This window comes from the organism of the source record quoted next, unplaced genomic scaffold (genome assembly GCF_019419815.1).
Source record: "Pyrus x bretschneideri cultivar Hongxiangsu unplaced genomic scaffold, Pyrus_bretschneideri_v1 Contig1, whole genome shotgun sequence".
NCBI lineage: Eukaryota > Viridiplantae > Streptophyta > Magnoliopsida > Rosales > Rosaceae > Pyrus > Pyrus x bretschneideri.
In genome coordinates, this window is record NW_025999390.1 from 18,042,603 (window position 1) to 18,111,873 (window position 69,271).

Here is a 69,271-nt window from a genome sequence, read left to right on the forward strand (position 1 = left end):
ATTAATTAATATGCATGATTCATTGCATCCATTGATTTGATTTCATTCCATTCCTGCCGCCCTTTTTGAAGAAAAATGGAGGGAAATGAAAATGATAAGAAAAGTTGAAAATGAAACAAAAAAGTGAGGGAATTAGGGATAGATGTTGGAGGGAAAAGTGAAAATGATAAGAAAAAGTTGAAAAGGAAACAAAAAAGAGAGGGAAAAATGAAAATTAATAGAAGTGGTGAGAAATTTTTTTTTTTTTTTAAGTTATTAATTTTTTATCACACATATGACATATCTCACTATTTTTATAATGACACACAAGATGTACTATTCCATGTACCAATCAATTATACGTACAAAATAAATAGATTTAAATCCACTTAATAAATATATATATATACACACACACACACACACACTTGATTGATGGGATACGAATTCTCCAAAACTAATTTCAACGATCCCAACCGTCAAACTTGTTTGTATATGCTTTGAGATCACATCAGCAAAAAATAACAAAAAACAAACATTTAGAGATCAAGTAATGAGACAAAGCTTTTCGACGGTTATAAACGAAAAATCACGATTTAACGGTTATTTTAACTTCGATTTTGATGATTTTTTACAGCTACACTCCTTGACCCTATATGAATACAATGAATAAATTCGATCTTCAATTTAAAATATTTACACAAGTGTATACCACAAAGTCTTATGTTATACTTAATGAAAGTATAAATAAACTCTAAGTCTTAATCAATCTATCGTTTTGATGGGATACGAATTCTCCAAAACTAATTTCAATGATCCAAACCGTCAAACTTGTTTGTATATGCTCGGAGATCACATCAGCAAAAAATCACAAAAAAAAAAACATTCAGAGATCAAGTAACGGGACAAAGCTTTTCGACGGTTATAAACGAAAAATCACGATTTAACGGTTATTTTAACTCCGATTTTGATGATTTTTTATAGCTACACTCCTTGACCCTATATGAATACAATGAATGAATTCGATCTTCAATTTAAAATATTTACACAAGTGTATACCACAAAATCTTATGTTATACTTAATGAAAGTATAAATAAACTCTAAGTGTTAGTCAATCTATCGTTTTGATGGGATACGAATTCTCCAAAACTAATTTCAACGATCCAAACAGTCAAACTTGTTTGTATATGCTTGGAGATCACATTAGCAAAAAATCACAAAAAACAAACATTCAGAGATCAAGTAACGGGACAAAGCTTTTCGACGGTTATAAATGAAAAATCACGATTTAACGGTTATTTTAACTCCGATTTTGATGATTTTTTACAGCTACACTCCTTGACCCTATATGAATACAAAGAATGAATTTGATCTTCAATTTAAAATATTTACACTAGTGGATGTGGATATCACAAAATCTTATGTTATATACTTAATAAAATAAAACTATGAATCAACTATAATATTAATAATTATATACATTAATTTAACAATTTTATATCTGTGATATCCCGTCCTGAAACTATCGAAACGTACATGTGAAATGACCCTTTTACCCCTAGTTTGTTACGTTATGTTATTGGTTGTTTTGTGTGGTGTTGGCAAGTGTTGGGCCACACACACACACACTGTCACTTTCCCTCTCCCTTTGTTTTTTCTCTGTCTCTGTCTCTCTCTCTCTCTCTCTCTCCCGAGCTCCATTTCTTTCCCCTTCCTTTTGAAAGTGTACGGACACACACAAACACACTCAACCACTTGCAGATCGAGGGAACCAAGACCACCCTCGTGCTCGTGAGGCTGAGAGGAGTCCAGTGGTACCATTTTCAGGTAAGGTTGTAGCCGTTTTCACGTCGATTCAACAATGGCAGTTTTGAGTACTATTCATGCAAAGTTTATTTAGCACGTTTTTGGGATTTTTTTAAGCTTGTAGGTAGCTTGGTGGTGTCCCAAGGAGCCTCGGAGTGCTTCGTTGGACAAATTTGGACGTCGGGATTGCCCTGTTCGAACTTGGCTGGTTTTGGAGGTTGGTGACAGGTGAGATTTCTTAGGTTTTAACTCTTAAAAGTTGTATGGACGTGTTCTCCTAGTCTTAAGCTTCATTTTGGTTCAAAAATCGTGAAAAATGGTTGAGAAACGAGTGAGAAAACAAAGTTTGAAGTTTTTCCAGTTTTCCGGCGCCGGCAACGTCGCCGGAGTCTCGCGCGGAGAAGGTGACGGAATATTCCGTCAATTCTGACGGAATATTCCTGACGTCGTTAACGAAATCTGTCAAAATTGACGGAATATTCCTAACGGCGTCAGTTGACGCCGTCCGTGTGCACCGCACGTGCCTGCGCATGGCCGGCGCGTGGCGGCGCGTGCGGCGGTGGAAAATTTTTCTAAAAATATGGGTGTGTTCCTGAGGTTGTGTAGAGCACGTTGGTATATTCATTTGTCCATTTTGAGCAATGTATGAGAAGTTATTACGAAAGGAAGGTTATGTACTTTAAAATTAACGTTTTTATAGTTAATTCACATATAGGTGATTCCTATCCCGAGGACGAGCGTGCGCACTCGAGACAGGGGGGCTACGACCCTTCCACATACCAGTGAGTGGGCTTTTGATTTCCGTATATACCTATATACATATAATTCCCAGAAATTAATGTAAATGCTTATTATTTGCATGCCATTCCTTTTATGTTATTGGTTGATATGCATGATTAGTGGCATATACGTTGATTTATATATTCGTTCATATGTCATATATATATATGTTGGTGCTGTGGAGGCATAGGTAAGTGCCAAGTAAGCGTTATTTAACCTTTGCATTAAATAGTGATTAGAGGTGCTTAGAGAGCTCATAACCTGCACCCCCGGTGTTAGTGCTCCCCCCAAAGTAGGGCACAGTCCTTCACGTGTCGTTCACCTCCCGCACCATACGCTCAGCTTGGATCCAAGATAGGTGCACAGTCTTGTCGTACAGACCACTATAGGTGGTTCCGACTCGTAGGTGACCCGCGATTATTCGCACAGCCTTCACGTGATCGTAGCACTAGAGCATTTATATGTATTACACCCAGGCCTGTCGTACAGACCACTATAGGTGGTTCCGACTCGTGGGCAGGTTCAGATATAGTGATTGAGATTTGAGCTCTATATTTACATATGCAGCCGTACAGGTCACGTTAGTTGACTCCGGCTGCCAAATGTTATGCTATTGATGTGATTTATACCTGAGCACTTGCATATCATTATGAGGCTTTGACATGGCATACCTTTGAGCATGATTGGCATATTTATACATACGTATATATGTTTATTTTCTGGGAAGTATACAGGTTTTACGGCGAGGGGTTAGAATGTATTTTATTAAATGGTTTTCAAAGAGCTTTGTTTTTGCCCACTCACGCTTTTGTTTTGCGCCCCTCCAGGTTCTAGTGGTCTAGCAGGTTCGGTGGTTTTCCCAGAGGGCGTCCCGGCATTTCTGACAGATACTCACCAGTGTAGGTTCACCTTCGGGTGTACTATTGTCGTATCATTTCCTTTGGACTGCTGTAGACTTTACGCTCTGAATTCAGCGTCTCACTTACGCTAGCACTTATCTTTTCACATTATGTATGCTAGTTTTAAATTATTCGTACTTTTACATTACTTCTATTAGCTTCCGCACTGTGCACATGGCTACGTCACTTCCACGTGACGGCCAGCATGCCCTGATCTCGGTCGGGGTGTGTCAATATCCCTAAAAAGTAAAAACTATAATAATTATATATATTAAATTAAATTTTAAAAAAAATTGATGACCATTGGATCGGCTAAGATTAAATCTCAGTCGTCCATTTCATAATTATATATATATTTTTTAATATTAAATTTAAAAAATTGATAACCATTGGATCGGCTGAGATTTAATCTCAGCCGTCCATTGTAGCCTAGGCTATTACTCTGCTCTCTCTCTCATTAACTCACTCAAAATTCAAATCACTGTCTGTCTCTCTCTCGAATCCTCGATCGACTTCATCTTCGACTTCGAGACCTCACGCCGTCACGCAGACGCGGTGCCTCACCCTCCTCACGGGCCCTCTCACCTCACCTCAGTCTCAGATCAGTGACCTCACTCTCCTCGTCGTCCTCGAGTCTCGACCTCACCCAGATTGTCACTGTCAGTTTCCTTACTCCTCACCGGTTCACGGTTTCACCCACTCTGTCACCCTCCTCACTCAGTCACTCCTCAGTCTACACTCCTCCTCACTGCACAAGGTAAGAAATTCTTGCAATAAACTCAAGGGTTTCTGAATTAGGGCTTTTCGATTTAGGAATTTCTTAAATTAGGGTTTCTAAATTGGGGCTTTTGGAATTAGGAATTTCTGAAATTCAAGTTTCTGAATTAGGGATTTTGAATAGGGACTCTGAATTAGGGCTTTTGGAATTCGAAATTTCTGAAATTCATGTTTCTGAATTAGGGATTTTGAATAGGGACTCTGAATTAGGACTTTTGGGATTTTGTTCTTTCCTTCTTTGTTTTTTTTCATTTTAATGGTTTAAGATAGAAAGAGGAGATGTTAGGGACAAATTTATCACAAGTGTCGGATTAATCAGACTAGATAGGTCATTTTCAACAGAGCAAATTGCTCTGTCATTTTCAACTGAGCAATAACAGGATTACAGTTTTCAAGTGAGTTGGGAAACTTTTCCTTTCTTTGGAGGGATTTTGCAAACAATCGAGAGGACCAAACCTTGAAAGTTGAAACCCTAAAAATTAAAGTATAAAAAACCCAGAAATACTTAAACTTTGACTAGACAATTCTCAGGTCCTCAAAGGACTCCAATACGATTTTGAACAAATATTAATCAAATTAAGGACGGCCATTATTTTTTTTTTACCAAAAAAAGTAAAGCTATGATTTCACTTTTACTCCTTGATCGATTTGTGCTTTCTGCAACACAGAAATGGCTCAACACTTTATCTACACACTGCTATCAGCATCACTGCAAGTCTGCAAGTCTGCAAGTCTGCAAGTCTGCAAGACAAGAGTGTGTAGTGATTGTAAATGTCATCTTTCTCTTGTGCTCTTATAAGAAAGGAGTGTGGTGATTTCTTTGGAGTGTTAGTTAAACTTGTCAATACATTCATTTACAAATCTTATCTTAATCGTTATTACATGTGAATCGATGATATATTGCTGGCTATGTAGCTTACCAAGTAACAGGGAATGAATGAATGATGATAAATGGCAGGGTAGGAAGAAAATATACCCATTATGGAAGTGGGCATGCATTTTGTATGGCCTAAGACTTACCCTTTTCGGAGTGGGAAATGAGGGAAGTGCTTACATACATTGCAATTGCATGCATGTTTCAACAGCCCTAGCTAAAATATAATATTATTTTATATGTGAAATTGAGTGCAGTTATATATGTGAAATTGAAATGGATATGCGAATTTGAAATGGATATGTTATGAAATTGGTATGAGCAAGATTTTAAAATTTTGTTTTTTTTTTTTTTCTTGAAGCAATGGATGCTGTAGAGCAAGATTTTACGAATCTTAGTGATGGAGGGTCAGTGGAAGTGACAATGGGAATGCAACCTGATCATGGAAGTGAAAATACAGAAGATACAAATACAAGTCCGGCAAAGAAAAAGGTTAGAGTGATCAAATTAGGTAAGCGAACACTCAGGTCTCCTGTTTGGAAAACTTTCAACAAATTGACTACTGTTTTTGAAGATGGAAAAAGTCGAGCTCAATGCAAAGATTGTAAGAAAGTGGTAATAGATGATAGTCATCATGGGACGGGTAATATGAATAGACATTTGAAAACATGCCCTGGATAGACTGGTGGAGTATTGTCGGTGTCTGAATTTTGTTCCCAAAACTTTGATCCTATGGTATTCCGTGGGTTATTGGTAGAGGCCATCATCAAGCATAATCTTCCTTTTAGTTTTTCTGAGTATGAGGGAATTAGGGCTTTGTTTGCATATATATCTCCTGATATTAAGTTGCCATGTAGAAATACAATTAAAGCTTGTGCGTTGATGATGTTCAAAAATGAAAAACAAAGGCTTCATAATTTGTTAGGCTCAGTTGAAGGTAGAATTTGTTTGACATCAAACTTATGGACCTCGCAATGCATTGATGGGTATCTTGCTCTTACTGCTCACTTTGTAGACAAAGATTGGAAATTGCATAAGAGAATTTTAAGTTTTTGTCACATGCCTCCTCCTCATAGTGGTGTTGCATTATCTGAGAAAATTAATGCATTGGTGACTGAGTGGGGAATTGAAAAGAAGTTATTTTCTATTAATTTGGATAATGCTTCTTCAAATATTTCTTTTGTTAGTATTTTGAAGAATCAATTGAATCTTAGAAGTCTTCTCGTGATGATTGGTGACTTCTTTCATGTGCGTTGTTGTGCTCATGTCTTGAATTTGATAGATCAAGATGGACTTAAAGAAATTGATTCTTCGGTGATAAAAATTCGTGAATGCATCAAGTATATAAAGGGCTCTGAGGCTAGGAAACTAAAGTTTTGTGAATGTGTTAGACAAGTAGGGATTTTGGATAGTAGGAGAGGGTTGGGACAAGATGTCTCTACTAGATGGAACTTAACCTATATTATGCTAGATAGTGCAATTTTCTATTCATTTAGGGTTGAGTGATTCCAATTTTACTAGTTGTCCATCTTCTGAAGAGTGGGATAAAATAATGAAGATTTCCAAGTTGTTGGGGTACTTTTATGAGGTTACCTGCTTATTCTCTGGGACAAAGTACCCCACATCAAATTTGTTCTTCCCTAAGGTCTTCGTAATCCAACTTCAAATTAAGGCAGCCATGAATGACTCTGAAAGTTTCATGAAGAAGATGGGGACTTACATGTACATGAAGTTTGAGAAGTATTGGTCTGAGTACAGCTTGATTTTGGCAATTGCAATCATCTTAGATCCTCATTATAAATTGCATTTTGTGGATTGGGCTTACACAAAGCTTCATGGTGTGAATTCGGTTGAATTTACAAAGGTTGATGACAAATTGAATGATCTTTTTGGTGTGTACTTGGAAAAACTTTCACATCTTGATAATTCAAATACTGCAGTGAATTCAGTGCCTATTCATCAAACAGAATCTGTGGATGTTATCTTTGAGGTAACCTAAGTTTGTTTTTATTTACTTTATATATTTGTAGATTGTAGTATTAATACTATAATAAGTGTTGATATTATATTTGAAATTGACATGATGCATGATTTTTTATGATGTAGGATTTTAATAATAATTATGATGGTTCAAGTTCGATTGAAAAAAATGAATTGCAGAAGTATTTGGAGGATAAAAGAATAGATAGAAAAGTAGACATAGATGTTCTTTCTTGGTGGCAAATGGAGCGTTTTCATTATCCGATACTTTCTCAGTTAGCACGAGATGTGTTAACAATTCCCATTTCAACTGTTGCATCAGAATCTGCATTCAGTATTGGGGGTAGAGTACTAGATCAGTATCGTAGTTCATTGTTACCAGAAACAGTTCAAGCTTTGTTATGCACACGAGATTGGCTATTTGGAAAAGGAGTTAATATATTTTTATATGGTATAGTATTATTATTTTGGTAAACTTCTCATAATTTGAATGATTTTTAATGTTTGGTTTTTCTATACTTAGTTTATGCGGAAGAGAGTTCGGTCGTGGAAAACCTTACTGAAAACATCTTCAACATAACTCTTGAAGGCAATAGATCAAGCCAAAGTTCCAATACAATTTCATGATGATCAATGTAAATTGAAGATTTTGTAAATGGAGGTGTAAACTTTTGAGAACAAAAACTCTTTATCCTTGCACATTTAATACGTGTAATAGATTAGTAGTGTATGTATTATTTTTTTATTAGACTCTTATTTTCGAGTGTAGATATACTACTTAAACAACAAATATTTTATGTTTTGAAGTAATATTTATGTGGCAATGTGTGGTATGTGCAAATTTTAAAAAAAATATTTTTTTTTCTTAACGGGTCATAACGGGTCGGATCACTTTACCCGTTGGGTAAAGTGACCCGACCTGTTAAGGACCCGTAACGGGTGTAACATGACACGACCCGTTAAGATAACAGGTGTTACACGAAAACGACACAAACACGACAGACACGACCCGTTTGCCAGGCTTAAGTCTAGATGTGTTGGGTGAAACAGAAAGAGGTGAGAAAGAGGCTTCTTTCGACTTTTGCTAGTCACTTTGGACAGATCAACGCATCAAAGCACATGCTGCAAATTACTTTTTCTTGTTTAGCTTATGGGTATATTGCATTGCCCCTCAGTTTTGCTTGATTACAATCTCATACATCTTTGAAACAATGATAAAATTGTAGTAGTGAACTCTCAACTTTAATTCAATTAGAACAATGGTTTTATTAACTAAAAATTTATGATCATCGGTCCCTTAACTTATCAAAACGTTAATTATGGTCTTTTTTGTCAATTTCGTCAAAATCTCGTCAAGACAAGTCATATTAGAAGAACCATTGATACAATTGGATAAAAATTGAGAAACCATTTCTATAACGATCGGTTCCTAAATTTTACGAATTTACCAATTCAAAAGATGTTTTTCTTTGAAATTACTGTTTTAATTATTTTATATGATTTTATATTATTATTGTATATTATTTAAATGTTTTCTAATTCGATATTTTAAATATTTTATAATTTTATTTTGTGGCCCGTGGGGCCCACACCCCACTTCCCTTCCTTCCCTGTGTCAATTCTCTTCCTGTTCACTCGGGAACTCTCTGGAACACTCTCCCTCATCTCTCTCCCTCCTCCCTCTGCAACAACAGCAACAACGACCCGAGGCACCACCTCGCCTCGCCCCTCCGGCGAGCTTCACCGCCACCAAAAACCATCACTGTCTACCCTGCACCTCCCCGTTCCCCTCGTCCCGCTCTCTCTCCTCTGTGCTCGAGGCACAGCTGCAGGAATGGCAGCCACCATCGCCATACTTCCCGGCGAGATTTCACGGTGCTCCGACCTGGGTAAGCCTCGGGATGCTTAAGATTCTTTCATTCTCGTCATGGTGGTTTAATTATAACCTAGAGTTTGCGATTTAAACGTCGGATTTGCACAGGAACAGAGAATGCAAGAAACTCATGATCGATTGAACTTCATGGGCATGTTTGATACGCATGATCGATTTGGCTCGGACTAATTGTAGGGAATGGTTTGAATTGGTTTGGCTTGGACTGATTGTAGGGAACGGTTTGAATTGGTTTGGCTCGGACTAATTGTAGGGAATTGTTTGATACGCAAGTTCGATTTTGATAGCAGATGAAAGCCAGATGCAAGATTCATCATCGTTGTGAGGTTTCCTGTCCTTGTGTCTCAAGTTAGGGGTTTGGATTGGTTCTATTGAGGCCCGTCATTTTGGTCCTCATCCGTTTGGTTCAAGCTGAGATTGGTGTTGCATGTGCAGAACAGTTTGTAATAGCATTATCTCCTTCAACCTTCGCAATTACAAGATAATTCACAATCAAAGATATCCGAGTATGCAACAAATTAAAATCAATCACATTTGGGGATCCCATCATTTGGTCGGTTCGAATTGTAATGAGGGCTTCTTCCCCCATTGTGAAAGTACTAAACTTGATCTATCAAATTGAAACAACGAAAATTGCGCTCATTTCCAGTAGCTTCGGGTTGGCAATTAGTTGATTTGCTACAGTGGTACCAAGCAAACCATGCAATGAGTATCTGCTTCGATAAGGAAACCTTAGACACCCAATTCAATGCCCAACTGATAATCCAAAACAATCAAAGGTTAATTTCTGGCCAGAGGCGAGCTACTAAAGAAATATCGTCTCATGAAATTTTCGGTGTTGTTTTCACTCTCAACATCTCCCAAAATCTCTGAGAGTCTCACATTTTTCGTAACTGTAATCATTAACTTACCCCATAAACACTTGAGAAATCTCAAGACTCATTCATTTCATGACAAAGAAAGACTTCTTTCACATCTACAAAAAAACCGTAAGGCAAATATGAAATAGCAATATAAACTCCATTAATCTTTTCTTTTCCTTTTTTCACACAAACTCAAATAATCTCAATCAACTCTTCTGGAGCTTCTTCAACGGCGGTTCGCCTCTCGTGGTTGTGGTCCGAGTAAGAAGTCTGTGTTTGATGATGACGTCATCTTCGAGCGGTCCGAAGTTCGCCGCCACGCCCTCTCCTCGCCCTGAAGCTTTTCTTCCTTTCGCCAGCATCGGAACTGACAGCAGATTATGAGTCCGGAGGAAATTCGATTTCGAATTTGACAAACCCTAATCTAATCTCCAGAATGAAAAATCCCGTTCACAGCGGAGGATCCAGCTTCTGTTTGTGGAATCCAACGGCAAAGGAAGATGTTTGTTGCGTTTGTTCGAGGTTGATTGGACGGTCGGATGAGCTTCACGTCAGAACACTGCTACACCGGATCAAGAATGTTTATTTTGTTAATAGGGCTTATATTATACTTGGGACAGAAACCACATTTGTCACTAAAAAACAGAAGCAATTAGGGTCCGATATTAATTCAAGAGACGAAACCAAATTCTAGAGGGAAAGAAGAAAAAAGTGGCAAACCAGAAAAGGACTCGGCCTTGCAATAAATATCCTGCAGGTTCCAACAAGTAGAACTGTTATATAATTCGCTTGTTACGTAATTTTCTGCTTACTATCAAAGTTCTAAAAGACGCTAAAAGCTTATCGGGCAGCTAGTTGGGGCCTAACGCCTAGACAGGGTTTGAGCGGATTTTTAACTTTATATAACATAAAAATATGAATGTCTACTTATACATAGAAAAAATACATAATTATATTGCGCATAAAATAAAATGACATATATATATTATACAGTATTAAAACATATTGAAAATATAGAAACAAACAATTATTTAATGACTATTCATCCAAGTATTTAACAAGTATCTTACAAGTACTAAAATAATACAATGGAAAATGAAAATTATATATTTTCTAAGTAAGAGTTGCGACCAAAGCGTGGTGCCTAGACGAGTCTAGACGGGTTAGGTGGGTGCCGTGGAGGTTAGGTGGGCGGCTAGGCAGGTTTATGTGACCTTTCTTAATTTTTCAAATGCCTTGAAATTAATCGGGATGGTGGTCAGCCGCCTATGGTGTAGGCGGTTCTAGACAAATTTTTAGAACAGTGCATACTGCAATGTTGAAAATGGTTTGAGAACTCTGAGTTTGAGCATTGACAGAAAAGGTTGTATACCAAAAAAATTTAAAGTCTCCACGGAGAAATATGCTAAAGCACGAAAACACCATGAATGCATCATATTTCCAAGAGCTAAAGGAAAAGATTTAGAGGATCTTCCATTGTCCACATTGTTTCGCATACTTCTAATAACACAGATGATTTTCTCTCTCAGTGGCTTTAGTTTCGTGATCCAATAAAATACTGCATAAGGATTCTGTCAATGAATTTCTGTTTGTCAAAGGAAGCTGCTTTATTTTGGACACCAGAACGAGTTAACAGGTAATGAGGCAGAGGTTTACTGAAATTCAATACAGGACTAATTGCAACTAGGAGGTTTACTGAAATGAATTCTGAGAAAGCATATTACCCTTTATAAAGTACTTCTTTTGGAGAAACTGGATGATTAAATTGGCACAAGACGATTAGTCGTATTTCAAGCTCTTGATAAGTGATTCCTTAGCAGAGACTGATGAGCTTCCACTTGATCCTGCACCACCAAAATGTTCAGTTGTTTGCTTCATATTAAGGGCACTTTGCACGTCTGCCGATTTGGGGAGAGCACAATGAGGGTCGTCCATAGGCTCGTAAAGCGAAATGCTATTGTAGAGGGTGTTGAGGTCTTCTGCATCTTGTTCGTACACCATGCGCACCCCACACTTCTTCAACTTCAAACATTTGTTGGTTTCCGTTCCCGAACAAAAGGTCTTGAATGAAAACTCAAATTCAGCGAAGTCACCTTTCCAATAATTATTAGGATCACCACGTTTATAAGAAAGATAGAGTAACCAAAGGTGATCTGACTGAACCTTGCCAGCTTTATGATAATAAACCCCATTCACAAGCAAAGAGGTGTTCATCAATCCGTCTACTATCGAAAGACATTTAATTCCGCATGCATGACATTCACAATCAAGTTCAAGGGCAGCTGGGTTTTGAGGTCCAAAAACAGCGCATAAAACAAAACCCATCAACTTGCCTTTAGTTGGATGTACATCATCATGCACCATTACAACTAACGAATCTCCCACTCTTTGATTATCGAACCATTCTGGCATTTCACTTCCTGGAGCTACAATATTGAAACTGTGGACGACGAAAGGAAGGGTTCCCTGTAACATAGAAACAATTATATTAATGAAAACAAGTTGAGAGAGAGAGAGAGAGAGAGAGAGAGTACCTGCAGGAATCGATGTAACATCAAAAATATCATGTTATTCTTCGCTTCATTGCCAATCAATCTGTAGCAATTTATTGCTCTTAAAAAAAACCACCTTAATCTACTTATATTTGGTGGATGTGGCAACAAATTTAAGCAAGTACAGTCGTCAGTTGTTACAGTTAATTCTTCATTTGATGGGAGGTCTGGTAATTCTTGAAGACTTTTGCAACTCTCCAAGTTCAAAAACTTGAGATTATCAAGCCACCTAATGCTTGCAGGAAGGCTAACGAAATCATTACCCCGAAGATTTAAGTCCTCTAGAGAGGACAAACAACCGATATCATCTGGGATTGCTCCTTCAACAAGATTGCAGTCACTTAGATCTAGTTTACTCAAAGAAAACAAATAATCTGAAGAAGTCAAAACCAAACCCATACGGTCAGGGTTTTTGGTTGAAAATAAGGAAAACTGGAGGAACAAATGCCATGATTTAGGCGGAGGCCCTTTACATCCACGTAGAGATAGTACTTTGAGACTCTTCATACGAAAGAGAGATGATGGTGGCTCTCTTATCGCAGTTCCACTCAAATCAAGCTCCTCCAAGCACTCCATTTCCTCCCAATTTTCCGGAATTGTGTCAAGTTTTGAGCATCCAGACACGCTGAGATTTTTAAGAGACTTCAGACTACAAATGGCAGTATGAAGACATAACAGACTTTTACAATCTTTGAGATCCAACGAAATAAGCCCAATCAGATGATCAATCGAAGAAGGTATTTCCTGAATAGCAGTCCCATCTAAAGAAAGAATCCTTAAATTTTTCATGTTTCCCCCGAATTCAGGAATCATTTTCAGTTTTGAGCAGCCAGAAAGAATAAAAACTTCAAGAGATTCCATTTCTAGCACACTTGGAAGACTCTCAATACCATTACAGTTTCTAAAATTCAAAACTTTAAGGCTTTTAAGAACTGCAAGGGATATGTGAATCTCATCTAAATTCGTACAAGATTCAAGCACCAGACGCTCAAGATTTCGAACACCTGTAAAATCTGGGGTCGCGATCAAGTTTTGAGAGTAACTAAGATCGATATATTTCAAGCAGGACATGTACTGTACAAAACATAAAAGATGATAAATCATTAGCTTGAAAATACAAATAAACAACAAATTGTATAATGGCTTTTTATCAAATCTCTTACCTTTATTCCACTCCAAAGCCGATCAATTTTGCTATGATGCAGACTAAGTTCAGAAAGTTCATCAGGTTGAAAAGTTGGTGGGAGGGATTTTGAAGGATACCAACTCCAATCAAGCACTCTCAATGCATTCGAAAGATATTCGGGGCCAACAGAGAGGTTCAAATTATGGAGTTGGAGAAACTTTAGTTTACTTATCTTAGTGAAGCTTTCAGGATTCCACTGAACTTGTTCTAATTCAGGCAAGCGTAAGACAATGCCTTCAATTGCTTCTGTTCCCTAATAAACAAGAAGAAAGGGAAGGTTAATTTCATAAGCAAGTTTTATACATATTCAAACAAATTTGGTTGCTATCCAGAATGCATATTTCTCATACTTACCGTATTGTTCATGAATACGTCAAATATGTCCTTATGAAGCCACAACCTACTACCGGGCTCTTCTCGTCGAACAATTTCCCATCCCATTTCTTGTGTCAAATCATGCATCATCACATACCCATCCAAAATACTTAAAAGAGATTTCTCAATGAGAACATCTATCACAATGCGACCACTTAAGCCACAATTTTCTAGTATTTCAGTTACTCGTTCCTTGTCATTCCCAATATGGAAACATGCAACATCAAGAAAAACTCTCTTCTCAATCTTATCAAGGCCATCATAACTTATTTTCAGAGTTTCAAAAATTTCTGCGTTAGGAGCTTTCTTTAGCTTATCCAGCGCACTAGTCCAGGCATCTCTCTCTCTTTTATACAAAGATGATCCCAGGACCAAAAGAGCTAAGGGATGACCTCTAGCATAATTAACGAAACACTTACACAGCTCCACATAATCTTCTTCTGGCTGATCTGTTTTGAAGGCTTTCAAACTAAAGAGATGAAGAGCTTGATCATCATTTAGTCCCAAAACCTCATATCTTTTAACTATACCATGCCCGATTAGCAAACGCTCATATCTTTTACACCTAGCCTGTCGTATAGGTCACACTAGGTGACTCCGACTCGTGTGCTAGCATAGATTGATGAACAATAGGTCCAATCGTACAGGTCACACTGGGTGACTCCAACTGGCATGCTAGTTTAGATAGATTTCACACCTGACTTACATTTATTATTGCTGAGATACTGTAGCATGACATGCTTCTGTTTTCACTGCACTTGTGCATTCATTTTCGTACCTACGTAGTATTATTATTTTTTGAAAACCATACAGGTTTTACGACGATGGGTTATAACGCTTTCAAAAGGTTTTTATTAAAACTTTATTTTCAAGCCCGCTCACCCTTGTTTTTCGCCCCTCCAGGTTCTATAGCAGAGTTTTCGTACCGACGAGGATTATTGGCAAATCTTGGTGTAGGCGAGATTACCTTCGATGGTATAATTCTCATCCTATTTTACTGTATTGTACTTATGCTCTGTCATCACATGTGAATTGGGATCATTCCCATTCACAACGCACTCTTGTATTTAGGCACTTTTAGGTTTAAATTTATTCACATTTTTCACATCACTACACTTTATGACTTCGTCACTTTCCAGGTATCGGCCAACACAGCTCGATTCAGAGTCCAAGTGGACATACTGGGCCGGAGTGTGTCATTTCGAATGTTTTTTGGTTTGTCATGTGTGTAGGAATGTGAAATAGACTATCTGAGGTAATCAATTGGGATTGGTCACTTCATTTTTTCTTTCTATTTATTTATGTTGGGATTGGTTACCTTCTTCTTTTTTTTTTCCCTTCCAGATTAGAGATTTTAATCTTCTGCACTTCAAATTTGAAGCACGCTGTAGTACAGAGTATACAATTCCTTGTTGGCTATGGATGTCTTATTATCGAATTAGGTTCAATTTGTATTTAATACATATAATTGTATTGGTAGATCTGGAGTACTTTCTCTGCATGCTTAGGGTAAATTGTTTGCTTATTCTGGGAGTAGCTATTCCGAGATTGATTGATAGGGTGAATATTGAATCTGTCGACATTAAAGGGACTTGGTTAGTATGGTAAAAGTTATGTTACTTTATTTTCACGGAACTCAGAGAATAATTTTATTTTTGTATCAAAGATTCATTCATGATCACATATTCATGATCACATTTTTACCAAATCAAAATCTCTTTTTCAAGTTTTAATATTTCACTTTAGTTTTTTGTTTTTGCCTTTTTGAATGGGTAGTATTGTAATTTTGGAGACATGCTACATGAATGCATTTATACATTGTTGTACTAACAAAATATAAATTTTTAGTTTCAGATCAAAATGAGTATATTTCCAATCCAAAGTTTGGGTCCATTTGAAGCTAGCAAAAAATTTAGAGTTTGTGTTAGCAAAATGTGGAGACAAAAAGTTTTCAAATCTGATATTCAGTTTTCTCATTTGCACTGCATATTGGTTTATGGATTGGTAAGAAAAATATCTACTTACACTATTCCAATGTAAAGATTAGTTAACTAATTTTTTAGTTTAATGGCTGTTTGGATGCATAAAAATCTTTTTTTGTTCAAATGTCCTTTTGAATGGATAATGAAATCGATATTAATTTTGTTTTTATCCTTTGCTTTATCGGTTTATCTTACTTATTTGAGCAAAATGCAAATTCTAATATTGCATGGTTAAGCTCTAAAATTAGAACACAATTTCTTTACATGAAACTGAAGTTTTCTCTAATTGAGAACTCTCCATTCGTTCAAATTTTGTGTTTTTTTTTTCTTTTAACCGGTGGACTTAAAAAGAGATCAAGTATGCAGGGGATTGGTAGGATCAACATCTAAGAGGTAGAGGTCAACTCTTTCTCTCATGTTAACTTCTACTATGATCTTTTTGTTATTAAATTTTGGTGGAAACATTGTTTAGTATAAACCTTATCACAATAGAATATAACGATGGATTAGAAATAGAGAGGTGTTAATTTGATTTTCTGTTTACTTTAGCGATTCTGGATAATGATCATGAATGTTGGTGATTTTGTTTATTTCAAGCATGTTATCGTGATAGCTGAATGATTCATATTGCAGAACATGTTTAAAAAATTATAGCTTTAACTGATCACTCATCTTTAATCTCTCTCCCTCCCTCTCACTATTGCAGTAACTCCCATTGTATTCCGTTTGCTTTTGTTGCTGCTAGGGATGGCAACGAGGGCAGATTGGGTTTGGATGTGCCATTTCCATAACTGAACCCGTTTGTTTCCTCCGTACCTGAAACCGTAAAAAGCACGAACGGGTATTCCCTGCCGTAACCGGTAGCGGATTCCCCGTAGGGTAACGGTTTTTCCATTAGAAAAGTTAACTTTCCACAAGTAAATATTCCCCGACGTGCCTTCGCTGTTCGCTGCGAGCGGATTGATCGGTTCTTCTGGGAAACCCTTGACATCAACTTGTGGCTGCACATCAAAAATCCCAAAATTCAATAAAAATGCAAGCTTTATCAGTTGAGGCAGTTCATCAAACAGGTTGTGTGCATAAGAAAGGAGGTGATCTTACCTTGGACCAGGACCAGTACTGGATAGAGTCAGAGGAGGCAGAAGGCTCGCAGAGCTGAGAGGAGGCAAGGAATCGCTCGCCGACGCAGATGAAGCCAAGGTTGAAGGCTTGAAGCAATATCTGCTGCTACTAATTTGTAAGAGAAAACAATTAGGTTTTTCTTCTCAAAATTGAAGTATTGAACCATCTTTTCTGACGTTGGGAGTTCTTCCAAATTCCATGATTGATTGACAGCATTAAAATATTTAGAATAAAGATAGAGACCTTTGAAGTTTGCAGTCTGCGCTACCCAATCTGCAGGCTCAAGAGGTATATTTTTTGGAAGAACTCAAAGGCTTTGAAGTGTGCATTGCACGCTCAAGACCTTTGTAGTCTCTCATAGAGTATTAAAGTTGCTGGAGAAAAAAAATAACAGTAATATTATATTTACCATGTTTTTATATCATATTTATATATTATTTTATAATAACATATGATGTGGACAGTCACATCATTTAATTAAAAATTATTTAATAAACAAATAATTAAAAAAAACTGAAATTAAATAATAATTGTATCATACGAAGAGCTTATCCTTCGTTCCACGTTGAACTTCTTCTCCCGTTTCTTTTCCACTCCAATTCTTTCACTCTATTTTTTCAGATCAGTCAAATCAACTACAATCTAAATTAAAAAGGGATTGATACTTTTACGTTGTTGAGTGTTGGTAGACTGGTCGATGGGTATCTTGCAGAAATTGCACATGACCCAAATCTTAACCTCAGTAGTTTCGTAGAGTTGTCACAATCAATTCCCGAGTCAGCAAGGCCAATTCACGATGGGCTGTACAAAGCCATCGACATCCACCTGAAGGTAAAAAATATAAAATTTAATCCTATAACCATAATTCCCGAGTCAGCAAGGCCAATTCAGGATGGGCTGTATAAAATTCAGAACGAATGCCCTTATAACCATAATCCAATTCGAAACCAAACAATTTATCCAACGGTTATCCATAACCGTAAAAAATATAAAATTTAATCCTCGAAACCGAACTGTTCGGGTTGATTACCTGTAGGAATCGGATTTGACGGATTAAATTATTATCTCTAGTTGCTGCCGGTCTGCAAGTAAATCTTTACTTTCCATACAAAGTTTGCATTTTTCTATTCCTGACACAATTATTTGGCACTGTTTTCTTTCAAGTTGGTGTGTGAGTGCATTTTCCACGGATCTTTCTGTTGAACTCTCACTGAGTTCCGATTTTGATCACAATATTCTTTGAATTTTCTCCTCTGTCCTATGTTCCACTTATTTCAACTTCCAATTTCTCCACATTAAATGTTCATGGTTTGAGGGCATTGTTCTAACATTATATTATTTTATTTATTTTAACAAAATTGCATTCAGTTCTTCCAAAATAAGAGGAAAAAAATGTGTGATTGTCTGCAAAGCACTTACCAAAGACAGAAATATAATATGGAAGTATATCTTTTGTATGTTTACATTTTGAATTTTCCAGATTGGGTATATGATTAAATGTATTCCAGCAGCTTCTATCATGCAAATATGATTGATAAACTTTTATCCCATTAACTTTCTCTGCAATACATGACATGTTTTTGGTTTTCTAGCTACTGAGTATGGAACGCCAAATAACCCACTTAATCAGGTAGCTCCACATATTTTGAGAGTTTTTTTTTTTTTTTTTTAATTTATTTTTGTTTAGTTGTATATTTCGATTTTGCTTCCCCTTAAGGCAAACATGAGATTATCGACTCTCGCTAAATAACTGTCTTTCGATTTGTTTTTATTTTGTGTTCCTTGTATAAACAGCTACATATCAACATCAACAGCATCAACGGTGTGTTGCCAGTTCAATTTGCAAGGAAGCTTTTGAAAATGCTCAAGGAGAAGGAGAGGTCATAAATTTCGTTTGGATTTTATACGTTGGAAAATGTTATATTCCTGTGCATATTTGATTTTTATGAGGTCAAATAGGTTCTGTATTAGTTGTGTGGGTTGATATAGGGGTGTTGGGTTGTTTGAGTTGATCCTAACTGATTTTGATATTATTGATTTGTCAGTGTATTAGGTTGATTGAATTTGATTTTGAAGCTTGGGAAGAGAATTGGTTCTCAAGGTTTGATTTTCATGTGTTTGGTTTTTGGTTTAGTCAATTCTTTGCTGAAAAGTTGTATTCCGTTGAGCTACGATTTTTTGTACGTTGACTTTATCGATTTAATCTTTAGTATGTGAACATCTTTCTAACGTTTTCAATGTAAATATCATTAATCTTCTATCACAATGAGCAATTTTTTATATCATTCAAACGTAATCTTTCTTACAATTTTTTATCTTACCACAACGTTCGGATAACATTTTCTAGTTATCTATTCTAAAGTTGAGGAGGGATTTGACTGTAGCTTAGCTACAGTTAAATTATTGGCTCTCGATTTTGCTTTATTTAAATCAACACCATCATATCTCTGGCTGGGTTGGAAGGTAATTATCAAAAGTTAGGAGAGTAATTTTGCCCGTAGGGTTTGGGATGGATTGGGTGGCTTAGCGCATAGAGAGGGAGATGGAGAGCGAAACGGTGTTGTCATTCGGTGAGGGTTTCGGGGATGGGAGGCCATGCCGCCTCTGATATAGAGATAGAGAGAGAGAGGGTGAGGGAGACAGAGCGACAGAGAGAGAGGGAGACTGAGGAGTAGGGATCACTGCTACTGACGACTCGGTCACTGTCTCAGATCTCCTCCTCAACGCCAACGCCCACCGAGTCCAGTGTCTCGCTCTCCAAGCCCAAAGAAGGCAGCTTCGCCGACATGATCGATAAAGCTTTGGAGAACGAGTTCAAAGAGAATGATTAGAACGAAGGTTAGTAGTGGATCCGATGTTCTTCCTCTTTCTATACATTTTGGTTCAAATTAGGGTTTTAGGTCGAAACCCGAAACGAAGAGAAGAACATATGAAGGATCTTTAGATTTTGTGTTTGGCGGAGAGGAAAAGATTACAAATTTGTTAAGAAAAGTTCGTTATGGTAAAATTTCATTCTTAAAAATCCATCAGATCATGCTTAAATTGTTAAATGCACACTCTCTCTCTTCTTTCTCTCTCGCAGTGGAACTCTCTCCTCCCCATACTCAACCCTCTACTTCTTCTCTGATTCGTGGTTGGGTGCAGCGGCAGCACAGAGCTTTCGCCGGAGGAAGAAAGGATTTTTATACGAGACATTGCTTTGGCTGCTGAAGCCAATTTCAAAGAGGGCGATGTCGTCTACTTGCTCACCCGAAGGTTCCAACTTTTTTGCATTCTTTTGGGTTTATTTATTTATTTATGAAATTTGATGACTAATTTTTAAATAATGAGAAATTAGTTCTTCGCTGTGAAATGTTCATTTTTCAGTGTTTCTTTTAAAACAATGAAATCTTAATCTTCTATCAAATGGGTTGTAATTTCATATGTTTTAATGTAAACAGTTCACTGATTTTAGTTGTGGTGTGTTGGTCAGAATTACAGGATTATTAAGGTTTTATTTTGTGATTTGGATTTTGAAATTGAGTAATTTTCTGCTGTGTGTCTTTTGAGTAGGCGTGGGATTTAGTTTAATGCCAGGGGTTGTAATGGGTGGATCGAACTTTTCGAATTTCAATTCCCCCTAATTCTCTTCATTCCAACCACATATTTGAGGATATGGTTTTAATTGTTGTTTGCACTTTGAGCTTTTGGCCATACCTGTTATTTGGATGCTAGGAAAATTTACATGCTATTTGGATACTAGGAAAATTCATGTAACTCAAACAAGATTGTTTTCATAATTTTCTGAGAAATGTGGAATTTTGTTTCAGATGGTATTGACTATTTTTCAAAATCCTATAATCTGATCAAAGTTCTGAATTTCTATTAAGACTAATATTAGTTGTGAGATTATGAAATTTCGTAAATCGTTTTTGGTTCAAGAAATTCCAATATTCTTTATTGGTCCTTGAGATTTTCATTAGTATTGAGTATAGTGGTTTTTGGGGCAGGTTTGCATGGAAGATGAGAAGACGATCTCTGTATCCTTTGAAACACGTATTTTGGAAAGCTTGATGATTGGCCTATGTTTCATGAACAGGTTTGCATGGAAGATGAGAAGACGATCTCTGTATCCTTAGAAACATGTATTTCAGAAAGCTTGATGATTCGCCTATGTTTTCGCGAACAGGTTTGTTCTTTTCTAAATGTTTATATTTAGTCTATTTACGCTCAAGTGTTAAGTCATGCTAATACAGATGTGTGCAGGTTATCTGTTTTCACCATAATAATTTATGAAGAATGTATAGGAACGACAATGATTGAGTGGATTATGTGAGTCTCACCATATAAACAGTGGATTCCACCTGATTGTTCCCCCTCTCAAAACATAGTTTGGGTGGATTAACTAAGATATATGTAATTAATCTTTTTGTTTGTCTATGAGTCATGGTTTTGAATTTTTGATGGTTGGCGACTAATAATGTAACATATAATTAATGGGACAGGCAGTGGCACATATTTGGGCAGGGCTTGGAGAGCCGGACCCCAGATGGTGTATGCCTACACCAGCATGACTAAGGTGGTTAACCCTGCCGGCTGGAGCGACGATGACCACACCGAACGTGACAAGTAAGCAGATTATGTCAATTAAAACATTATTAAGCGTTTTCATATGATTAGTTTTGAGAGTTAATAATATAATTTGAAATTGCAGAAATGTGGCCTACAAAGAGTACAAGTGCATGGGTCCGGGTTCGTGTACTTAAAATAAGAGAAATTTGAGCAAATAACTGACAGAAATTTGAGCAAACTGACTGACAAATAAGTCAAGCCTTTCACTAGCCTTGGATGTATTCAGGGTATGGTTGCTTCCTCCTCCATATCGAAAAGTGTGTCTATATATATATATATATATATATATAGATTAGGTCTTCGACTGTTTTGGAGGAACTTCCACTTTCACTGGGTCCTGCTTCATTACTGTATTGTTCACATGTTCGCTTAATCATGTCTCGTTGTACAGTTTTTTATTCCTCAAAATCACAATTGGTAATATCCTCACACAAAGAAATGCTTCTGTTGGAATATTGTTTCATCATTCGGTTGAGCTCTTCTTCTGTATCTTGTTCATACACTGGAAGGACTCCGCACTTCTTCACCTTCAAGCATGTCTTTCTTCCAACAGCATCTGTTGGTACACTGGAAGGACTCCGCACTTCTTCACCTTCAAGCATGTCTTTGTTGCGACAGCATTTGTTGGTTTGAAACTAAACCAAATCTGATCCCCACATTCCATCCCCCAACGATTGGTCCCAGGTTGGAATCGCAAAATGTATTCCCTAGGTAGAAAGACCAACGAAAGGTGATCTGACGCTAACTCGTTAAACTCAATTCCGAAGCCGTCCGCACCGACCGTACTAAGGGTGTTTGAATATGAAAATTGAAACCTTTGACGTCTTGAAAGGTGTCCATGATTGGGAGCTGAAATATTTTGAGCAGGTACAAATAGAGCGCATACAGCAAACCCCACCAGCTTGCTTTTGCATGAGTGCGAAGGTAGCTTCTCAGTCACCGTATCTCCCATGCTTTGGTTATTGAACCACTCAGGAATTTCACTTCCAGGAATTTTTATAGTCACATCGTGCCCAAAATGAGGGAGCTCCTGCACAAAGGAACAATGTAAATAAATGTACACAACTAAGGAGACGAGGGAGGATAGGAGAAAGAGAAATACCTGAATGAATCTCTTTATCGTTGAATACATTATGGCATTGCAACATTGATTTCCAGCCAAACTGTAGCTCAAAAAGCCTACGTCTGTTAAATGGTTGCTTAATGAAATGACTGACGGTTGTTGAAGCCTTTTGCAATTTTCCAACTTAAAAATCGTCAGCTTAGAAAGCCCACTGATGCTTGCAGGAAGGCTAACAAAATGGTTTCCGCTAAGATTTAGAATTGCTAACGAGGACAAGGAACCAATATCATCGGGAATTGCTCCTTCGCAAAGATTGCAGTTCTTCAGATTTAAATCCCTCAGCTTAGAAAGCCCACCGATGCTTGCAGGAAGGCTAACCATACGGTTTCCGCTAAGATTTAGTCTTTCTAAAGAGGACAAGAAACCAATATCATCAGGAATTGCTCCTTCACAAAGATTGCAGTTCTTCAGATTTAATTCCTTCAGAAGGCGTAAATCTTTCAACGAAGCTAAGACCACACTCGCAGGGTGAGAAATCTTTGCTGGAAATTCGCTAGAAGTGGAGAAGGAACGCCATGATCTAGCTGGTGGTGCATTGCATCCAAGAAAATTTGATAGTACCAAATTTTTCACTGAAACCAGGGAGGATTCCGCCTCTCTCAAAGCAATTCCACTTAAATCAATCTCCTCCAAACTCCTACGTATAACTGAGGAAGGTATTTCCTGAACGCCAGTTCCGCTTAAAGAAAGCTTAGAGAAAATTTTCATTTCTCCAACAAATTCTGGAATCTTTTTCAGTTTTGAGCAGCCAGAAATATCAAATACTTCAAGAAGTTCCGTTTCTACCCTATTTGGGAGACTCTTCATACTTTTACAGTCTTTAAGATTTAAAAGTCTAAGCCTTCTGAGAAACGCAATGGATGAATGAATCTTTACTAAATTTGTACAACCTTCAAGAACCAGCATCTCGAGATTTTGAATACCTGTGAAATCTGGGGTCCTTGTCAAGTTGTGGGAGTAACTAAGATCGATAGACTTCAACTTGCCCAAGCGCTGTACAAAATAGAAATGTTACAACAGTTCATGTTCAGAAACTACAATTATTGTAATTGACAAAGTAAAAATCAATTGTCCAATCATCTACCTTTATTCCATCCCAAAGGTGATCAATTTTGCTATGCTGCAGACTAAGTATTGTAAGTTCATCCGGTTGAAAAATTGGTGGTAGACATTTGGAGGGATAACAGCTCCATTTGAGAACTCTTAAAGCATTCGGAAGATACTTGGGGCCCTTAGAAAGGCTCACATTATGAATGTCGAGCAACCTCAGCTTACACATCTTAATGAATGCTTCAGGATTCCAGTGTGCCTCTTCAAATTTACTCAAGCGTAAGACTATGGCTTCAATTGCCTCTGATCCCTGATAAATAAGATTAAAGGAATAGGTTAATTTCGTAATCAAGTCTCTTATCATGTTAAATAATATTATAGTTTCCTATCCAAGCTTTGGTATTTTCATGTTCACACAATTTCTTACCGTATTCTTTGCGAGCACGTGCAGGATATCATTACGAAGCCACAACCGACTACGACCACCTGGCTCCTCATAAGACTCTTGTCGAACAATCTCCCATGCCATTTCTTGAATCAAATCATGCATAGACACAAACTTGTGTGAAATATACAAGAGAGATTTCTCAATAAGAACATCGATCACAATGCGAGCGCCAACAAAGCCACAGTTTTCTAGTCCTTCAATGACTCGCTCCTTTTCACAATACTTATGGAAACATGCAATGTCAAGGAAGATTCTCTTCTCAAACTCATCTAGTCCATCATAACTTATTTTCAATGTTTCAAAAATTTTCATATCAGGAGCTTGCTTCAGTTTATCTAGTGCACTCTTCCATTCAGCTCGACCTCTTTTGTACAAAAAAGACCCTAAAGTTTTAAGAGCTAATGGAAGACCACTTGCATACCTGATGAAACATTTAGACAGTTCAAAAAAATCTTCTTCCAACTCATCATCTTTAAAGGCTTTCCGACTAAAGAGAAAGAGAGCTTCGTCTTGGGTTAATGGCTTAACCTCATATGCCTCCTCTATACCATGTTCAACTAACAAACGTTCATTTCTAGTTGTAATGACAATTCTACTCCCGAAACCAAACCACTCTTTTTGTTTGACCAACATTTCCAGTTGGTCTGATTGATCCACATCGTCGAGTATGAGAAGAACCTTTTTATTACATAAACACCTACTTATCCTAGTGATTCCACTAGAGGCATTCCAAACTTGTATGTTATTTTCCCCTAAGATTTCAGAAAGAAGCTGCTTTTGTAGATGAGCTATACCATCCTTAGAGCACACCTCTCTAACATTAGCAAGAAAGCTGCTACCTTCAAAATCATGGGAAATTCTCTCGTAAATTAATGTTGCTAGGGTTGTCTTACCCACTCCACCCATCCCCCATATCCCTATAAAGCGAACATCATTTGCATCTGTATCTAAAAGCAAATCTATTTCCTTCAGTTTAGAATCGATTCCGACAAACCTCTCTGAGGAATCTAACATTGACAACGTAGGATGCACTTCCTTCCATAGTGTATTGACGATTCCTTGGATAAGCTCTGTATCATACCTACAAGAAGAACAAACAACATAAATACAAAATCATCACAACCTAAAATAAAGTGCATGGTAACGTTGAAACTCAATGGTAAAAAATTGTTCTTCAGCTATATACGTCAGTTGTTGCCTCATGCTTACCTACAATCCTTTGAATTCCACCCAGCGAGATTAGCCACCCTTTCTAACGACTTTCTCCACTCATTTACCTCCTCCATGTGTTCTTGATAATTTACTTCATGCTTTGCAAAGGCTTCGCCAAAACTCCCTCGTTGATGGCGTACATCAGAAGGATCCACGCCATAAAAAATGGGAAAAATTCTCTTTTTCTCTTTCTTGCAACTAACAATATGAGTAAGTTCTCGCAAACACCAACTTGAAGAAGCAAAGTTTGTCGAAAGAACTATGATTGCAGACCTTGATTGGTCAATTGCCTTCAGGAGCTCTGGATTGATATCTGTCCCTCGTTCAAGTTCTGGTTCGTCCCTGAAAGTCTTGATTCCTCGCGCCTCCAACTGTCTGTATAAATGATCTGTAAAACCCCGGCGGGTGTCTTCACCTCTGAAACTCAGAAACACATGGTATTTCCATGGAAAAACTGCAGGAGCAGAAGCCCGGGCCATTTGGCTGCTCAACGCAAATCTGAAGTGTTCCAAGCAATCAGCTCTAAGCACAGAAGTGACACTTCGACACGCCGACGATACGCCCCTGACACGGGTTGGACAAGGTCAAGACACCTGTCAGTGGGTTGGATACACCTCCAGCACGGGTTGAATTATTTTGAGGAAGTTTTTGATATCTTGAAATCTTTGGGGCAATTTGGAAATATAAAAACTGAAGCCTAAAACTTCAGTCTCTAATCTATTCTGCGCCTCCCTCCTCTTCTCCCACACTTTCGAAGCGGTGGATGATCTCAGATGGTTGGCTGGTGGAGCGAGGAAGGAAAGGAAGAGAGGTCGAGGTGAAAGCAGCAGAGAGAGAAAGCAATGTGAAGGATAGAGAACAAAGAGGATCTGATGGAGATAAGGGAAGAGGCGAGAGTGGTGATGGAGTTGGTGGGAAGGGTTTCATATATAATAAAATAGAAAAAGTAGAAGAGAAGACGACGAAAGTTCTTGGAGTGTCATCCTTCAAAGTGATGGAGTTGGTGGGAAAGGTATCATATATAATTTCCAAGAAAGACTTGAGAGGATGTTTCCTTCTGGCATTCTTTGATTTGTTTAATTGAATGACTGATGACACGGTGCGTTTGTTTAATTTTGTGTTAGTGTCCTTTACTATTGACAACTTCTTTTTCGTTTTTAAATGAAGAAACACGAAACCAATCAAGGTAGAGAGAGATGCTAGCTTCGTGTAAGAGGCGAGGAAATTTCAAATTGGTTTAAGGTGATTTAGGTGAGAAACTGAAATAAGAGAGAAAGATGTTTTTGTTGACGTTTGTTAGTCAGATTGGATTTGATTCAACTCATCAAAGCACATGCTTGCCAATTCTTTTTTCTTCTTTAATTTATGGGTCCCTCACCACTCTTCTTCTTTCTTTTCTGTCAAAGTTGCAGATCTCACTGTTTATCACCTTCGTCTAGCACACACCCATTCCTCCTTTGAATGTAAAGCTCAAATCTCTCCGAGCCTCTCTCCACCACAGACATCATACCCCGTCCAACAACATTTATTTATTATTTTAAATTATGTTTTGTTTTGTTTCAAAATTTTTGTAATTAGTTAAATACGATTTTAAAAGTCTTCTTTTAAAAAGATATATATTATTAACATTTTTATTAAATGGTTGGTGGAGAAATAAGACACAATGAAAATATCAGTACTCTTCTTTTTTCTTCTTTAGTTTATGGGTATATTGCATTACCTCTCAGGTTGGCTGAAATTACAATCTTATACAACATTTTTAAAACAATGAGAAAATCATAGCAACATGCCTTTAACTTGAACCGGTCCATCAACTAAAAATTCATGTTCATTGGTTCATTAACACATCAAAAAGTTAATTATGGTCTTTTTTTGTCAACTTCGGGATTCCGTTAAGATGGGTCATGCTGGAAGAACTATTGATACAATTGGGTAAAAATTAAGGGACCATTTCTCCAATTGAATTAAAATTGAGGGGCGATTAATTTCTACAATTTTTCTCATTATTTTTTCATATTCTCCCTTAATTCAACCTCTGAAACTCAGAAACACATGGTATTCCCATGGAAAAATTGCAGGAAGCCATTTGGCTGCTCAACGCAAATCGGCAGTGGTTCGAGCAATCAGCTCTAAGCACAGAAGACTGGAAGTTATTTGCCAAGTATTTCAAACTCCAAACTGATGGATTACTATTGAATAACTAAAATGATGAAAGGAAAAGATGTTTGGATGTTAATTGATGAAAAGAATATGATAAGTGGAAAAGAAGACGACGAAAGTAGTTGGAGCGTCATCTTTGAAAGTGATGGAGTTGGTGGAAAGGGCATCATATATAATTTCTAGGAAAGACTGACGATGTTATGTTCTACCATTCTTTGCTTTGTTTAATTGAATAGTTTGATTTTAATAGTTTTTTTTTTAGATAATCTAACGCGTTTCTTCAAATGAATTTCCCTCTATCATGCCACTTGGGAACTACTTTGTCTCTTCCTATCTATTCAGTTTACACTACCGCAGCAGTCAGTTGCCACCAAATTGTTTCTTTCTATATTGTAAGAGCATGTTCAAGGAAATGAGGTATAAATTAAGACAAAAATTTGACATTAACAACCTTAGCTGACATTAATTTGTATATCCATTTATTCATAGATTTAGAAGTGGTACTTAAATTTTCACTCAAATTTAGATTAAGTCCCTAAACGAAAAGTTCGTTAATTGAGGTCTTAGAATTTAGCAAATGTGCACTATTGGACTTTCCGTGAGATTTTCGTCAATTGTACGTAAAATAACATAGAATGCACAATTAGTCCCTAAACTTTGACCCTAATTTAGATTTGGTCCTCAATAAACATTTAGAATTGATACGTGAGATCTACTTGTATGCCATATCATCAGCTTAACAAAAGAAATTTACAAAAATTATTGGAGAAACCAATAGTGCACACTTTGTTAAATTTATTGAACTGACGACAGTACCTCACAAACTAGAACCAAACCTTCATTGTTATATTATGAATTTGCATTATTATTTTTTATATATGTAATATTTATTATATTTTAATTGCCATATCTTGTTTTATTTTTTAAGATATGTTGTGCCGCTGTATTATCCGGTTGTGAAAATTCTAGAGATTTTCTAATAACATCAGTTCATCATATATCGTGTGGTCAGAAATTATTGTAATTTTTTTTATTTAAAATTGAATATAAATAGTACTTGATAAAAACTGATTACACGATGAACGGATGTAATTGAAGGTTTTCCTGGAATCTTCACAAAGTTGATCCATCCTCTCTAGATACGTTGTGATTGGCTCATACAATGCTGAGCTGGCAACATTTGAACAGTGTTGTTGCTGTCAGTGGAGAGGTCACCTTTCGTTGGGACGCATTGAAAGATGCAGACCATGTGGAGTGTTACAAAAGAAAAGCAGGAGTAGGCTTGTTTTTTTTTTTTTTACATTGGGAGCATTTGGCTAGAGAAGCTAGTGGATGAAAGGTGATTGATGCCTTTGGCATTTTTTTAATGCAAGGAAATGCTTGTATTGGGGTATGCTAGTCGATTGAGAGGGCAGGCATCAGGGAAGCATCGAAAGTACTTGGAGTGTCATCTTTCAAGGTGGGAAAGGAATCATATATAATTTCCAAGAAAGACTTGAGGATGTTTTGTTCTCGCATTCTTTGCTTTGTTTAATTGAATGATTGATGACACGGTGAGTTTGTTTAATTTTGTGTTAGTGTCCTTTACTATTGACAACTTTTTTTTCGTTTTTCTTTAGACGAAGAAATACCGAACCAATCAAGGTAGAGAGAAGCTGGCTTCGTGTAAGAGGCAAGGAAATTTCAAAGTGGTTTAAGGTGTTTTAGGTGAGAAATTGAAATAAGAGAGAAAGATGTTTTTGTTGACGCTTGTTAATCAGATTGGACTTTGATTCAACGCATCAAAGCACATGCATGCCAATTCTTTTTTCTTCTTTAATTTATGGGCTCCTCACCACTCTTCTTCTTTCTTTTCTGTCAAAGTCGTAGATCTCATTGTTTATCACCTTTGTCTAGCACACACCTATTCCTTCTGTGATTGTAGCTCAAATCTTTCCTAGCCTCTCTCCACCACAGATATCACAACCTACCCACCAATATTTATTTATTATTTTAAATTAAGTTTTGTAGATAATCATAGACCTCATAGTAAGTAGATCAAGATAAAATTAGTTTTAGGATTTCAAACATTCTTCTCTATTATTCTTCTCTCTTTGGAGGTGGTAATGTATATACAATCATATCTCTTGTAGTAATAATTAATGACTCCTAATCAAATTAGGAAATACAATAATAATGGATCAGTTCTTCTTGTCCATTATTTCCTCCAAGAAATTAATTACTGAGTTATTGACAACTTCTTTTTCGTTTTTCTTTAAACGAAAAAACTACAAACCAATCAACATACAAAAGGAGGTAGAGAGAGGCTAGCTTCGTGTAAGAGACGAGGAAATTTCTAGTTGGTTTAGATGTGTGAGGTGAAAGTGAAATGGGAGAGAAAGAGGCTATTTTTTAAATTTTGTTGGGCTTGGACAAGATTCAACACATTAAAGCACAGCTGCCAATTATTTTTTCTTCTTTAATTTATGTGTGGTTTAGGCGTATTAGGTGAAACAGAAAGAGGTGAGAAATAGGGTTTTTTCAACTTTTGTCAGTCACTTTGGACAGATCAACGCATAAAAAGCACATGCTACCAATTATTTTTTCTTCTTTAGCTTATGGGTTATTGCATTACCCCTCACTTTTGCTTGTAATTACAATATCATACATCTTCAAAACATTGATAAAATTGTAGCAATGAACTTTCAACCTTAACCCAATTAAAATAAAAGTTTATCAACTAAAAATTTATGATTATCGGTCCCTTAACTTATTAAAACGTGAGTTATAATCTTTTTTATCATTTTTATTATAATTCTGTCAAGATGAATTATACTGAAACAACTATTGATACAATTGAATAAGAGTTGAATGATCATTTCTATAACTTTACGGGTTTATGAATCCGAAAGATGTTTTTCTTAGAAATTGCTATTTTAATTATTTTATATGATTTTTGTATATTATTTAAATGTTTTCTAATTAGATATTTTAAATATTTTATATTATTTTATTTTGTGGCCCGTGGGGCCCACACCCCACTTCCCTTCCTTCGCCGTGTCAATTCTCTTCCTAATCTCTCGGGAACTCTCTGGAACACTCTCCCTCGTCTCTCTCCCTCCTCCCTCTGCAACAACAAGAGCGACCCGAGGCACCACCTTGCCTCGCCCCTCCGGCGAGCTTCACCGCCACCAACAACCATCACTGTCTACCCTGCACCTCCCCGTTCCCCTCGTCCCGGTCTCTCTCCTCTTTGCTCGAGGCACAGCTGCAGCAATGGCAGCCACCATCGCCATACATCCCGGCGAGATTTCACGGTGCTCCGACCTGGGAAAGCCTCGGGATGCTTAAGGTTCTTTCATTTTCGTCATGGTGGTTTAATTATAACCTAGAGTTTGCGATTTAAACGTCGGATTTGCACAGGAACAGAGAAAGCAAGAAACTCAGTTTTCCGGCGAGGGTCCGACGGCTTTTGAGCCGTTTTAAGGCCACTTCCCGGCCACGGCAGGGCAAAATGTTGGTCTATTTCTAATCCTCTCGTCCGTAGCTTCAATTCGGTATATAATATGCCTAGGTTTTGTTAGGTTTTGGGGTTGATCGGAGCTCGGGGAGCTCCAGCGTTCTTCTTCGTGGAGTCCTTTTAACTAAATTTACAACGGACCCGTTAGTGATAGAATGGTGAAATTCACTTACCTTGCGATCCTTGACATCTGCCTAACAATGTGAATGGCGCACGCACTACAAATAATGGAAAGCTTTCCAAATTGAAATTCATGCCCCTTTCAATGAGTGCCTAGGAACTAATGGCATTGAACAAGACATGGAGATAAGCATATTAATTTTCAATTCCTTGAATCAATGTTGTATGACCAGGATGGATAGAAGGTTTGGCATCTCGATTGAACTTTATGGGCATGTTTGATACGCATGATCGATTTGGCTCGGACTAATTGTAGGGAATGGTTTGAATTGGTTTGGCTTGGACTGATTGTAGGGAACGGTTTGAATTGGTTTGGCTCGGACTAATTGTAGGGAATTGTTTGATACGCAAGTTCGATTTTGATAGCAGATGAAAGCCAGACGCTGAAGCTTCGATTTTGATAACAGATGAAAGCCAGACGTTGAAGCTAAAAGCGAGATTCATCATTGTTGTTAGGTTTCCTTTCCTTGTGTCTCAAGTAGACCTGGCATTTTGGACTCGACCCGTTCGACCCGTTTGGGGATGCTTAACGGGTCGGATCGCTAACGGATGAACCCGTTAACAATCTGTTAAATAATGTGTCACTTTGGGTCAACCTGTTAGCACCCGTTATAAATTATATTGGAATGCTCCCTCAAGCCGCTTTGGGTCTTCCGCTCCCTCCACCATCTCTCCTAAGAAATCTCCTACCTCAAGCCGCTCCAGTTCCTCATGCACCGCACCTCTTGCTCCGTGATCCGCAGGTCAACCCTCCTCTCCATCCTCCTTAGTGCAGAAATTAGGAGAGACATAGGCCACCTCCTGCAAGTGTTTAGGTTCATGGTAACAAACTCTTTCTTCAAAGATTGTCCTGACAAACCTTGGAAATTTCCTACTGTAGCAATTAAAGAAAGCGCGGGTGAGGAAGAGGTGGCTGAAAAGTTCTCCTCACTTGTAGAGAAAGATGCTTTAAAGGGAAGTGATAAATCCATGGTTGGAAGAGAAACATGCTTTGAAATTTCTCACTTGCAGAGAGGAGCTCGAGAGTCTCCAGGAAGAGTTCCAGAACCAGATGGAGGAGAAATCCAAGTCGCAGCTCCTTGTCGTCAGCACCCTTTTATACATCATTGCAGTTAATGTGTAACTGTATTGGAATGCAAAAAAAAAAAAAAGAAACGGGTGTTAACGGGTGATGTATTAGATTAACAGGTTGGGTTTGGATGACCCGTTAACTTAATGGGTTGGGTTTGGATGATTTATTAGCTTAACAGGTTGGATTGAACCCAACCCAAACCCGATAAACTCGACCCGTTTACAGGTCTAGTCTCAAGTTAGGGGTTTGGATTGGTTCTATTGAGGCCTGTCATTTTGGTCCTCATTTGTTTGGTTCAAGCTAAGATTGGTGTTACATGTGCAGAATAGTTTGTAATAGCATTATCTCCTGCAACCCTTCGCAACTGCAAGATAATTCACAATCAAAGATATCCGAGTATGCAACAAATTCAAATCAATCACATTTGGGGATCCCATCATTTGGTCGGTTCGAATTGTAATGAGGGCTTCTTCCCCCATTGTGAAAGCACTGACTTTATCTGTCAAATCGAAACAACGAAAATTGTGCTCATTTCGAGTAGCTTCGGTTTTGGGTCGAAAATTAGTTGATTTGATACAAGCGGTACCAAGTGAACCATGCAATGAGTATGTGCTTCAACAAGGAAACCTTGGACACCCAATTCAATGCCTAACTGATAATCCAAAACAATCTAACGTTAATTACTGGCCAGAGGCGAGCTACTAGAGAAATATCGTCTCATGATTTTTTCGGTGTTGTTTTCACTCTTAACATCTCCATAAACCTCTGAAACTCTCACACTTTTCGTAACTGAAATCATTGACTTACCCCATAAAAAATTTGTGAAATCCCGAGACTCATTTATTTCATGACAAAGAAAGACTTCTTTCACATCCACAAAAAACCATGAGGCAAATATGAAATAACAAATATAAACTCCACTAATCTTTTCATTTCTTTTTTTCTCACAAACCCAAATGATCTCAATCAACTCAAATCTGAAAACTAGAATTTGAGAGAAACCCCGACAATCTTTACCTTGATTGAAATTCTACCAGTAGTGATAGCAATGAAAGCAATGCATCCAAGCATTAGATTTACACGATCAACTACTTCAAAAATAATTTAGGAAAGAGTTATGGCAATTTCCTTCTCATCAAGTAAACTTGGTAATTCATATATGCAAAGAGAATCGTACAAATGTACAACACTAAGAATTTCGTAAATTGCTAGCATCCTGCAACTACAGAGCAATACGCAAATACTCTTTTACGAAACACTCGATCTTACAACTTAGAAACCGAGAGATGCATTGCATTCTAATCAACATGCATGGGTTCCGAGCCCCCAGCCGCATCTCCCATTCCATTTTTCTGCTCTTTCTCCTCCATTAGCAGAGCAAAATACACCCGGAAATTACGCCACTTTCTTAAAGCGTTCTAATTCTACTGCTTAATGCACACAACATATCGGGAATTCAATATAGCTCACATACCACGTGCAGGAGCAGAGCAAACTGCTTCTTCCTCAGCTCCAGCGTCCGCGAACTTGCGGTGTTCTCCACATCCAATGCCGCAATCTCTTTCTCCAACTCTGATATGATCTTGAGCGTCTCAGACCGCGGCGGGTGCGTAGCAATCAATTTCCTGATCACCTCACACTCCTCCTCGTGCCTTCTTTCGACCTTACTCTCCTCGAGCTGCTCCTTGAGCGTCTCAATGTCGGCCTTCGCCAGCACAATCTGCCGGTTAATCTCCTCCCTCAGCTCGTCGAAGTTGTGCTTCTCCCGGAGATTCGCATCCACGACGGCCTTGCTCTTGAGGAGCGGAATCTCGAACGTGTTGAGCTCCTGGAGGAAAGCTTTGGCGAGCTTGTCGCAGTCGGCGAAGTTGTCTTCGTTCTTGTCGAGCTCGACGAACAGGGACGTGAACTTCTTCTGGAGCTTCTTCAACGGCGGTTCGCCTCTCGTGGTTGTGGTCCGAGTGAGAAGTCTGTGTTTGATGATGAAGTCGTCTTCGAGCGGCCCGAACGCGTAGTTCGCCGCCACGGCCTCTCCTCGCCCTGAAGCTTTTCTTCCTTTCGCCAGCATCGGAAACTGACCGGAGATTATGAGTCCGGCAGAAATTCGATTTCGAATTTGACCAACCCTAATCTAATCTGCAGAAAGAAAATCCCCGTTCACGGCGGAGGATTCAGCTTCTCTTTGTGGAATCCAACGGCAGACGGCGATGTTTGTTGTTTTTGCCCGAGGTTAATTGGACGGTCGGATGTGCTTCACGGATAAACACTGCTACACCGGATCCAGGATGTTTATTTTGTCAATATGGCTTTTATATTTGGGAGGAGGATTCTCTTTTTTCTTAAGCTCTCTCTTTCAATCCTCTCCTATTTGAACGGTTATTGTTTAATCATGTCAACATCTTATATTAATTTTTTTTAATAGAGACAATAAAACAAAAAGCAATATGTGAGAAGAGGGGAGGAAAAGGGATGAAAATAGGAAGGGAGAGAATCCTACTCCTTATATTTGGGACATAAACCAAATTTCTCACAACAAAAATAGAAGGGCTTTTTTTTTTTTTTTTGAACAAACGATATTATCAGTACTAAGGGAAAGGACGTGACCTCTCAATGGGCTAGTAATAATGTGGTTCAAACACGCATTTGGTAAGAATCGAACCTAAAACCTCTTACTTAGGAATACCACTAGACCGTAGTACCAAGTGGCAAAAAATAGAAGAAATCAGGTCATCTCTAATTGAAAAGGCTAACTATAACCCCGTCCAGAATCATAACCGAATGAGCTAAACATAGCCCCTTAATGATTTATTAGTTTTAATTTTATACTATTAATTTATTAGTTAATTTAATTAAACTACCGTTTGATGTTTTCAAATTTAGTCTCTGAATTTGAATCAATTATCATAATTGAGGAGTTGGACCCTAAAAAAAGGCTAAGAGGGGACTGCATTTGGCTAACCTAGGAATAAGATCCTCTTCAGATGTCTTCCAGCCGAATTCGGAGGATCCTTCAATCTCAGCCATTCAAAAGAAAATCGAACGTTTAGGAAAACGTTTTGGCACCATTGGAATAGGAAGAAGCTGCAATGGCAGAAATGGCCACCGGATCCTCTGTATCGAATCCTCGACGATGGTGTTAACGACTGGAGGGGTTGACAAGGTGTGGATGTGGAGGAGAAAACGGTAGCGCCGTTGGAATTGTAGTTTAGATCGATGGTTCACGGTCCTGTTCGGGGCAAGTTGAGATCGTGGCTTTGCGGACCTATTTGAGGAAGAAGATGAAGCTACAATGGCTTTGCTATTGTGATGGAGGTAAGGCTTGCTACCAAAATTTGGGATCCAAAGGATCTGGCTAGGAGGGATCAGAAAGGATCATTTCTCGCTAACCCGATACCCTTTTGGCCAAATAATGATCTGGTTGGCTCAATTGAATTTTAGTCTAACCATTGATTGAAGATGAGTTTTAGGCAAATCAGGTCATTTTTTTGTTTTTGAACCTTTATCCCTCTACATTGGAGATGGCCTTGGCCTCGTTTGGCAGCTTAGACTGTATTGATTATTTCGGTCAAATAGGATAAACAGTCATCGAATAGTACTAACTAAATTAATCGAATGTTTGGTGTAATATCAGAATAATGACCGTATTATTTATAAAGCATTTAGTACTTGTTTATAATACTTTTCAATTGATAATTTAAAAAAAAAAATCACAAATGTGTTTTTCAAAATAAAATTTACAATCCAACAATAAAAATCCTCAATCCCTTGTTAATGGAAGCTTCAAGCAGACTCTCCTAGCTTTTGTTGCAATATCATCTTCGAATCAATTAATGGCTTCTCTCAAATTGAATCAACAGCTTCTCATCTCTAAACTCAATTAATGTCTTCTCTCAAATTGAATCAATAGCTTCCCCTTTTCGAACTCAATATTGTCCTTTTTCAAAGTGCTGGAACTCAAAACCTCCATGAAAGATGACGACAATGAAGCATAAATTCCATGCTTTATAGGGGAATCAATTGTCATGCTTGACCTTGAAATTTCCTCCAAACACCAGGGTATGCACGTGCTGGCAGACACTCATGGGTGACGAAGCCATATTAACATGCATGTAAGTTATGAAGAAAGAACGAATGTAAAATAAAACATGAAAACTTAACTATAATGAATATGCAAATGTGGGAATGTGTTCAGAGCATACAACAAATCAAGAATACTGTAGAAGGAATATTATGAAAAGGTACAAACAAATGAATGGGTCCTACACTGAGAGGAGTCGAAGAAACTGAAGCGGGAGTGCCTTGACGCCGGGATTGTACTCCTCGATTCTAAGTCCTGAAGGGGCGCAAAACAAAGCATGAGTGGACCAAGTTTATATAAATGTGTGTGTGTATAATACTAAAACAATTACTCTTCAACGTACTAACCCCCAGTTTTAGAAAACTCATATAGCATAATAAGTAATAGGTTTTCCGAAAACCCTAGCATGCCATAAGAACTTCATAAAACATATATTATATATAATATGCTTAGTAGTGGTATCACAATCGCCTGAAGGCACTACATCGCCCTTCTGAAGGCCCTACATCGCCCGCCCAAAGGCACATAGTATGAATATCCACTAAGTAAGCACAAAAAATCATGAACATAATCTTTCCAAAATATATCTCAATCGGAGCTCAATAGCTCAAACATCATATCATAAATCATATTCATAAATATCTCAGTAATGTAAATTCGATAAAGCATGATATTTCTTAGAGCGTAAATCCGATAACTGAATAAAAATTTTATAAAACGTAGTCATAAAATCATGCTTTTCATGTATGCATTTCTAATAATTAAATCATGCATTTTGGAAGGGGTCCACTTATAGATACTCTGTCATCGAAGAGCCGTTCGAACAAGGGAGGACAAAATCGCCACTAATAAACGCACCAATTTGAAGCAGTGTTGTGGCCAAAGCTGGCCGGAAAAAGGCCTGGAAGGCTCGGGTTCTCTTTGAAATCTGGGGAAGTCTCCCCGAGTAGTTTCCTTCGTCGGGAATGACGCTATCTCGTCGTGACTCGTCGGGGAGATTATGAACAGTGCCTCCCTGTGCAGAGGGAGAGAGATTAGCAAGCTTGAGGCTCGTCTCTTCGATTCTAGACGTGGGAATGGGTAAGGAAGATGGGGTTAGAGTATCGTAGTATTGCCGGGGTGGTAAGGGTGGCTTAGTGTCTACACTTGCAGAGCAAGGATAAAGACAAGAGATGACGGTCTGAGAAAAGAAGAGCTGAGAGAGATGAGGCAGTTAGAGAGAAGAGAGGTCAAGAGAAATGAGAAAGTGGGAGAGAGAGTTCAACAAGGAAGAGGGAGACAGAGAGGGGACACGGGACAACTTGTGGGCCCCAATGGCTCACACTACAAGATCCACCAAAGACAAGATTTAAAATAAATATCCCAACCAAAGTGAAATTACAAAATTGCACTCGACGTTTCGTGTTTCGTAAAATCCAGGACGAGTCATTATAATCAGTGGAGCCAAAAACCCAGATGAAATAAAAAAACCCAATTTTGAGATTTCTAATCCATTGAAATCAAAGACCCAGATGAACAAAATCAAGGAACAATTAAGCCAAAAATTCAGATAATATCTCCAGAATAGGATCGGCGGCACTTGGGTTCTATCTGCCACCTCTGGAATCCGTTCGAAATCTTCTTGATGCTGATCAGAGGTGGGAATGGAGAAAGAGGGAGAGAAAGGAGTTCGCAATCTGCAGAGTAGATAGCAAGATGGGTTGGAGAAAAGCGAGCGTGCTTTCGTTTTAGGCGTGAACGGTGAACCCGACTAAATAATACCAAGGTTTTGCTTGGAATAAACAAGTAGGCCTATAGGGTATTAAATAGGTGGGGCTAGACTAATAATCCGATGCTTATTTAGTACAAGACTCAAAACACCTGTTTCTTATTATATAGTACTATTTGGTGTCTTATAGGGTGTACCAAATGAGGGTCCAATATATCCATCTATGAGATGAGAAACAAATTCTAGAGGGAAAGAAGAAAAAAGTGGGGAAAGCAGAAATGACTAGGCCTTACATTAATATGTTGCAGGTTCCAAGTAGAACTGTATACAATTCACTTGTTATGTATTTTTCCGCACATTACCAAGGTTTTAAAAGATTATAGGTGCTAATTGGGCGGTTGGCTGGGGCCTAGCAACCTAGGCAGATTTTTAATTTTATATAACATATAAATATAAATATCTACTTATACTTAAAAAAATTACATAATTGTAATGTGATATATAAATTGCAAAGTAAACTGACATATATATTATAAAATAATAACATATTGAAAACATAGGGAACAAACATATAATGACTATTCATCCAAGTATTTAACAAGTATCTTACAAGTATTGAAAAAATAAAATGTAAAATGAAAATTATCTATTTTTTGCATAAGCGAGAGTCATGATCTAGACATGTGCTTAGGCAAGTCTAGACAAGTGTCTAGGCGAGTTAGGCACTCGTCTAGACTCGTCTAAACACCCGCCTAGATCGTGACTCTTACTTAGAGATCAAGTTCATGGACGATTTATGTTACAACTTGTGGTAGAGTCATCGAGCTCATGGTAGGATTGGGATTAGTAGTGTTTAGGGTAGTAGTTGTAGCTATAACATCAGTTAGGGTGGAATTGGTGATGGAAATTTCACCATTGGAGAGGGGAGGGGGGGTGGGCGGCACATTCTCCATGGGAGGGGGTTCATAAATTTTGTACTTTGCTATTTCTATATGCAATTCCGTCGTTCAAAACACACAAACACGATTAAAAAACGAACCACCAGAATAAAAGAAAAAGGTTTAGAATGTTTCCAAAGCTTACCTATGTTGGCATCGGCTAGAGGTCACTGGAGATGATGAACAATGGCCATGGTAGCCACGACGCAGTGAGACATAAAGGGAGTTGGGTGTTTTCCCCATGTTTCTGGTTTCTAGTTACAAGGGTGGTAACTGTTGTCGAGATTGTTGCCTGGTGGTGTAGTTCGTCGGAGGAGATGGCGAATGGTGATGGTGTTGTGGGTTTGACAGAAAGGATAGAGAGTTTGAGGGAAATGAGAGAGTCTGAGAGAGGGAGGAGGGAGGGTCCACAGATGGTGATGGTGCTCGTCGAAGTGACAAGGCTAGTGGTGGGTGATGCGGTGCTGTCATTGTTGGTTGTGCAAGCTCGGAGTAAGAGTTGCAGAGATGAGGGAGGAGAGATAAGGGAGAGGGTTCTAGAGAGTCCTCGAGAGTTTAGGGAGGAAAATGACAAGAGAAAGGAGGGGAAGTGGGGTGTGTGCCCCACGCCCACAAAACCCACCAAAAAAATTAATAATAATAATAAAAAAAAAATCTAACCTTGATATCTTGAATACTGAATTGACTACTTTGCCACTTGACTTCGTAATTCCGTAAAATGTTCATCGTAACTTTGAATTCGATTCCACTTGCTCCTACACGTTCATAACGACGAGTACTACGAGGATACGCCAAGAAAATGAATCTTACGTGACACGGCGGTCAATAGAAAGAAAATCCCCATTCACGACGAAGGATTCAGCTTCTGTTTGTGGAATCCAACGGCAGACGACGATGTTTGTTGTTTTTGCTCGAGGTTAATTGGACGGTCGGATCTGCTTCACCGTTAAACACTACTACACCGGATCCAGGATGTTTATTTTGTCAATATGACTTTTATATTTGGGAGGAGGATTCTCTCCCTTCCTAATCTCTCTCCCCTTCAATCCTTTTCTATTTGAACAGTTACGGTTTAATCATGTCAACATCTTATATTAATTTTTTTTATAAAGACAATAAGACGAAAAACAATATGTGAGAGGAGGGGAGGAAAGGGTATGTGAATAGCAGGGGAGAGAATCCTACTTCTTTCTTTTCTGTCAAAGTTGCAGATCTCATTGTTATTTGTTTAGTTTGTATTTAATAGATATAATTGTATTATTATCGATGTCTTATTTGTTATTTGTGTACAGAGTATACAATTCCTTGTTGGCTATGGATGTCTTATTATCGATTTAGGTTCGGTTTGTATTTAATACATATAATTGTATTGGTAGATCTGGAGTACTTTCTCTGCATGCTTAGGGTAAATTGTTTGCTTATTCTGGGAGCAGCTATTCCGAGATTGATTGATAGGGTGAATATTGAATCTGTCGACATTAAAGGGACTTGGTTAGTATGGCAAAAGTTTTGTTACTTTATTTTCACGGAACTAAGAGACTAATTTTATTTTTGTATCAAAGATTCATTCATGATCACATATTTATGTGCGCAGGGTCTTTGATTGGTGGTGACCCAGAGCAACAATTTGCAATGTGTTGTGAATGTTTGCAAATGTGCTTCAACGTTGACGTCAATGAATTTCTAAACTCGTGATTACATTGACTAGCCTAATGCCTAGGCATAATGCGAAAGAGTGTAGCCTTAACCACACGTGTGCATAATGTTGTTTTTACTAATCGAAGCAACTGCTGACATTGTTGTAAACTTTGCTTCTTCCTTTATTCTTTCAACGTTGAGGATTATTTCGTTGTTTTTATACAATCGAAAGTTGGTCATGAAACATGAGTGATACGTTTCTATACAAGTTTCGGTGGGGCACCCCATAGAAAACAATTTTCTGTTCTGTAGCAATGTGGTTGAAAGCTACCAGATTTTCTGTTTATGTTGAGCAAAGCTATGATCAACATCTGCTATATCCATAGAAAACAAATCATCCCTCGTGTCCTTATTTGTTATGCTACTTTTTTAACAGTTTCATAGAAAACAAATTGATCGCTTTCACTGTTGAAAGCAACTAAACTCTTTTACCAAATCAAAATCTCTTTTTCAAGCTTTAATATTTCACTTTAGTTTTTTGTTTTTGCCTTTTTGAATGGGTAGTATTGTAATTTTGGAGACATGCTACATGAATGCATTTATACATTGTTGTACTAACAAAATACAAATTTTTAGTTTCAGATCGAAATGAGTATATTTCCAATCCAAAGTTTGGGTCCATTTGAAGCTACCAAAAAATTTAGAGTTTGTGTTAGCAAAATGTGGAGACAAAAAGTTTTCAAATCTGATATTCAGTTTTCTCATTTGCTCTGCATATTGCTTGATGCATTGGTAAGAAAAATATCTACTTACACTATACAAATGTAAAGATTAGTTAACTAATTTTTTAGTTTAATGGCTGTTTGGATGCATAAAAATCTTTTTTGTTCAAATGTCCTTTTGAATGGATAATCAAATCGATATAGATTTTGTTTTTATCCTTTCTTTATCAGTTTATCTTACTTATTTGAGCTAAACACAAATCCCAATATTGCATAGTTAAGTCCTAAAATTAGAACACAATTTCTTTACATGAAACTGAAGTTTTCTCTAATTGAGAACTTTCTATTTGTTCAAATTGTGTTACAAATTTTGTGTTTTTTTTCTTTTTTCTTTTAACCGGTGGACTTAAAAGAGATCAAGTATGCAGGGGATTGGTAGGATCAACATATAAGAGGTAGAGGTCAACTCTTTCTCTCATGTTAACTTCTACTGTGATCTTTTTGTTATTAAATTTTGGTGGAAACATTGTTTAGTATAAACCTTATCACAATACAATATAAAGATGGATTAGAAATAGAGAGGTGTTAATTTGATTTTCTGTTTACTTTAGCGATTCTGGATAATGATCATGAATGTTAGTGATATTGCATCTCTGTTTTTTTCTTTCTTTTATACCATGATTATGGATTTTGTTTATTTCAAGCAAGTTATTGTGATAGCTGAATGATTCATATTGCAGAACATGCTTAAAAAATTATAGCTTTAACTGATCACTCATCTTTAATCTCTCTCCCTCCCTCTCACTATTGCAGTAACTCCCATTGTATTCTGTTTGCTTTTGTTGTTGCTAGGGATGGCAACGGGGGCAGATTGGGTTCGGATGTGCCATTTCCATAACCGAACTTGTTTGTTTTTCCCGTACTTGAAACTGTAAAAAATCCGAACGGGTATTCCCCGTAACCTGTAGCGGATTCCCCATCGGGTAACGGTTTTTCCATTAGAAAAGTTAACCTTCCACAAGTAAATATTCCTCGACGTGCCTTCGCTGTTCGCTACGAGTGGATTGATTGGTTCTTCTGGGAAGCCCTTGACATCAACTTGCGGCTGCACATCAAAAATTCCAAAATTCAATAAAAATGCAAGCTTTATCAGTTGAGGCAGTTCATCTAACAGGTTGTGTGCATAAGAAAGGAGGTGATCTTACCTTGTACCAGGACCAATACTGGACAGAGTCAGAGGAGGCAGAAGGATCGCAGAGTTGAGAGGAGGCAAGGAACCGTTCGCCGACGCAGATGAAGCCAAGGTTGAAGGCTTGAAGCAATATCTGCTGCTACTAATTTGTAAGAGAAAACAATTAGGTTTTTCTTCCCAAAATTGAAGTATTGAACCATCTTTTCTGACCTTGGGAGTTCTTCCAAATTCCATGATTGATTGATAGCATTAAAATATTTCGAATAAAGATTGAGACCTTTGAAGTTTGCAGTCTGCGCTACACAATCTGCACGCTCAAGAGGTATATTTTCTGGAAGAACTCAAAGGCTTTGAAGTGTGCACTGCACGCTAAACACCTTTGTAGTCTCTCATAGAGTATTAAAGTTGCTGGAGAAAAAAAATAACAGTAATGCTATTCTTATTATATTTTTATACTATGTTTATATACTATTTTATGTAACATATGATGTGAACAGTCACTTCATTTAATTAAAAAAAATTGGAATTAAATAATGATTGTAGCATACGAGAAGTCTTATCTTTCCTTCCATGTTCAATTTCTTCTACCGTTTCTTTTTCCACTCAAATTCTTTCACGCTATTTTTTCAGGTTAGTTAAATCAACCATAATCTAAAATAAAAAGGGACTGATACTTTTACGTTGTTGAGTGTTGGTAGACTGGTTGATGGGTTTCTTGCAGAAATTGCACATGACCCAAATCTTAACCTCAGCAGTTTCGTGGAGTTGTCACAATCAATTCCCGAGTCAGCAAGGCCAATTCACGATGGGCTGTACAAAGCCATCGACATCCACCTGAAGGTATGCGTTTAAGCCATGTCCGCTAGGTTTATTTATTCTTTTAATTTTACTCCGTCATGCTTTTCGCTTCTCACTAGAGTTGCCTTGTCATGTTTCTGTTGAATTCTCACTCAGTTCCGATTTTGATCACAATATTCTTTGAATTTTCTCCTCTGTCCTATGTTCCACTTATTTCAACTTCCAATTTCTCCACATTAAATGTTCATGGTTTAAGGGCATTGTTCTAACATTATATTATTTTATTTATTTTAACAAAATTGCAGGCAGTTCTTCCAATATAAGAGGAAGAAAATGTGTGATCGTCTGCAAAGCACTTACCAAAGACAGAAATATAATATGGAAGTATATCTTTTGTATGTTTACATTTTAAATTTTCCAGATTGGGTATATGATTAAATGTATTCCAGCAGCTTCTATCATGCAAATATGATTGATAAACTTTTATCCCATTAATTTTCTCTGCAATCCATGACATGTTTTTGGTTTTCTAGCTACTGAGTATGGAACGCCAAATAACCCACTTAATCAAGTAGCTCCACATATTTCGAGAGTTTTTTTTTTTTTTTTTTAAATTTATTTTTGTTTAGTTGTATATTTCGATTTTGCTTCCCCTTAAGGCAAACATGAGATTGTCGACTCTCGCTAAATAACTGTCTTTCGATTTGTTTTTATTTTGTGTGTTCCTTGTATAAACAGCTACATATCAACATCAACAACATCAATGGTGTGTTGCCAATTCAATTTGCAAGGAAGCTTTTGAAAATGCTCGAGGAGAAGGAGAGGTCAGAAATTTCGTTTGGATTTTATACTTTGGAAAATGTTATATTCCTGTGCATATTTGATTTTTATGAGGTCCAATAGGTTGTGTATTAGTTGTGTGGGTTGATATAGGGGTGTTGGGTTGTTTGAGTTGATCCTAGCTGATTTTGATATTATTGATTTGTCAGTGTATTAGGTTGATTGAATTTGATTTTGAAGCTTGGGAAGAGAATTGGTTCTCAAGGTTTGATTTTCATGTGTTTGGTTTTTGGTTTAGTCAATTCTTCGCTGAAAAGTTGTATTCCGTTGAGCTACGATTTTTTGTACGTTGGCTTTATCGATTTAATCTTTGGTATGTGAACATCTTTCTAACCATTTCAATGTAAATATTATTAATCTTCTATCACAATGAGCAATTTTTTATATCATTCAAACATAATCTTTTTTACAATTTTTTATCTTGCAGCAACGTCGGATAACATTTTCTAGTTATCTATTCTAAAGTTGAGAGGAGGGATTTGACTGTAGCTTAGCTACAGTTAAATGATTGGCTCTCGGATTTGCTTTATTTAAATCAACACCATCGTATCCCTGGCTGGGTTGGAAGGTAATTATCAAAAGTTAGGAGAGTAATTTTGCCCGTAGGGTTTGGGATGGATTGGGTGGCTTAGCGCATAGAGAGGGAGATGGAGAGCGAAACGGTGTTGTCATTCGGTGAGGGTTTCGGGGATGGGAGGCCATGCCGCCTCTGATATAGAGATAGAGAGAGAGGGTGAGGGAGACAGAGCGACAGAGAGAGAGGGAGACTGAGGAGTAGGGATCACTGCTACTGACGACTCGGTCACTGTCTCAGATCTCCTCCTCAACGCCAACGCCCACCGAGTCCAGTGTCTCGCTCTCCAAGCCCAAAGAAGGCAGCTTCGCCGACATGATCGATAAAGCTTTGGAGAACGAGTTCAAAGAGAATGATTAGAACGAAGGTTAGTAGTGGATCCGATGTTCTTCCTCTTTCTATGCATTTTGGTTCAAATTAGGGTTTTAGGTCGAAACCCGAAACGAAGAGAAGAAAATATGAAGGATCTTTAGATTTTGTGTTTGGCTGAGAGGAAAAGATTACAAATTTGTTAAGAAAAGTTCGTTATGGTAAAATTTCATTCTTAAAAATCCATCAGATCATGCTTAAATTGTTAAATGCACACACTCTCTTCTTTCTCTCTCGCAGTGGAACTCTCTCCTCCCCATACTCAACCCTCTACTTCTTCTCTGATTCGTGGTTGGGTGCAGCGGCAGCACAGAGCTTTCGCCGGAGGAAGAAAGGATTTTGATACGAGACATTGCTTTGGCTGCTGAAGCCAATTTCAAAGAGGGCGATGTCGTCTACTTGCTCACCCGAAGGTTCCAACTTTTTTGCATTCTTTTGGGTTTGTTTATTTATTTATGAAATTTGATGACTAATTTTAAATAATGAGAAATTAGTTCTTCGCTGTGAAATGTTCATTTTTCAGTGTTTCTGTTAAAACAATGAAATCTTAATCTTCTATCAAATGGGTTGTAATTTCATATGTTTTAATGTAAACAGTTCACTGATTTTAGTTGTGGTGTGTTGGTCAGAATTGCAGGATTATTAAGGTTTTATTTTCTGATTTGGATTTTGAAATTGAGTAATTTTCTGCTCTGTGTCTTTTGAGTAGGCGTGGGATTTAGTTCATTGCCAGGGGTTGTAATGGGTGGATCGAACTTTTCAAATTTCAATTCCCCCTAAATCTTTTCATTCCAACCACATATTTGAGGATATGGTTTTAATTGTTTGTTTGAACTTTGAGCTTTTGACCATACCTGTTATTTGGATGCTAGGAAAATTTACATGCTATTTGAATACTAGGAAAATTCATGTAACTCAGACAAGATTGTTTTCATAATTTTCTGAGAAATGTGGAATTTTGTTTCAGATGGTATTGACTATTTTTCAAAATCCTATAATCTGATCAAAGTTCTGAATTTCTATTAAGACCAATATTAGTTGTGAGATTAAGAAATTTCGTAAATCGTTTTTGGTTCAAGAAATTCCAATATTCTTTGTTGGTCCTTGAGATTTTCATTAGTATTGAGTATAGTGGTTTTTGGGGCAGGTTTGCATGGAAGATGAGAAGACGATCTCTGTATCCTTTGAAACACGTATTTTGGAAAGCTTGATGATTCGCCTATGTTTCATGAACAGGTTTGTTCTTTTCTAAATGTTTATATTTAGTCTATTTACACTCAAGTGTTAAGTCATGCTAATACAGATGTGTGCAGGTTATCTGTTTTCACCATAATTTTCATATAATTTATGAAGAATGTATAGGAACGACAATGATTGAGTGGATTATGTGAGTCTCACCATATAAACAGTGGATTCCACCTGATTGTTCCCCCTCTTAAAACAAAGTTTGGGTGGATTAACTAAGATATATGTAGTTAATCTTTTTGTTTGTCTATGAGTCATGGTTTTGAACTTTTGATGGTTGGTGACTAATAATGTAACATATAATTAATGGGACAGGCAGTGGCACATATTTGGGCAGGGCTTGGAGAGCCGGACCCCAGATGGTGTATGCCTACACCAGCATGACTAAGGTGGTTAACCCTGCCGGCTGGAGCGACGATAACCACGCCGAACGTGACAAGTAAGCAGATTATGTCGATTAAAACATTATTAAGCGTTTTCATATGATTAGTTTTGAGAGTTAATAATAAAATTTGAAATTGCAGAAATGTGGCCTACAAAGAGTACAAGTGCATGGGTCCAGGTTCATGTACATAAAATAAGAGAAATTTGAGCAAAGAACTGACTGACAAATAAGTTAAGCCTTTCACTAGCCTTGGATGTATTCAGGGTATGGTTGCTACCTCCTCCATATCCAAGTATGTCTATATGTATATAGACTAGGTACATGAAGATGTTTCATTTAGAAAATCGTGCAAGTCATCAAGAGAAAATCGTGCTTCTCTTTTGGAGGAACTTCCACTTTCACTGGGTCCTGCTTCATTACTGTATTGTTCACATGTTCGCATAATCATGTCTTATTGTACAGTTTTTTATTCCTCAAAATCACAATTGGTAATATCCTCACACAAAGAAATGCTTCTGTTGGAATATTGTTTCATCGTTCGGTTGAGCTCTTCTTCTGTATCTTGTTCATACACTGGAAGGACTCCGCACTTCTTCACCTTCGAGCATGTCTTGCTTCCGACAGGATCTGTTGTTTCGAAACGAAACCGAATATGATCCCAACATTTCTCCTCCCTACTATTGGTCTGACGTTGGAAAAGGAATTTACGAGATAGAAATACCAACCAAAGGTGATCTGACGCTACCTCGTTAATCCGAACTCCAAAGCCACACAAACTATGACTGGCTTGAAAGGTGTTTGAACCAAAACTCAGACAACATGAAATTTCTTGCCAATCATGTCCTGAAAGCCATTTTAGTCCATGATTGGGAGCTGAAATATTTTGAGCAGGTGCAAATAAAGCGCATAAAGCAAACCCCACCACCTTGCTATTGCATGAGTGCGAAGGTAGCTTCTCAATCACCGAATCTCCCATGCTTTGGTTATCGAACCACTCAGGAATTTCACTTCCAGGAATTACCATACTGGAATATTCCTCAATATGAGGGGTTTCCGGCAACTGATACTCCTGCACAAAGGAACAACGTAAATAAATGTACACAACTAAGGAGACGATGGAGGATAGGAGAAAGAGAAATACCTGAATGAATCTCTTTAGCATTAAATACATTATGGCATTGCAACCTTGATTTCCAGCCAAACTGAAGCAATTGACAGATCGCAACGAAAAACTCCTTAAACTGCAAGCAAGGGGTAAATATGGGAGCATTTTCAAGGAAGTACAATTCTCCGTGTTTATACATAAATGGCTGCTTAATGGAATGGCAGGCAGTTGTTGAAGCCCTTTGCAATTTCGCAAACTAAAGTACCCCAGCTTAAAAAGCCCACTGATGCTTGTAGGAAGGCTAATAAAATGGTTTCCGCTAAGATTTAGAATTCCTAACGAGGACAAGAAACCAATATCATCGGGAATTGCTCCTTCACAAAGATTGCAGTTCTCCAGATTTAAATCCCTCAGCTTAGAAAGCCCACCGATGCTTGCAGGAAGGCTAACCATATGGTTTCCGCTAAGATTTAGTGTTTCTAAAGAGGACAAGAAACCAATATCATCAGGAATTGCTCCTTCACAAAGATTGCAGTCCTCCAGATTTAATTCCTTCAGAAAGCATAAATCTTTCAACGAAGCTAAGACCACACTCGCAGGGTGAGAAATCTTTGCTGGAAATTCGCTAAAAGTGAAGAAGGAACGCCATGATCTAGCTGGTGGTGCATTGCATCCAAGAAACTTTGATGGTACCAAATTTTTCACTGAAACCAGGGAGGATTCCGTCTCTCTCAAAGCAATTCCACTCAAATCAATCTCCTCCAAACTCCTACGTATAACTGAGGAAGGTATTTCCTGAACGCCAGTTCCGCTTAAAGAAAGCTTAGAGAAATTTTTCATTTCTCCAACAAATTCTGGAATCTTTTTCAGTTTTGAGCAGCCAGAAATATCAAATACTTCAAGAAATTCCATTTCTACCTTGTTTGGGAGACTCTTCATACTTTTACAGTCTTTAAGATTTAAAAGTCTAAGCCTCTTGAGAAACGCAATGGATGAATGAATCTTAACTAAATTTGTACAACCTTCAAGAACCAGCTTCTCGAGATTTTGAATACCTGTGAAATCTGGGGTCCTTGTCAAGTTGTGGGAGTAACTAAGATCGATAGACTTCAACTTGCCCAAGCGCTGTACAAAATAGAAATGTTACAACAGTTCATGTTCAGAAACTACAATTATTGTAATTGACAAAGTAAAAATCAATTGTCCAATCATCTACCTTTATTCCATCCCAAAGGTGATCAATTTTGCTATGCTGCAGACTAAGTATTGTAAGTTCATCCGGTTGAAAAGTTGGTGGTAGACATTTGGAGGGATACCAGCTCCATTTGAGAACTCTTAAAGCATTCGGAAGATACTTGGGGCCCTTAGAAAGGCTCACATTATGAATGTCGAGCAACCTCAGCTTACACATCTTAGTGAATGCTTCAGGATTCCAGTGTGCCCCTTCAAATTTACTCAAGCGTAAGACTATGGCTTCAATTGCCTCTGATCCCTGATAAATAAGATTAAAGGAATAGTTAATTTCGTAATCAAGTCTCTTATCATGTTAAATAATATTATAGTGTCCTATCCAAGCTTTGGTATTTTCATGTTCACACAACTTCTTACCGTATTCTTTGCGAGCACGTGCAGGATATCATTATGAAGCCACAACCGACTACGACCACCTGGCTCCTCATAAGACTCTTGTCGAACAATCTCCCATGCCATTTCTTGAATCAAATCATGCATAGACACAGACTCGTATGAAATATACTCGTATGAAATATACAAGAGAGATTTCTCAATAAGAACATCGATCACAATGCGAGCGCCAACAAAGCCACCGTTTTCTAGTCCTTCAATTACTCGCTCCTTTTCACAAGACTTATGGAAACATGCAATGTCAAGGAAGATTCTCTTCTCAAACTCATCTAGTCCATCATAACTTATTTTCAATGTTTCAAAAATTTTCCCATCAGGAGCTTGCTTCAGTTTATCTAGTGCACTCTTCCATTCAGCTCGACCTCTTTTGTACAAAGAAGACCCTAAAGTTTTAAGAGCTAATGGAAGACCACTTGCATAACTGATGAAACATTTAGACAATTTTAAAAAATCTTCTTCCAACTCATCATCTTTAAAGGCTTTCCAACTAAAGAGAAAAAGAGCTTCGTCTGGGGTTAATGGCTTAACCTCATATGCCTTCTCTATACCATGTTCGACTAACAAACGTTCATTTCTAGTTGTAATGACAATTCTACTCCCAAAACCAAACCACTCTTTTTGTTTGACCAACTTTTCCAGTTGGTCTGATTGATCCACATCATCGAGTATGAGAAGAACCTTTTTAAATAAACACCTACTTATCCTAGTGATTCCACTATAAGCATTCCAAACTTGTATGTCATTGTCCCCTAAGATATCATAAAGAAGCTGCTTTTGTAGATGAACTATACCATCCTTAGAGCACACCTCTCTAACATTAGCAAGAAAGCTGCTACGTTCAAAATCATGAGAAATTCTATCGTAAACTAATCTAGCTAGGGTTGTCTTACCCACTCCACCCATCCCCCATATCCCTATAAAGCGAACATCATTTGCATCTGTATCTAAAAGCAAATCTATTTCCTTCAGTTTAGAATCGATTCCGACAAACCTCTCTGAGGAATCTAACATTGAAAACGTAGGATGCACTTCCTGCCATAGTGTATTGACGATTCGTTGGATAAGCTCTGTATCATACCTACAAGAAGAACAAACAACGTAAATAAAAAATCATCACATCCTAAAATAAAGTGCATGGTAACGTTGAAACTCAATAGTAAAAAATTGTTCTTCAGCTATAAACGTCAGTTGTTGCCTCATGCTTACCTACAATCCTTTGAATTCCACCCAGCGAGATTAGCCACCCTTTCTAACGACTTTCTCCACTCATTTACCTCCTCCATGTGTTCTTGATAATTTACTTCATGCTCTGCAAAGGCTTCGCCAAAACTCCCTCGTTGATGGCGTACATCAGAAGGTTCCACGCCATAAAAAATGGGAAAAATTCTCTTTTTCTCTTCCTTGCAACGAACAATATGAGTAAGTTCTCGCAAACACCAACTTGAAGAAGCAAAGTTTGTCGAAAGAACTATGATTGCAGACCTTGATTGCTCAATTGCCTTCAGGAGCTCTGGATTGATATCTGTCCCTCGTTCAAGTTCTGGTTCGTCCCTGAAAGTCTTGATTCCTCGCGCCTCCAACTGTTTGTATAAATGATCTGTAAAACCCCGGCGGGTGTCTTCACCTCTGAAACTCAGAAACACATGGTATTTCCATGGAAAAACTGCAGGAGCAGAAGCCCGGGCCATTTGGCTGCTCAACGCAAATCTGAAGTGTTCCAAGCAATCAGCTCTAAGCACAGAAGTGACACTTCGACACGCCGACGATACGCCCCTGACACGGGTTGGACAAGGTCAAGACACCTGTCAATGGGTTGGATACACCTCCAGCACGGGTTGAATTATTTTGAGGAAGTTTTTGATATCTTGAAATCTTTGGGGCAATTTGGAAATATAAAAACTGAAGCCTAAAACTTCAGTCTCTAATCTATTCTGCGCCTCCCTCCTCTTCTCCCACACTTTCGAAGCGGTGGATGATCTCAAATGGTTGGCTGGTGGAGCGAGGAAGGAAAGGAAGAGAGGTCGAGGTGAGAGCAGCAGAGAGAGAAAGCAATGTGAAGGATAGAGAACAAAGAGGATCTGATGGAGATAAGGGAAGAGGCGAGAGTGGTGATGGAGTTGGTGGGAAGGGTATCATATATAATAAAATAAAAAAAGTAGAAGAGAAGACGACGAAAGTACTTGGAATGTCATCTTTCAGAGTGATGGAGTTGGTGGGAAAGGAATCATATATAATTTCCAAGAAAGACTTGAGGATGTTTCGTTCTGGCATTCTTTGATTTGTTTAATTGAAGGACTGATGACACGGTGCGTTTGTTTAATTTTGTGTTAGTGTCCCTTACTATTGACAACTTCTTTTTCGTTTTTTCTTTAAATGAAGAAACACCAAACCAATCAAGGTAGAGAGAGGCTAGTTTGTGGGTATATTGCATTAACTCTTAGGTTGGTTGAAATTATAATCTTATACAACATTTTTAAAACAATTTGAAAATCATAGCAATTGGCCTTTAACTTGAACCGGTTCATCAACTAAAAATTCATGATCATTGGTCTCTTAACACATCAAAAAGTTAATTATGGTCTTTTTTTGTCAACTTCGGGATTCCGTTAAGATGAGTCATGTTGGAAGAACTATTGATACAATTGGGTAAAAATTAAGGGATCATTTCTCCAATTGAATTAAAATTGATGGACGATTAATTTCTACAATTTTTCTCATTATTTTTTCATATGCTCCCTTAATTCAACCTCTAAAACTCAGAAACACATGGTATTCCCATGGAAAAATTGCAGGAAGCCATTTGGCTGCTCAACGCAAATCGACAGTGGTGCGAACAATCAGCTCTAAGCACAGAAGACTAGAAGTTATTTGCCAAATATTTCAAACTCCAAACTGATTACTATTGAATAACTAAAATGATGAAAGGAAAAGATGTTTCGATGTTAATTGATGAAAAGAACATGATAAGTGGAAAAGAAGACGACGAAAGTGGTTGGAGCGTCACCTTTGAAAGTGATGGAGTTGGTGGAAAAGGCATCATATATAATTTCCAGGAAAGACTGACGATGTTGCGTTCTACCATTCTTTGTTTTGTTTAATTGAATAGTTTGATTTTAACAGTTTTTTTTTAAATAATCTAACGTGTTTCTTCAAATGAATTTCCCTCTATCATACCACCTGGGAACTACTTTGTCTCTTCCTATCTATTTGGTTTACACTACTGCAGTCGTCAGTTGCCACCAAATTGTTTCTTTCTATATTGTAAGAGCATGTTCAAGGAAATAAGGTATAAATTAAGACAAAATTTGACATTGACAACCTTAGCTAACATTAATTTGTATATCCATTTATTCTTAGATTTAGAAGTGGTACTTAAATTTTCACTCAAATTTGGTACTTAAATTTTCACTCAAATTTAGATTAAGTCCCTAAACAAAAGTTCGTTAATTGAACAATGTGGTTGCTGTCGGTGGAGGTTTTCTGGAATCCTCGAGGATCCTTCCTCTCTCGATACGTTGTGATTGGCTCATATAATGCTGTGCTGGCAACAATTGAACAATGTGGTTGCTGTTGGTGGAGAGGTCACCTTTCGGTGGGATGCATTGAAAGGTGCAGACCATATAGAGTGTGACAAAAGAAAAGCAAAAGTAGAACAGCAGAGAGAGAAAGCAATGTGAAGGATAGAGAACAAAGAGGATCTGATGGAGATAAGGGAGGGGCGAGAGTGGTGATGGAGTTGGTGGGAAGGGTATCATATATAATAAAATAAAAAAAGTAGAACAGAAGACGACGAAAGTACTTGGAGTGTAATCTTTCAAAGTGATGGAGTTGGTGGGAAAGGTATCATATGTAATTTCCAAGAAAGACTTGAGGATGCTTCGTTCTGGCATTCTTTGATTTGTTTAATTGAATGATTGATGACACGGTGCGTTTGTTTAATTTCGTGTTAGTGTCCTTTACTATTGACAACTTCTATTCGTTTTTCTTTAAATGAAGAAACACGAAACCAATCAAGGTAGAGAGATGCTAGCTTCGTGTAAGAGGCAAGGAAATTTCAAATTGGTTTAAGGTGATTTAGGTGAGAAACTGAAATAAGAGAGAAATATGTTTTTGTTGACATTTGTTAATCAGATTGGACTTGATTCAACGCATCAAAGCACATGCTTGCCACTTTTTTTTTCTTCTTTAATTTATGGGCCCCTCACCACTCTTCTTCTTTCTTTTCTGTCAAAGTTGCAGATCTCACTGTTTATCACCCTCGTCTAGCATACACCCATTCATCCTTTGAATGTAAAGCTCAAATCTCTCCGAGCCTCTCTCCACCACAGACATCACACCCCGTCCACCAACATTTATTTATTATTTTAAATTATGTTTTGTTTTGTTTCAAAATTTTTGTAATTAGTTAAATACGATTTTAAAAGTCTTCTTTTAAAAAGATAAATATATTATTAACATTTTTATTAAATGGTTGGTGGAGCAATCAGACACAATGAAAATATCAGTACTCTTCTTTTTTCTTCTTTAGTTTATGGGTATATTGCATTACCTCTCAGGTTGGCTGAAATTACAATCTTATACAACATTTTTAAAACAATGAGAAAATCATAGCAATAGACCTTTAACTTGAACCGGTCCATCAACTAAAAATTCATGATCATTGGTTCATTAACACATCAAAAAGTTAATTATGGTCTTTTTTTGTCAACTTCGGGATTCCGTTAAGATGAGTCATGCTGGAAGAACTATTGATACAATTGGGTAATTTATTAAAGGACCATTTCTCCAATTTAATTAAAATTGAGGGACGATTAATTTCTACAATTTTTCTCATTATTTTTTCATATTCTCCCTTAATTCAACCTCTGAAACTCAGAAACACATGGTATTCCCATGGAAAAATTGCAGGAAGCCATTTGGCTGCTCAACGCAAATCGGCAGTGGTTCGAGCAATCAGCTCTAAGCATAGAAGACTGGAAGTTATTTGCCAAATATTTCAAACTCCAAACTGATGGATTACTATTGAATAACTAAAATGATGAAAGGAAAAGATGACTGGATGTTAATTGATGAAAAGAATATGATAAGTGGAAAAGAAGACGACGAAAGTAGTTGGAGGTCATCTTTGAAAGTGATGGAGTTGGTGGAAAGGGCATCATATATAATTTCCAGGAAAGACTGACGATGTTACGTTCTACCATTCTTTGCTTTGTTTAATTGAATAGTTTGATTTTAATAGTTTTTTTTTTAGATAATCTAACGCGTTTCTTCAAATGAATTTCCCTCTATCATGCCACTTGGGAACTACTTTGTCTCTTCCTATCTATTCAGTTTACACTACCGCAGCAGTCAGTTGCCACCAAATTGTTTCTTTCTATATTGTAAGAGCATGTTCAAGGAAATGAGGTATAAATTAAGACAAAATTTGACATTGACAACCTTAGCTGACATTAATTTGTATATCCATTTATTCTTAGATTTAGAAATGGTACTTAAATTTTCACTCAAATTTAGATTAAGTCCCTAAACAAAAAGTTCGTTAATTGAGGTCTTAGAATTTAGCAAATGTGCACTATTGGACTTTCCGTGAGATTTTCGTCAATTGTACATAAAATAACATAGAATGCACAATTAGTCCCTAAACTTTGACCCTAATTTAGATTTGGTCCTCAATAAACATTTAGAATTGATACGTGAGATCTACTTGTATGCCATATCATCAGCTTAACAAAAGAAATTTACAAAAATTATTGGAGAAACCAATAGTGCACACTTTGTTAAATTTATTGAACTGACGACAGTACCTCACAAACTAGAACCAAACCTTCATTGTTATATTATGAGTTTGCATTATTATTTTTTATATATGTAATATTGATTATATTTTAATTGCCATATCTTGTTTTATTTTTTAAGATATGTTGTGTCGCTGTATTATCCGGTTGTGAAAATTCTGGAGATTTTCTAATAACATCAGTTCATCATATATCGTGTGGTCAGAAATTATTGTAATTTTTTTATTTAAAATTGAATATAAATAGTACTTGATAAAAACTGATCACACGATGAATGGATGTAATTGAAGGTTTTCCCTGGAATCTTCACACAGTTGATCCATCCTCTCTAGATACGTTGTGATTGGCTCATATAATGTTGAGCTGGCAACAATTGAACAGTGTTGTTGCTGTTGGTGGAGAGGTCACCTTGTTGGGACGCATTGAAAGATGCAGACCATGTGGAGTGTTACAAAAGAAAAGCAGGAGTAGGCTTGTGTTTTTTTTTTTACATTGGGAGCATTTGGCTAGAGAAGCTAGTGGATGAAAGGTGATTGATGCCTTTGGCATTTTTTTAATGCAAGGAAATGCTTGTATTGGGGTATGCTAGTCGATTGAGAGGGCAGGCATCAGGGAAGCATCGAAAGTACTTGGAGTGTCATCTTTCAAGGTGGGAAAGGAATCATATATAATTTCCAGGAAAGACTTGAGGATGTTTTGTTCTCGCATTCTTTGCTTTGTTTAATTGAATGACTGATGATACGGTGAGTTTGTTTAATTTTGTGTTAGTGTCCTTTACTATTGACAACTTTTTTTTCGTTTTTCTTTAAACGAAGAAATACCGAACCAATCAAGGTAGAGAGAAGCTGGCTTCGTGTAAGAGGCGAGGAAATTTCAAAGTGGTTTAAGGTGTTTTAGTTGAGAAATTGAAATAAGAGAGAAAGATGTTTTTGTTGACACTTGTTAATCAGATTGGACTTTGATTCAACGCATCAAAGCACATGCATGCCAATTCTTTTTTCTTCTTTAATTTATGGGCCCCTCACCACTCTTCTTCTTTCTTTTCTGTCAAAGTCGTAGATCTCATTGTTTATCACCTTCGTCTAGCACACACCTATTCCTTCTGTGATTGTAGCTCAAATCTTTCCTAGCCTCTCTCCACCACAGATATCACAACCTACCCACCAATATTTATTTATTATTTTAAATTAAGTTTTGTAGATAATCATAGACCTCATAGTAAGTAGATCAAGATAAAATTAGTTTTAGGATTTCAAACATTCTTCTCTATTATTCTTCTCCCTTTGGAGGTGGTAATGTATATACAATCATATCTCTTGTAGTAATAATTAATGACTCCTAATCAAATTAGGAAATACAATAATAATGGATCAGTTCTTCTTGTCCATTATTTCCTCTAAGAAATTAATTACTGAGTTATTGACAACTTCTTTTTCGTTTTTCTTTAAACGAAAAAACTCCAAACCAATCAACATACAAAAGGAGGTAGAGAGAGGCTAGCTTTGTGTAAGAGACGAGGAAATTTCTAGTTGGTTTAGGTGTGTAAGGTGAAAGTGAAATGGGAGAGAAAGAGGCTATTTTTTTTATTTTGTTGGGCTTGGACAAGATTCAACACATTAAAGCACAGCTGCCAATTGTTTTTTCTTCTTTAATTTATGTGTGGTTTAGGCGGATTAGGTGAACAGAAAGAGGTGAGAAATAGGGTTTTTTCAACTTTTGTCAGTCACTTTGGACAGATCAACGCATAAAAAGCACATGCTACCAATTATTTTTTCTTCTTTAGCTTATGGGTTATTGCATTACCCCTCACTTTTGCTTGTAATTACAATCTCATATATCTTCAAAACATTGATAAAATTGTAGCAATGAACTTTCAACTTTAACCCAATTAAAATAAAAGTTTATCAACTAAAAATTTATGATCATCGGTCCCTTAATTTATTAAAACGTGAGTTATAATCTTTTTTATCAATTTTGTTAGAATTCCGTCAAGAAGAATTATACTGACAAAACTATTGATACAATTGAATAACAGTTGAATGATCATTTCTATAACTTTACGGGTTTATGAATCCGAAAGATGTTTTTCTTAGAAATTGCTATTTTAATTATTTTATATGATTTTTGTATATTATTTAAATGTTTTCTAATTAGATATTTTAAATATTTTATATTATTTTATTTTGTGGCCCGTGGGGCCCACACCCCACTTCCCTTCCTTCCCCGTGTCAATTCTCTTCCTAATCTCTCGGGAACTCTCTGGAACACTCTCCCTCGTCTCTCTCCCTCCTCCCTCTGCAACAACAAGAACGACCCGAGGCACCACCTTGCCTCGCCCCTCCGGCGAGCTTCACCGCCACTAACAACCATCACTTTCTACCCTGCACCTCCCCGTTCCCCTCGTCCCGCTCTCTCTCCTCTTTGCTCGAGGCACAGCTGCAGCAATGGCAGCCACCATCGCCATACATCCCGGCGAGATTTCACGGTGCTCCGACCTGGGTAAGCCTCGGGATGCTTAAGGTTCTTTCATTTTCGTCATGGTGGTTTAATTATAACCTAGAGTTTGCGATTTAAACGTCGGATTTGCACAGGAACAGAGAAAGCAAGAAACTCAGTTTTCCGGCGAGGGTCCGACGGCTTTTGAGCCGTTTAAAGGCCACTTCCCGGCCACGGCAGGGCCAAATATTGGTATATTTCTAATCCTCTCGTCCGTAACTTCAATTTGGTATATAATATGTCTAGGTTTTGTTAGGTTTTGGGGTTGATCGGAGCTCGGGGAGCTCCAGCGTTCTTCTTCGTGGAGTCCTTTTAACTAAATTTACAACGGACCCGTTAGTGATAGAATGGTGAAATTCACTTACCTTGCGATCCTTGACATCTGCCTAACAATGTGAATGGCACACGGACTACAAATAATGGAAAGCTTTCCAAATTGAAATTCATGCCCCTTTCAATGAGTGCCTAGGAACTAATGGCATTGAACAAGACATGGAGATAAGCATATTAATTTTCAATTCCTTGAATCAATGTTGTATGACCAGGATGGATGGAAGGTTTGGCATCTCGATTGAACTTTATGGGCATGTTTGATACGCATGATCGATTTGGCTCGGACTAATTGTAGGGAATGGTTTGAATTGGTTTGGCTTGGACTGATTGTAGGGAACGGTTTGAATTGGTTTGGCTCGGACTAATTGTAGGGAATTGTTTGATACGCAAGTTCGATTTTGATAGCAGATGAAAGCCAGACGTTGAAGCTTCGATTTTGACAACAGATGAAAGCCAGACGTTGAAGCTAAAAGCGAGATTCATCATTGTTGTGAGGTTTCCTTTCCTTGTGTCTCAAGTAGACCTGGCATTTTGGACCCAACCCGTTAATATTAGTATTTGGGTAGATGCTTAACGGGTCGGGTCGTTAACGGGTCAACCTGTTAAATAATGGGTCACTTTGGATCACTTTGGGTCAACCTGTTAGCACCCTTATAAATTATATTGGAATGCTCCCTCGAGCCGCTTTGGGTCTTCCGCTCCCTCCACCATCTCTCCCAAGAAATCTCCTCCCTCAAGCCGCTCCAGTTCCTCCTGCGCCGCACCTCTCACTCCGTGTTCCGCAGGTCAACCCTCCTCTCCATCCTCCTTAGTGCAGAAATTAGGAGAGACATAAGCCACCTCCTGCAAGTGTTTAGGTTCATGGTAACAAACTCTTTCTTCAAAGATTGTCCTGACAAACCTTTGAAATTTCCTACTGTAGCAATTAAAGAAAGCGCGGGTGAGGAAGAGGTGGCTGAAAAGTTCTCCTCACTTGCAGAGAAAGATGCTTTAAAGGGAAGTGATAAATCCATGGTTGGAAGAGAAACATGCTTTGAAATTTCTCACTTGCAGAGAGGAGCTTGAGAGTCTCCAGGAAGAGTTCTAGAACCAGACGAAGGAGAAATCCAAGTCGCAGCTCCTTGTCGTCAGCACCCTTTTATACATCATTGCAGTTAATGTGTAATTGTATAGGAATGCAAAAAAAAAAAAAAAAAAAAAAAAAAAAAATTGAAACTGGTGTTAACTGGTGATCTATTAGATTAACGGGTTGAGTTTGGATGACCCGTTAGCTTAACGGGTCGGGTTTGGATGATCTGTTAGCTTAACAGGTCGGATTGAACCCAACCCAAACCTGATAAACCCAACCCGTTTACAGGTCTAGTGTCAAGTTAGGGGTTTGGATTGGTTCTATTGAGGCCCGTCATTTTGATCCTCATCCGTTTGGTTCAAGCTGAGATTGGTGTTACATGTGCAGAACAGTTTATAATAGCATTATCTCCTGCAACCCTTCGCAACTGCAAGATAATTCACAATCAAAGATATCCGAGTATGCAACAAATTCAAATCAATCACATTTGGGGATCCCATCATTTGGTCGGTTCGAATTGTAACGAGGGCTTCTTCCCCCATTGTGAAAGCACTAACTTTATCTGTCAAATCGAAACAACGAAAATTGTGCTCATTTCGGGTAGCTTCGGTTTCGGGTCGAAAATTAGTTGATTTGATACAAGCGGTACCAAGTGAACCATGCAATGAGTATGTGCTTCAACAAGGAAACCTTGGACACCCAATTCATTGCCTAACTGATAATCCAAAACAATCTAACGTTAATTACTGGCCAGAGGCGAGCTACTAGAGAAATATCGTCTTCTGATTTTTTCGGTGTTGTTTTCACCCTTTACATCTCCATAAACCTCTGAAACTCTCACACGTTTCGTAGCTGAAATCATTGACTTACCCCATAAACACTTGTGAAATCCCGAGACTCATTTATTTCATGACAAAGAAAGACTTCTTTCACATCCACAAAAAACCATGAGGCAAATATGAAATAGCAAATATAAACCCCACTAATCTTTTCATTTCTTTTTTTTCTCACAAACCCAAATAATCTCAATCAACTCAAATCTGAAAACTAGAATTAGAGAGAAAACCCAAATAATATACAGAAACTTCTCCTACAAATGCTGATAGCGATAATAAATCATATTTGTTCTTTGGCATTGCAACACCAATATCAAATAGTAAAGACTTTGAAATGCAGCAATGGTGCACCCAAGGTATTTCACTTGACCAAAGCCAAAACAGTCAGATTATATGGAATTTGAAAAGCACAAGTGTTTCGTCTACAGTACGAAATTATCCGAAATTAAACCGTATAGTATTACACTACTAAAAGAGTAAACTCAAATGCAATGAAAGCAATGCATCCAAGCATTAAATTTACACGATCAACTACTTCAAAAATAATTTAGGAAAGAGTTATGGCAATTTTCTTCTCATCAAGTAAACTTGGTAATTCATATATGCAAAGAGAATCGTACAACACTAAGAATTTCGTAAATTGCTAGCATCCTGCAACTACAGAGCAATACGCCAATACTCTTTTACAAAACACTCAATCTTACAACTTAGAAACCGAGAGATGCATTGCATTCTAATCAACATGCATGGGTTCCGAGCCCCCAGCCGCATCTCCCATTCCATTTTTCTGCTCTTTCTCCTCCATTAGCAGAGCAAAATACACCCGGAAATTACACCACTTTCTTAAAGCGTTCTAATTCTACTGCTTAATGCACACAACATATCGGGAATTCAATATAGCTCACATACCACGTGCAGGAGCAGAGCAAACTGCTTCTTCCTCAGCTCCAGCGTCCGCGAACTCGCGGTGTTCTCCGCATCCAATGCCGCAATCTCTTTCGCCAACTCTGATATGATCTTGAGCGTCTCAGACCGCGGCGGGTGCGTAGCAATCAATTTCCTGATCACCTCACACTCCTCCTTGTGCCTTCTTTCGACCTTACTCTCCTCGAGCTGCTCCTTGAGCGTCTCAATGTCGGCCTTCGCCAGCACATTCTGCCGGTTAATCTCCTCCCTCAGCTCGTCGAAGTTGTGCTTCTCCCGGAGATTCGCATCGACAACGGCCTTGCTCTTGAGGAGCGGAATCTCGAACGCGTTGAGCTCCTGGAGGAAAGCTTTGGCGAGCTTGTCGCAGTCGGCGAAGTTGTCTTCGTTCTTGTCGAGCTCGACGAACAGGGACGTGAACTTCTTCTGGAGCTTCTTCAACGGCGGTTCGCCTCTCGTGGTTGTGGTCCGAGTGAGAAGTCTGTGTTTGATGATGAAGTCGTCTTCGAGCGGCCCGAACGCGTAGTTCGCCGCCACGGCCTCTCCTCGCCCTGAAGCTTTTCTTCCTTTCGCCAGCATCGGAAACTGACCGGAGATTATGAGTCCGGCAGAAATTCGATTTGGAATTTGACCAACCCTAATCTAATCTGCAGAAAGAAAATCCCCGTTCACGGCGGAGGATTCAGCTTCTGTTTGTGGAATCCAACGGCAGACGACGATGGGTGTTGTTTTTGCTCGAGGTTAATTGGACGGTCGGATGTGCTTCACGGTTAAACTGCTACACCGGATCCAGGATGTTTATTTTGTCAATATGGCTTTTATATTTGGGAGTAGGATTCTCTCCTTTCTTAATCTCTCTCTTTAATTTTCTCCTATTTAAACGGTTACGGTTTAATCATGTCAACATCTTACATTAATTTTTTTATTGAGACAATAAAACAAAAAGCAATATGTGAGAAGAGGGGAGAAAAGGGGATGTGAATAGGAGATGAGAGAATCCTACTCCTTATATTTGGGACATAAACCAAATTTCTCACAACAAAAATAGAAGGGTTTTTTTATTTTTATTATTTTTTGAACAAACGATATTATCAGTACTAAGGGAAAGGAGGTGAGCTTAGCCTCTCAATAAGCTAGTAATAATGTGGTTCAAACTCGCATTTGGTGAGAATCGAACCTAAAACCTCTCATTTAGGAATACCACTAGACCGTAGTACCAAGTGATAAAAAATAGAAGAAATCAGGCCATCTCTAATCGAAAAGACTAAATATAACCCTGTCCACAATCATAACCGAATGAGCTAAACATAGCCCCTTAATGATTTATTAGTTTTAATTTTATACTATTAATTTATTAGTTAATTTAATTAAACTATCGTTTGATGTTTTCAAATTTAGTCTCTGAATTTGAATCAATTATCGTAATTGAGGAGTTGGACCCTAAAAAAAGAATAAGAGGGGACTACATTTGGCTAACCTAGGAATAAGATCCTCTTCAGATCTCTTCCAGCCGAATCTGGAGGATCCTTCAATCTTAGCCATTCAAAAGAAAATCAAACGGTTAGGAAAACGTTTTGGCACCATTGGAATAGGAAGAAGCTGCAATGCCAGAAATGGCCACCGAATCCTCTGTATCGAATCCTCGGCGATGGTGTTAACGGAAGGAGGGGTTGAAAAGGTGCAGATGTGGAGGAGAAGACGGCACCGCCGTTGGAATTGTAGTTTAGATCGATGGCTTCACGGTCCTGTTCGGGGCAAGTTAAGATCGTGGCTTTGCGGACCTATTTGAGGAAGAAGATGAAGCTGCTGATGGCTTTGCTATTGTGATGGAGGTAAGGCTTGCTACCAAAATTTGGGATCCGAAGGATCTGGCTAGGAGGGATCGGAGAGGATCATTTCTCGCTAACCCGATACCCTTTTGGCCAAATAATGATCTAGTTGGCTCAATTGAATTTTAGTCTAACCATCGATTGAAGATGAGTTTTAGGCAAATCAGGTCATTTTTTGGTTTTTGAACCTTTATCCCTTTACATTGGAGATGGCCTTAGCCTCATTTGGCAGCTCGAATTGTATTGATTATTTCAGTCAGATAGGATAAACAGTCATCGAATAGTACTAACTAAATTAGTCGAACGTTTGGTGTAATATCATAATAATGACCGTATTATTTATAAAGCATTTAGTACTTGTTAATAATACTTTTCAATTGATAATTTAAAAAAAAAAAATCACATATGTGCTTTTCAAAATAAAATTTACAATCCAACAATAAAAATCCTCAATTCCTTGTTAATGGAAGCTTCAAGCAGACTCTCCTAGCTTTTGTTGCAATATCATCTTCGAATCAATTAATACATTCTCTCAAATTGAATCAACAGCTTCTCATCTCCAAACTCAATTAATGTCTTCTCTCAAATTGAATCAATAGCTTCCCATTTTCGAACTCAATATTGTCCTATTTCAAAGTGCTGGAACTCAAAACCTCCATGAAAGATGACGACAATGAAGCATAGATTCCATGCTTTATAGGGGAATCAATTGTCATGCTTGACCCTGAAATTTCCTCCAAACACCAGGGTATGCACGTGCTGGCAGACACTCACGGGTGACGAAGTCATATTAACATGCATGTACGTTATGAGAAAGAACGAATGAAAAATAAAACATGAAAACTTAACTATAATGAATATGCAAATGTGGCAATGTGTTCAGAGCATACAACAAATCAAGAATACTGTAGAAGGAATATTATGAAAAGGTACAAACAAATGAATGGGTCCTACATTGAGAGGACTTGAAGATACTGAAGCGGGAGTGCCTTGACGCCAGGATTGTACTCCTCGATTCTAAGTCCTGAAGGGGCGCAAAACAAAGCATGAGTGGACCAAATTTATATAAATGTGTGTGTGTATAATACTGAAACAATTACTCTTCAACGTACTAACCCCTAGTTTTAGAAAACTCATATAGCATAATAAGTAATAAGTTTTCCGAAAACCCTAGCATACCATAAAACCTTCATAAAACATATATTATGTATAATATGCTTAGTAGTGGTATCACAATCGCTCGAAGGCACTACATCGCCCTCCTGAAGGCCCTACATCGCCCGCCCAAAGGCACATAGTATGAATATCCACTAAGTAAGCACAAAAAATCATGAACATAATCTTTCCAAAATATATCTCAATCGGAGCTCAATAGCTCAAACATCATATCATAAATCATATTCATAAATATCTCAGTAATGTAAATTTGATAAAGCATGATATTTCTTAGAGCGTAAATCCGACAACTAAATAAAATTTTATAAAACGTAGTCATAAAATTATGCTTTTCATGTATGCATTTCTAATAATTAAATCATGCATTTTGGAAGGGGTCCACTTACAGATACTCTGTCATCAAAGAGCCGTTCGAACAAGGGATGATGAAATCGCCACTAATAAACGCACCAATTTGAAGCAGTGTTGTGGCCAGAGTTGGCCGGAAAAAGGCCTGGAAGGCTCGAGTTCTCTCTGAAATCTGGGGAAGTCTCCCCGAGTAGTTTCCTTCGTCGCGAATGAAGGTAGAGGGAGAGAGATTAGCGAGCTTGAGGCTCGTCCCTTCGATTCTAGATGTGGGAATGGGTAAGGAAGATGGGGTTAGAGTATCGTAGTATTACCGGGGTGGTAAGGGTGGCTTAGTGTTTACACTTGCAGAGGAAGGATAAGGACAAGAGATGACAGTCTGAGAAAAGAAGAGCTGAGAGAGATGAAGGAGTTAGAGAGAAGAGAGGTCGAGAGAAATGAGAAAGTGGGAGAGAGAGTTCAACAAGGAAGAGGGAGATAGAGAGGGGACACAGGACAACTTGTGGGCCCCAATGGCTCACACTACAAGATCCACCAAAGACAAGATTTAAAATAAATATCCCAACCAAAGTGAAATTACAAAATTGCACTCGACGTTCCGTGTTTCATAAAAATCCAGGACGAGTCGTTATAATCAGTGAAGCTAAAAACCCAGATGAAATAAAAAACCCAATTTTGAGATTTCTAATCCATTGAAATCAAAGACCCAGATGAACAAAATCAAGGAACAATTAAGCCCAAAACTCAGATAATATCTCTAGAATAGGATTGGCTGCACTTGGGTTCTATCTGCCACCTTTGGAATCCGTTCGAAATCTTCTTGATGCTGATAAGAGGTAGGGATGGAGAAAGATGGAGAGAAAGGAGTTCGCAATCTGCAGAGTAGATAGCAAGATGGGTTAGAGAAAAGCGAGCGTGCTTTCGTTTTAGGCATGAACGGTGAACTCGACTAAATAATACCAAGGTTTTGCTTAGAATAAACAAGCAGGCCTATGGGTATTAAATAGGTGGGGCTAGACTAATAATCTGATGCTTATTTAGTACAAGACTCAAAACACCTGTTTCTTATTATATAGTACTATTTGGTGTCTTATACAGGTGTAACAAACGAGGGTCCAATATATCCATCTATGAGATGAGAAACAAATTCTAGAGGGAAAGAAGAAAAAAGTGGGAAAGTAGAAATGACTAGGCCTTACATTAATATGTTGCAGGTTTCAAGTAGAACTGTATACAATTCACTTGTTATGTATTTTTCCGCACACTACCAAGGTTTTAAAAGATGATAGGTGCTAATTGGGGGGTTGGCTGAGGCCTAGCAACCTAGGCAAATTTTTAATTTTATATAACATATAAATATAAATATCTACTTATACTTAAAAAAAATACATACTTGTAATGTGATACATAAATTGCAAAGTAAACTAACATACATATTATAAAATAATAACATATTGAAAACATAGGGAACAAACATATAATGACTATTCATCCAAGTATTTAACAAGTATCTTACAAGTATTGAAAACATAAAATGCAAAATGAAAATTATCTAGTTTTTGTATAAGCGAGAGTCATGATCTAGACATGTGCTTAGGCAAGTCTAGACAAGTGTCTAGGCGAGTCTAGGCAGGTTAGGCACTCGTCTAGACTCACCTAAACACCCGCCTAGATCGTAACTCTTACTTAGACATCAAGTTCAAGGACGATTTATGTTACAACTTGTGGTAGAGTCATTGAGCTCATGGTAGGATTGGGATTAGTAGTGTTTAGGGTAGTAGTTGTAGGTATAACATCGGTTCGGGTAGAATTGGTGATGGAAATTTCACCATTGGAGAGGGAGGGGGGGTGGGCGGTACATTCTCCATAGGAGGGGGTTCATAAATTTTGTACTCTTGCTATTTCTATATGCAATTCCGTCATTCAAAACACACAAACACGATTAAAAAACGAACCACAAGAATAAAAGAAAAAGGTTTAGAATGTTTCCAAAGCTTACCTATGTTGGCATCGGCTAGAAGTCACTGGAGATGATGAACAATGGCCATGGTAGCCATGACGCAGTGAGATATAAAGGGAGTTAGGTGTTTTCCCCATGTTTCTGGTTTCTAGTTACAAGGGTGGTAACTGTCGTCGAGATTGTTGCCTGGTGGTGTAGTTCGTCGAGGAGATGACGAATGGTGATGGTGTTGTGGGTTTGACAGAAAGGATAGAGAGTTTGAGGGAAATGAGAGAGTCTGAGAGAGGGAGGATAGAGGGTCCACAGATGGTGATGGTGCTTGTCGAAGTGGCAAGGTTAGTCGTGGTTGATGCAGGTGTTGTCATTGTTGGTTGTGCAAGCTCGGAGAGAGAGTTGCAGAGATGAGGGAGGAGAGATAAGGGGAGAAAGATAAGGGAGAGGGTTCTAGAGAGTCCTCGAGAGTTTAGGGAGGAAAATGACAAAAGGAATGAGGGGAAGTGAGGTGCGCACCCCACGGCCACAAAAACCCACCAAAAAAATTAATAAAATAAAAAAAAAAATCCAACCTTGATATCTTGAATACTGAATTGACTACTTTGCCACTCGACTTCGTAATTTCGTAAAACATTCATCGTAACTTTGAATTCGATTCTGCTTGCTCCTACATGTTCATAACGATGAGTACTACGAGGATACGCCAAGAAAATGAATCTTACGTGACACGGTGGTCAACAAAAATCAACGTTTTTACCTTAAAGGGAATTTTAGTAAATTCGTGCTTTAAAATTATAAAAATCGTAATATCTAGGACGAGTCGTTACATGGAGGATCAGCCAAAAAACTTTCCTTTCCTATATAATCTCAGAGTCATAAAATAACTAATGAAGATTTACAATCCACTATGATGCAAGTGCTGAGAAGCATGAAGAATATCTCCCTGGATACTAGTGGGAAGTTAGTGGGAGGGAGTTGGGTCTTTTTGTAAGTCACCAATGTCCACCATTCTTCATCGTCGGTAGATGCATCTTGGTCGCTTACCCCCAATGATGGTTGTGCAAAAGGTGCCGAGTGACTTGAGCATCGGTGAGAATGGTCATGCATCCTTTGGAGAGGCACATGATCGAAGGATCCAAACGTGATTGTAGTAGTGTGCAATGTGGTTGTGTCTTATACTTTGAGTTTAATTCGTCCTTGTTGTGCCAACTTCATAATGAGTTCCTTGATGATGAAGCACTTGCCAACGTGATGGCTTATGATACAATGGTACTTGCAGTACCTGGGATCGTTAACGCGATTCATCTCTTCAGGATGCTTGCATTCAGGCAACTTGATGCCTTAAAGGATGTAGTGTAATCCCTATTGCATGCCTTGGACACACATCTTGATCAAGGATGTGACATCCCACATCGCCCAGAGGAGTGATCCTTATAGGTATATTCTCATTCCTACCTAGCACGAGGCCTTTTGGGAGCTCACTGGCTTCAGGTTCTGTAGGAACTCCGAAGTTAAGCGAGTAGCGCGTGAGAGCATTCCCAAGATGGGTGACCCATCAGGAAGTTCTCGTGTGAGTTCCTAAAAACAAAACGTAAGGGCGTGGTCGAGGCCCAAAGCGGACAATATCGTGCTATGGTGGTGGCAGCGGGCCCGGGAAGTGGTGCCGCCCGGGCCGGGATGTGACAATTTGGTATCAGAGCCTAACCCTGACCGTGGTGTGCCGACGAGGACGTCGGGCCCCTAAGGGGGATGGATTGTGACATCCCACATCGCCCAGGGGAGTGATCCTTATATGTATATTCTCATTCCTACCTAGCACGAGGCCTTTTGGGAGTTTACTGGCTTCGGGTTCCGTAGGAACTCCGAAGTTAAGCGAGTAGCGTGCGAGAGCATTCCCAGGATGGGTGACCCATCGGGAAGTTCTCGTGTGAGTTCCCAGAAACAAAACCGTGAGGGCGTCGTCGGGGCCCAAAGCGGACAATATCGTGCCATCGTGGTGGAGCGGCGGAAGTGGTGCCGCCCGGGCCGGGATGTGACAGAGGAGATCTCCGAGAGTCTGTCTTTACAATCGAGGCTTAGAGTGCACCACCAATTGATGTAGTTAACGATTGGCTCGTCCTTCCATTGCTTTGTACTTATCAGCTCCAACATGCTTACAGTGCGGCAAGTGCTGTAGAAGCGGTTCAAGAACATCTGCTCCAATTGCTCTCAGCTGTTAACGGACTCAGGCTCTAGGTCTGTGTACCAGTCGAATGCATTCCCCTTCAAAGAGTGGACAAATTGTTTCGCGAGGTAGTCTCCTTTCGTCCCTGAGTTGTTGCAAGTTTCAATGAAATTGGCGATGTGTTGCTTTGGGTTTCCCTTTCCATCAAACTGCATGAATCTTCTTGGAGTAGGGCTTCGACTAGGGGTGGGCAAACAGGTCATGAACCCGCGAGTAAGGGCGAGGTACTAGCGATTTGGGGCGAGTCTATATTTTTTTTATATCTCAACGGGGTGGAGCGGGTCGAGTTCAAATAAAAAGCGGGGCAGGGCGATTCCTAATTCCTGAAGACACGGGCCCCTGGCCCGAACCGTACGTAGTGTCTTTTGGTGGAGATTACATCTATGCCGTTTAAATCTCATACACACAGATACTGCTCATTTTTGCAAAGACAGACTCCCAGACTGAATGATGAATCTTCTCTCCTTAGCCTTCCCTCTAGTATCTCGATCGTCGGTTCTCACTCTCCTCCCTCACGATCTCTCTCCAAGAGTCCATAATGACTCTTCCCACTCAAATCGCGATAGTTGAGATCCCTGCAGCTTCTCAAAAGTTGACTCTGAGTCTCCGACCACCACCATCCCTTCCTCTCA

At 38.2% G+C, this 69,271-nt stretch overlaps 5 protein-coding genes, 8 long non-coding RNA genes and 1 pseudogene across 19 annotated transcripts; 8 read left to right on the forward strand and 6 right to left on the reverse strand.

Moving 5' to 3' along the window:
• The first annotated feature begins 8,701 nt into the window (after positions 1-8,701).
• Positions 8,702-9,484, forward strand: LOC125479961. Its single transcript, XR_007260386.1, has 2 exons — positions 8,702-8,985; positions 9,078-9,484. It is a non-coding gene; the product is annotated as an uncharacterized LOC125479961 (long non-coding RNA).
• Positions 9,485-9,909: 425 nt separating this feature from the next.
• LOC103958044 (disease resistance-like protein DSC1) lies at positions 9,910-14,702 on the reverse strand. Its single transcript, XM_048583078.1, has 6 exons — positions 14,661-14,702; positions 13,943-14,533; positions 13,566-13,841; positions 12,385-13,476; positions 11,575-12,316; positions 9,910-10,409 (listed from the first exon to the last, which is right to left on the reverse strand). The coding sequence occupies exons 1-5, from the start codon at positions 14,700-14,702 to the stop codon at positions 11,630-11,632; spliced, it is 2,688 nt and encodes an 895-aa protein (XP_048439035.1). The 3' UTR covers positions 9,910-10,409; positions 11,575-11,629.
• A 1,805-nt stretch (positions 14,703-16,507) lies between these two features.
• Positions 16,508-17,447, reverse strand: LOC125479956. Its single transcript, XR_007260380.1, has 2 exons — positions 17,047-17,447; positions 16,508-16,946 (listed from the first exon to the last, which is right to left on the reverse strand). It is a non-coding gene; the product is annotated as an uncharacterized LOC125479956 (long non-coding RNA).
• Positions 17,448-18,682: 1,235 nt separating this feature from the next.
• On the forward strand, positions 18,683-22,141 carry LOC103957994. 2 transcript variants are annotated; one of them, XR_007260374.1, is made up of 7 exons: positions 18,683-18,697; positions 18,862-18,947; positions 19,113-19,905; positions 20,150-20,322; positions 21,057-21,235; positions 21,552-21,675; positions 21,761-22,141. It is a non-coding gene; the product is annotated as an uncharacterized LOC103957994 (long non-coding RNA). The 2 variants fall into 2 exon arrangements; XR_007260373.1 differs by lacking the exons at positions 18,683-18,697; positions 18,862-18,947 and having other exon boundaries at positions 19,414-19,905; positions 21,146-21,235.
• Positions 22,043-26,123, reverse strand: LOC103957996 (disease resistance protein RUN1). Its single transcript, XM_009370221.3, has 5 exons — positions 25,509-26,123; positions 24,279-25,380; positions 23,886-24,161; positions 22,781-23,794; positions 22,043-22,708 (listed from the first exon to the last, which is right to left on the reverse strand). Exons 1-5 carry the CDS (start codon positions 25,988-25,990, stop codon positions 22,208-22,210), a joined length of 3,375 nt encoding a protein of 1,124 aa, XP_009368496.2. The 5' UTR covers positions 25,991-26,123; the 3' UTR covers positions 22,043-22,207.
• Positions 26,124-26,274: 151 nt separating this feature from the next.
• LOC125479920 lies at positions 26,275-27,918 on the forward strand. 4 transcript variants are annotated; one of them, XR_007260371.1, is made up of 3 exons: positions 26,385-26,523; positions 26,679-26,762; positions 26,924-27,918. XR_007260371.1 is itself a non-coding variant. In XM_048590087.1 (2 exons), the coding sequence occupies exons 1-2, from the start codon at positions 26,275-26,277 to the stop codon at positions 27,713-27,715; spliced, it is 375 nt and encodes a 124-aa protein (XP_048446044.1). In that variant the 3' UTR covers positions 27,716-27,918. The 4 variants fall into 4 exon arrangements, 1 of the variants encoding a protein (XP_048446044.1); XM_048590087.1 differs by lacking the exon at positions 26,679-26,762 and having other exon boundaries at positions 26,275-26,523; positions 27,590-27,918; XR_007260369.1 differs by having other exon boundaries at positions 26,385-26,762; positions 27,590-27,918.
• A 698-nt stretch (positions 27,919-28,616) lies between these two features.
• LOC125479965 lies at positions 28,617-29,510 on the forward strand. The gene is made up of 2 exons (XR_007260389.1): positions 28,617-29,130; positions 29,291-29,510. It is a non-coding gene; the product is annotated as an uncharacterized LOC125479965 (long non-coding RNA).
• A 428-nt stretch (positions 29,511-29,938) lies between these two features.
• On the forward strand, positions 29,939-32,760 carry LOC125479958. Its single transcript, XR_007260383.1, has 2 exons — positions 29,939-32,093; positions 32,231-32,760. It is a non-coding gene; the product is annotated as an uncharacterized LOC125479958 (long non-coding RNA).
• A 797-nt stretch (positions 32,761-33,557) lies between these two features.
• Positions 33,558-34,714, reverse strand: LOC103957997 (annotated as a pseudogene).
• Positions 34,715-44,852: 10,138 nt separating this feature from the next.
• On the forward strand, positions 44,853-47,459 carry LOC125479944. The gene is made up of 5 exons (XR_007260372.1): positions 44,853-45,277; positions 45,520-45,692; positions 46,427-46,515; positions 46,840-46,963; positions 47,049-47,459. It is a non-coding gene; the product is annotated as an uncharacterized LOC125479944 (long non-coding RNA).
• Positions 47,024-51,647, reverse strand: LOC103958000 (disease resistance protein RUN1). 2 transcript variants are annotated; one of them, XM_048590063.1, is made up of 6 exons: positions 50,865-51,647; positions 49,623-50,736; positions 49,231-49,506; positions 48,533-49,139; positions 48,051-48,388; positions 47,024-47,978 (listed from the first exon to the last, which is right to left on the reverse strand). In XM_048590063.1, the coding sequence occupies exons 1-6, from the start codon at positions 51,344-51,346 to the stop codon at positions 47,376-47,378; spliced, it is 3,420 nt and encodes a 1,139-aa protein (XP_048446020.1). In that variant the 5' UTR covers positions 51,347-51,647; the 3' UTR covers positions 47,024-47,375. The 2 variants fall into 2 exon arrangements, with proteins under 2 accessions (XP_048446020.1, XP_009368497.2); XM_009370222.3 differs by having other exon boundaries at positions 48,051-49,139.
• A 180-nt stretch (positions 51,648-51,827) lies between these two features.
• Positions 51,828-53,424, forward strand: LOC125479968. Its single transcript, XR_007260390.1, has 2 exons — positions 51,828-51,964; positions 52,451-53,424. It is a non-coding gene; the product is annotated as an uncharacterized LOC125479968 (long non-coding RNA).
• A 3,779-nt stretch (positions 53,425-57,203) lies between these two features.
• Positions 57,204-59,803, forward strand: LOC125479951. Of its 2 annotated transcripts, XR_007260379.1 has the most exons (3): positions 57,567-57,952; positions 58,045-58,141; positions 58,495-59,803. It is a non-coding gene; the product is annotated as an uncharacterized LOC125479951 (long non-coding RNA). The 2 variants fall into 2 exon arrangements; XR_007260378.1 differs by having other exon boundaries at positions 57,204-57,952; positions 58,045-59,803.
• A 962-nt stretch (positions 59,804-60,765) lies between these two features.
• LOC103958001 (THO complex subunit 7A-like) lies at positions 60,766-61,934 on the reverse strand. The gene is made up of 2 exons (XM_009370223.3): positions 61,089-61,934; positions 60,766-61,029 (listed from the first exon to the last, which is right to left on the reverse strand). Exons 1-2 carry the CDS (start codon positions 61,688-61,690, stop codon positions 60,921-60,923), a joined length of 711 nt encoding a protein of 236 aa, XP_009368498.2. The 5' UTR covers positions 61,691-61,934; the 3' UTR covers positions 60,766-60,920.
• Positions 61,935-69,271: the final 7,337 nt, after the last annotated feature.

What these genes read in the sequence shown, in the direction of transcription:
- LOC125479920 (XM_048590087.1), top strand. Translation starts at nt 26,275, where the DNA reads ATGATCTCAGATGGTTGGCTGGTGGAGCGAGGAAGGAAAGGAAGAGAG. An exon ending in TGATGGAGTTGGTGGGAAAG is followed by an intron (nt 26,524 to 27,589) that starts GTATCATATATA and finishes GAAAAATTGCAG; the next exon opens with GAAGCCATTTGGCTGCTCAA.
- LOC103958000 (XM_009370222.3), bottom strand. Translation starts at nt 51,346, where the DNA reads ATGGCCCGGGCTTCTGCTCCTGCAGTTTTTCCATGGAAATACCATGTG. An exon ending in TGGAATTCAAAGGATTGTAG is followed by an intron (nt 50,737 to 50,864) that starts GTAAGCATGAGG and finishes TTCTTCTTGTAG; the next exon opens with GTATGATACAGAGCTTATCC. An exon ending in TGCTAAAGAGATTCATTCAG is followed by an intron (nt 47,979 to 48,050) that starts GTATTTCTCTTT and finishes TCCTTTGTGCAG; the next exon opens with GAGTATCAGTTGCCGGAAAC.
- LOC103958001 (XM_009370223.3), bottom strand. Translation starts at nt 61,690, where the DNA reads ATGCTGGCGAAAGGAAGAAAAGCTTCAGGGCGAGGAGAGGCCGTGGCG. An exon ending in CTCCTGCACGTGGTATGTGA is followed by an intron (nt 61,030 to 61,088) that starts GCTATATTGAAT and finishes GAACGCTTTAAG; the next exon opens with AAAGTGGTGTAATTTCCGGG.
- LOC103958044 (XM_048583078.1), bottom strand. Translation starts at nt 14,702, where the DNA reads ATGTCATGCTACAGTATCTCAGCAATAATAAATGTAAGTCAG. An exon ending in ACGTATTCATGAACAATACG is followed by an intron (nt 13,842 to 13,942) that starts GTAAGTATGAGA and finishes CTTGTTTATTAG; the next exon opens with GGAACAGAAGCAATTGAAGG. An exon ending in TGTTACATCGATTCCTGCAG is followed by an intron (nt 12,317 to 12,384) that starts GTACTCTCTCTC and finishes TCTATGTTACAG; the next exon opens with GGAACCCTTCCTTTCGTCGT.
- LOC103957996 (XM_009370221.3), bottom strand. Translation starts at nt 25,990, where the DNA reads ATGGCCCGGGCTTCTGCTCCTGCAGTTTTTCCATGGAAATACCATGTG. An exon ending in TGGAATTCAAAGGATTGTAG is followed by an intron (nt 25,381 to 25,508) that starts GTAAGCATGAGG and finishes TTCTTCTTGTAG; the next exon opens with GTATGATACAGAGCTTATCC. An exon ending in ACGTGCTCGCAAAGAATACG is followed by an intron (nt 24,162 to 24,278) that starts GTAAGAAATTGT and finishes CTTATTTATCAG; the next exon opens with GGATCAGAGGCAATTGAAGC.